The sequence below is a fragment of the Gymnoscopelus braueri genome (genome assembly GCF_963280865.1).
Source record: "Gymnoscopelus braueri genome assembly, chromosome: 5".
NCBI classification, from domain to species: Eukaryota; Metazoa; Chordata; class Actinopteri; order Myctophiformes; family Myctophidae; genus Gymnoscopelus; species Gymnoscopelus braueri.
In genome coordinates, this window is record NC_137606.1 from 46014800 (window position 1) to 46086888 (window position 72089).

General features: G+C 40.7%; 3 protein-coding genes across 8 annotated transcripts; 2 read left to right on the forward strand and 1 right to left on the reverse strand.

The window, feature by feature from the left end:
• Positions 1 to 11258: 11258 nt before the first annotated feature.
• Positions 11259 to 12068, reverse strand: LOC308085022 (eukaryotic translation initiation factor 3 subunit F-like; the record flags this gene model as incomplete). The annotated part of the gene is made up of 1 exon (XM_080428038.1): positions 11259 to 12068. The coding sequence occupies one exon, from the start codon at positions 12066 to 12068 to the stop codon at positions 11259 to 11261; it is 810 nt and encodes a 269-aa protein (XP_080284164.1).
• Positions 12069 to 14317: 2249 nt separating this feature from the next.
• wdr62 (WD repeat domain 62) lies at positions 14318 to 39256 on the forward strand. Of its 2 annotated transcripts, none has more exons than XM_080427784.1 (30): positions 14318 to 14451; positions 17751 to 17842; positions 18921 to 18983; positions 19247 to 19304; positions 19928 to 20098; positions 20338 to 20472; positions 20613 to 20798; positions 21648 to 21808; positions 22621 to 22807; positions 23048 to 23185; positions 24035 to 24204; positions 25090 to 25181; positions 25425 to 25550; positions 26280 to 26350; positions 26658 to 26776; positions 27118 to 27193; positions 27843 to 27954; positions 28403 to 28466; positions 29109 to 29204; positions 29872 to 29987; positions 30326 to 30381; positions 31849 to 32112; positions 33500 to 33600; positions 34529 to 34641; positions 35541 to 35651; positions 35741 to 35855; positions 36305 to 36478; positions 36728 to 37062; positions 37643 to 37728; positions 38519 to 39256. In XM_080427784.1, the coding sequence occupies exons 1-30, from the start codon at positions 14383 to 14385 to the stop codon at positions 38705 to 38707; spliced, it is 3846 nt and encodes a 1281-aa protein (XP_080283910.1). In that variant the 5' UTR covers positions 14318 to 14382; the 3' UTR covers positions 38708 to 39256. The 2 variants fall into 2 exon arrangements, with proteins under 2 accessions (XP_080283910.1, XP_080283911.1); XM_080427785.1 differs by having other exon boundaries at positions 31849 to 32103.
• A 2233-nt stretch (positions 39257 to 41489) lies between these two features.
• Positions 41490 to 66767, forward strand: atg16l2 (ATG16 autophagy related 16-like 2). 5 transcript variants are annotated; one of them, XM_080429419.1, is made up of 18 exons: positions 41490 to 41736; positions 45814 to 45868; positions 46094 to 46181; positions 47930 to 48003; positions 48346 to 48606; positions 49058 to 49123; positions 49343 to 49408; positions 49528 to 49581; positions 50211 to 50313; positions 50424 to 50529; positions 51059 to 51129; positions 51230 to 51301; positions 52045 to 52165; positions 53483 to 53588; positions 54609 to 54755; positions 55938 to 55985; positions 60538 to 60639; positions 66015 to 66767. In XM_080429419.1, exons 1-18 carry the CDS (start codon positions 41586 to 41588, stop codon positions 66106 to 66108), a joined length of 1785 nt encoding a protein of 594 aa, XP_080285545.1. In that variant the 5' UTR covers positions 41490 to 41585; the 3' UTR covers positions 66109 to 66767. The 5 variants fall into 5 exon arrangements, with proteins under 5 accessions (XP_080285545.1, XP_080285546.1, XP_080285547.1 ...); XM_080429420.1 differs by having other exon boundaries at positions 50214 to 50313; XM_080429421.1 differs by having other exon boundaries at positions 48346 to 48585.
• The last annotated feature ends 5322 nt before the right edge of the window (positions 66768 to 72089 follow it).

Below are 72089 nucleotides of genomic sequence, written 5' to 3' on the forward strand. Positions count from 1 at the left end.
GAGGCCCCGGGAGAACACCAGGATGTCGTCTAGGTACAGGACCACGAATACCTCTAGCATGTCCCTGAGCACGTCGTTCATGAGAGCCTGAAAGACAGAGGGGGCGTTGGTGAGGCCGAAGGGCATGACCAGGTATTCGTAGTGTCCACGGGGGGTCTTGAAAGCGGTCTTCCATTCATCCCCCTTACGGATACGCACAAGGTGGTACGCGTTCCGGAGGTCCAACTTGGTGAAGATGGTAGCACCGACGAGGGGTTCAAAGTTAGAGCTCATGAGGGGGAGAGGGTATTTGTTCTTGACTGTGATGTTGTTGAGCTGTCTGTAGTCTATGCACGGCCTCAGATCCCCACCCTTCTTCTTGACGAAGAAGAACCCCGCAGCCACCGCGGACGTGGATGGGCGGATAAGACCCTCAGCCAGACAACCATTAATGTAACTGTCCATAGCCCCCTTCTCAGGCAGAGAGAGATTGTAGAGGCGACTGGCTGGAAGCTGAGCATCAGGATGGAGCTCAATGGCGCAGTCATAGGGTCGGTGGGGGGGCAGGGTACAAGCACGCTCCTTACTGAATGCCTCACCCAAGTCGTGGTACTCGGAGGGAACCTTGGTGAGGTCGGGGGGAGCAGGACTGGGTCGTTCCACACTGGAGGGCATCTGGGCGGACCGGAGGCAGCGGGCGTGGCATGGAATGCTCCAGCTGAGAATACGTCCCGAGCTCCAACAGACGTGAGGGGTGTGAAGCTCCAGCCAAGGTCTGCCCAAGATGAACGGCGTGTCAGGTGAGGTGATAACGTAGGGGCGGATGCTCTCCACATGGTTTCCAGAGACCGTGAGGGTGAGAGCCTCGCACCGGTGGGTGATGGGACCCATGGGATGGCCATCCAAAGCGAAAGCTGAGAGAGACTTCTCCAGAGGCGTAATGGGAAGGCCCACCTCCCGGGCGTATCCTTGGTCCACAAAGCTCTCATCAGCCCCGGAGTCGATAAGTGCAGGTATGGTGAGAGTCTGTCCCGACCAGTTAAGAGTGACAATAAACCTGGCCTTGTTAGAGTGGGACTGGGGGTTAGATAGGCGGCTCACTCTGAACCCCCAAAAGGGTGAGCCCTGTCTTTTGGCAGTCGGGCTGAGGAGGGTTTGGAGGGCAGGAGGGGACACGGTGAGTCGACTGAGTGTGCTGAGCTGGCACAATACATGCAGAGCCCCTGTAGCCGTCGGTGCATACGTTCAGCAGAGGTTAGGCGGGCTCGGCCCAACTGCATAGGCTCCTCACCAGCAGAAGTTGAGAAAGCAGGGAAAGCTTGGACAGGCCGGTTAAGGCTGACTGGAGGAGGTGGAGATGGCCTAGCGGCAGCATGACACTGGTGAGCCCTCTCACGCTTACGCTCCCGGTGACGTTCATCAAGAGAAATAGAGAGGGAGATGAGCAGATTCAGGTTGGGAGGCCTCTCCCTACCAGACAAGGCATCCTTCACGGGCTCTGCCAAACCCCGCCGGAAAGCACTGAACAATGCGGCCTCGTTCCACTGGCAACGGGCTGCGAGAATACGAAACTCTGTGGCATACTCCGCCACAGAGCCAGAACCCTGCTGGAGGGTGGAAAGAGCTGAGTCTGCATCCTGTCCGTGGACATCATGATCGAAAACAGTCCTGAACTCATCAGTAAATGCTATGTAGTCTTGCATGTAAGGTGCAGAGCCCTCACGACTAGCCATAACCCACCGGCGAGCCTGCCCTGTGGTCAGATTAGCTATGTAGGCTATGCGGGCGGTGGCAGTGGAGTACATACTAGGTTGCAGATCGAAAATGTACTCACACTGCATAAGGAACTCCCGACAGAGAGTGAAGGACCCGTCAAAGAGAGCCGGGGCCACAAGATGGGGCTCCCGAGTGGGAGGTATGTCTGGTACAGGGACTGCGTTCGGCACAGGAGCTGGTTGGACAGGAGCGGGGGCCGGATGGCCCGGAGGTGGAGTGAGTCGAGCGCAGAGCGCGGCGACCTGGTTAGAGAGATCCTGGACCAAAGTAGTGAGTTGATTTATCTGGGCTTGCTGCTGGGTGGCCTGGGACTGCTGCAGAGTTGAAATCCCCTGGAGCTCCTGTTGCACATTAGACACGACAGCAGATGCTTCCTGTAGTAGGCGGGAGTGCTGTGCTAAGACCTGTCCCTGGGCCTGAAGCGGACTGAATGCCGGTGGTTTTCCTTCCATGCTGGCTGGGTCCAGATGGCCAGATCTTACTGTTAAGGCTGGTGTGTGTGAGTGACCCAAGCGCACAGCAAAGAGGAGACGTAGTTTAGGTGAAGCCCGTGGGCGTATTTATTCACAGTTTGGGTGGAAAGGTAGTGGAGTGAGTGGAGGTGGTGTGGGTTGGTAGCTCCGTGGTTAGCACAGCTCAGCTGGGGATCCGGAAGACTGGAGAGGAGAGGAGAGGCAGGGTTAGTGACAATTCAACAGAGAGAGGACAATGCACAGCAACTGAGTGAAGTTTAATTGGCTAGTTCTATATCACTGGAAATATCTAGTTTGGCTAGCTCTAGTTTACCAACCGTAGACTGGTTAAGATCTGGCACGGAGTGAAGTGCAGACTGGGCTCTTGTAGTGGCAGCAGTTGATTGTGGGATGGAAGACAGGTGCGGCGATTGCTGAGGGAGAGCAGGTGTGCTGAGTTGAGCCATGGAGTAGTCAGTGAGGGGGAGGGGCCTTGAATGTGAAGGTGAGGAGGAGTGAGCCGTAACAACCTTCTGCTTCTGAGGCTGGCTCTCTACCCATTCAGCTATGGGCATCCTGTTGGCCTTTGCTTCCATGTTAGTCATCTCAGCATGATGGCTAGGTCGTCCACATAATCATATTTCTTTGATGTTGTATCTGGTAGGTCATAGATGTAGATGTTAAACAGCATTGAGGAGAGAACAGACCCTTACGGAATACCATTCCTCAGTCTTCTGAGCCAGCTATGCTGCCCATTACTGGTCTATAGAGTGCATCTCCATGATGAAGTTAACCATATTTTGATCAGGGATTGTCCTCCAAAACTTCAGGTGGAGTTCACAGTGCCAGACAGTGCCAGACTATTTTCAGGTTTAGTAATACAAAAAAAACAATTTTCTGATATCAAAAACTTTTTTAATTCACTTCATAATAATAACAATAATAATAATTGTATTTCACTTTCATACAGAAAATGCAGCTTAAAGTGCTTCACATAAAAATGTATATGTAATGAACATTAGTTCATAACAATGCATAAAATGCATAACATACAGCAATAGCACTCGAAGGGTCAAGATTTCTTTTCTTTTTTTTCTTTTTCTTTTTACAAGCACTGTACTGCATCCAACAGTTAATGGTTGATAGTGGGCTGTATTGAACCTTTTTTGTGGAAATTAGACAAGAAAACATGCTCAAATCCTTTTTTAACATGGGCGTCAATGGGAAATTGTCACCTATTTAAGCATTTTTCAATATGTTCCACCACTGGGATTTGTTCGGACTTCTGATATGTTATTACTAACATATTTATGAAACAAAAAAAGTTGAAAGAGGTTCTGTTGCAATTTGTCCTAGGTCATTTTGTATACTGAAATGTGATGAGGGGTTTGTGCCAATTCAGACAACCCTACCCCCTGCTCCAAAAAAGCTTCTGCGGGTCATCAAGTGCAACTGCCAGGCTAGACTGCAGCACCCTGAGATACACATGCAAAAAGAACTATATCGAGTACACTCCGGCATGTGGACACTGCAGAGGGTCCAGCTCCACTAACTCAATACAGATGCACTGTGACGAGGAAGAAGATGACATTTTGTAGTGTGATATTGTGTGCGCATAATTTAATTGAGTTGTTTGATCAGTGCTTGATCAGTTGTGTGATTATGTTATCATAATAAATTATTTTCACTGATATTCTGTATCCTTGTTTTGCTACAAGGAACAAATACAGCATGGTCAAATCTAGCAGAAAGGGCCAAAAATCGTTTTTGGTAGGGTCATACTTATAGGTCATTTTCAAAACTTTCCCTTCATACGATTCCTTGCGACTTTTTTTCTGTGATTCAGGACATATTGAGGATACAAAATCAGCTGAGTTTGGTTTTGTTGCAATTAGTGGGAGGTTGACCCCCATTTTTGCATAAAATGCCTGGACTACAGGACTGCGCTTCCACTTCTGTGGGAGGACTGTTTTTGTTCATCTGCTGACCACCACCATTAAGACATGTTGGGTGCCAGTCCTATCCAAGCCAGTTGTGTGTTGGATGCTGTTGGTGTGCTCTTTTCCATTATGGACTGTTGGCTTTCATCCTCTACTATGGCCAAGCTAGTGTTGAGATCTCTGCAGTAGCCGAGTGCCTCTTCCCAGCTCGTTTTGTGCTCAATAAAATGGTAGTCATGGTAGGAATAAGAAGGCATGATGCCAAACCCTGAGGAGAGAACAAGGAGCAGGGTTGTTAGAGTTAACTAACACTAAACAAAATAACAAAAACTAGAAGAAAAAATAACTGAAATAAAATGTGGCTTTACAAAAAGTTAAAAAAGAACTAAAACTGTTAACTAATTGAAACTGTATAGTGTGTTTTGATTTGATTTGATTTGATTTGATCTTTATTTATCTTGAACAATTTAAAAGTACATAAAACTCCATACATCATCATCACAATTACAAAACATTTGTTCAAGAAGGGACAGAAAGAAGCAAATGCTTATCTAGTCCGGCCCCCTTCTTACCATGACAAATAACCTATTTAAACAATATGATTTAATACAAATTGATATACCATAAAATTAGTACACAATTTACATACAATACACATAAATCGATCCTACTAAAAGTAATAAAAGATCATATAAAGTAAAAAAAAAAAAAAAAAAAAAAAACATCATATAAAGCAAATAATCATAGTAAATGATAAAATCAGTAAATCAGTATAAAACCAACTGACCATAATGTTGTATAAATGACTGCTTATAGCATCGCTTGAACTGTTTAACATTTCTGCTGTTTTTGATACTTATATCAAGATTATTCCAAAGATTAATACTTGATATTGAAATGCACATTTGTTTCAGTGTTGAATGAATAATTATCATCCGTTTAAAATTAAGTTTGTTTCTTAAATCATATCTTCCATCACTCTCCTTAAAAAGCTTTTGGATGTTTCCAGGTAAACTCTTATTCCAGGCTTTAAACATGATTTGTGCCGTTTAAATTTCACTAGATCTGGAAACTTTAGAATATAAGATTGTAAAAACAGATTATTACTACACTACTACATTTATTTCTATATTTATTTGACGATTTCCAAATATCATAATAAGCTATGTGACTAATTTGAACAAATAGTTGTCTATCATTTATGTAACTATGCAGCCAGTCAAGTGCTACCCCTCTAATACCGTACCTGTCAATTGTCAATACAACCTGTAATCTCTTCAACTACCTCCAACAAGTTGATCTTGATGATCTAAAGCCATACTGACTGTCATTTAGCAAGTTATTGCTGTCTATGAATTTGTCCAGTCTTTTAACAAATATTTTTTCCAGTATCTTGGAGAACTGCGACAGCAGGGAAACAGGCCTTTAATTGGTATAAAGATGCTTATCACCCGTCTTATATAAAGGAATAACCTTAGCCAGTTTCATTTTATCTGGAAATATTCCAGATCTAAATGACAGATTACATAAGTGAGACAGGGGATCAACGATTCCTTCAATGATGCTTTTTATCAGTACCATGTCAATATCATTTCCATCGGTAGATGTTTTGTTAGCGCAATTTTTTACAATCTCTATAATTTCCCCTTTGTCAACAGCTGCCAGAGAAAATGAGTCTGAGTTTCTCTCCCCCCAGTCCTCCACCTCAACTTTCTTCCCTGCTACCTTTATTTCTTTGGCTAGATTTGGACCAACATCAACAAAAAAGTTATTAAACCCAACAACAATATCCTTCATATTTGTGATCTTCCTATCCCTGTCCTCAAAACGGTCAGGGTATGTGAGATCAGTTTTTTGTTTCTAATGATACTATTTAATATGCTCCATATTCCTTTAATGTTGTTTTTATTCTTGTCTAATAATTTTGAATAGTAATCTTTCTTACAAGACCTCATAATAAGTATTAGTTTATTTATATATTTTTTATATTTTAACTCTGCTTCTACTGATTTGTACTTGATAAATAATCTATACAAGGAATTCTTTTTTTTACACGCATTTTGCAATCCTTTGGTCATCCCATGGGTTCTTGTTAATGTATTGTTTAATAGGGCAATTCTTACTATATAATTCGATAAATATATCTAAAAAATAATGTGTATGCTATATCAACCTCTGTTTCCTCACATACCTCTTTCCAGTTATAGTTCAACAGTTCATTTCTGAATGCAGATAAAGTTTCAGCAGATCTGTATCGCCTATATTTGATTTCATTTGACACCCTCTTCTTCTTATAATTACATTCATAAATTGCGAAGACAGGCAGGTGATCACTGATGTCATTCATCAATATACCACTTTTGTTGCTATCAATATTATTAGTAAATATGTTATCAATTAGGGATGCACTGTGGGTTGTTATCCTGGTAGGTTTAGATATAGTTGGAAACATACTCATACTGTACATGACATCAATAAAATCATCTGTACTTTTATGTTTTTGGGGATTCAATAAATCAATGTTGAAATCCCCACAGACATAAATAACTTTCTGCTTTGATGTGCTAAACAACATTTCCATATTGGTGATAAAGGTTTCAATATTTGAACCTGGTTTTCTGTACACACAGCTAACAATTACCTTTTTCGTTCTCAATAGTGATACACTCCATCACATTGTCAACAGCTAATGACATATTATCAATAACTTTGTGAGATAACCCTTCATCAACAAACAGAGCAACACCACCATACTGTCCAGATTCTATGCTGATGTAATGAAAATCATAACCATTTAAAACCAAATCTGCACCTTTCTCATTTCCAATCCAGGTTTCTGAGACAGCAACAATATTGAAAGCATGTTTAAATACTTTCAAATATTTTTTTTATGTCTTTAAAGTTTGCATTGAGACTTGAGAATGAATAATTGATATGCCCTTTTCATATGAAATATTTGCATTAAACTGAGTTTCTGTATAATATAGACAGTTATCACTGATAGTTTCAAGCAGATTAAGGTCTGGATCTAAGTCCTGTTCAATCTCCATCATGAGTAGATGTTAAGTACACAAATATTAACAAGCAAAACAGCAGCAGCATTTCATCCCTGCACAGGAGTAATGATGGATACACATTATTGGTCTCTATCAAACCTCTCTAGTTGGTCAATGCTTGTGATGCAAACCCCACCAGAGTTCTCTGCTGCACCAATATATTTAATAAAGACTTTACAGCTGATAGTCCAAGTGGACTGGATTTTACCTTGCTTTTTGAGAGCCCTTGCTTTTCTGGCAATGTCTGCATTTTTGTTCGTTTATGTAAACATTTGAGCCCCTTAGCTTCCTACCCTGTTTCAACAGATTTACTTTATGATTCCTGTTTGCAAATCGAATGATTATTGATGGTATTGTTGGCCTGTCGTTCAGCCTCCTGGATGGCAGCGTGTGACATGCCTCCATATTGTCAATGTCAATGTCAATATCTTTATCAAAGAGGAATGATTTTACCTGTTCCTCAGTTGACTCTTCGTGTTCAGGACTGCTCGCTGAATGATGCAGGGCCTCTCACCGCCTGGACAAAGCTCTGTGGTTTGGAGATGATGACATCGTTCATCCTTGAATATTGCTCTAAACTGTCCAATCTATTTTTCAAGAAAACAAATTTCTTCTCTTGTTCAGTGCTTTGTTTTTTGAGCTGCTTCACATCACCAATCAGCTCTGTTATGATGGCCTGTTGGTTCATCATTGTCTCCACGTTAGAAGACATCATTTCCACTGCTAATTTCAGCTCCTCCATGTCCTTTTGCAGCTATTTCAAACCCATCCTGAATCTGCTGATCTAGACTAAAAACGAGTCACACAGCAGATGAACCGATTTACTGGTGATTTCACAGCAAACCAACTTTGAGTAACACTCCACACTTGTAAGGCCTTCTGGAGCCTGGTGCTGGCCTGGTGGATGCTGCTGCAGGCCTGTATGGGCCTGGTGGTAGCTGTCCTCCTGGAGCCTGGTACTGGCCTGGTGGATGCTGCTGCAGGCCTGTATGGGGCCTGGTGGTAGCTGGCCTGGTGGATGCTGCTGCAGGCCTGCTCCAGCTGGTGGTGGCTGCTCCTGGCCTGGCCTGGTGGCTGCTGTAACTGCTGCCTGGTGGTAGTGGCTGCTCCTGGCCTGGCCTGGTGGCTAGCTGCTGCCTGATGGTGGTTGTCTGCTGCCTCACTGCTGCCTCACTTGCTGCCTCACTTGCCTAACTTATAAGTAACTAAAATCATAGAGAAAATGTTCTTAGTTTTAGTCGTCTTCAGTATTCAATATTTTTCTTAAACAATAGTTAAAATAGCAGAACTACAAGCTCACAAAATGTTGCATCTGAGCTTGTAGATCTTCTATTTTTGAAAATTGTTGTCCTCAAATTCGGTTATTTTGTACATTTTCTCCACCTTATTATTATAGACAAACATACATTTTCAAACACCCCCCGCCCCTCCACAATAGCGTAAATAGTGGTCGCAATGCAGCACGTTGAGAGCTTGCAGATCCGCTATTTTTCAATTAGGGTTTAAGAGTTTTCTTTGCCACCCCCTACTTTGTTTTCTGAAATTCTTTCTTCAGTGTTCCAAAAGTACATGATGCATGTACAGTACATGATGCATGTACAGTACATGTACTGAAATGTACTACTGTACATGTACTGTAGTACATGAATGATGTAGGATGGGATGGATCTCTAAAAGTACACGATGATGCATGTGCTGTAGGACAATGGATCACAGGAGCTAAATCACCTTGTACCTCCATGATCTAGTATAGACTCATTTAAAATCCATGTAGCTACAGAACCGTATGCAATTGAAATAATCTACCATTATCCATTAGGCAAGTGGTTCTCAGAGCTTTTCATGTCAAGGTTCATGAGGTCAACCCTCATATAAATGTGCAATTTAATTGTGCAAACGTATTTGGCTACGGACCCCCATCTGAAGATATTCTGTGCCAGGGAGTCGGGATTTACAAGCTCACAATTTGTTGCATGTGTGTTGTGAGCTTGTAGATCGGTTATTTTCAAATAGCTGATGTATACAGTATAGGAATAAAGTGGGGGGTGAGAAAGTGTTGGATTTTGATGCTACATTTACTTAATTTGGCTGGGGACCCCCTGGAACCACCCCCTCAAGGACTCCTTGGGGTTAATCAGTCCACTCTACTCTACCCCACCTGTAACAAAGTCCAGTCAGACACCCTCTACACAGAACCTGTTGCCAGGTGTCAAATCTGTCTGGATGAAGAGCATATGACCCATACCCCCACAATTTTGTTCAATCTAAATTCTAAACAAAAATCGGATTGCTGCAAAATACACAGACCATCTTCTCTTACATGTTTCACCTTTCTGTTGTTGGTTTCTGAGTGCTGTGTTTGGGTCCAGTGTGAGTCCACACACATTAAGATAAGAACATCCTCTCTTCCTTGAACTTCTGCTGTGCAGAGCGAAACGTTCCTGCCAAAGCCTCCTTTCCTCTAATCAGTTGGAGTTTCTCCTCCTTCCATTTGTCTATTCTAAGCTTCCTTTCTGAATCAGTTGGAGTCGCATCTTGTTTTTCCTCTTCTCCCCTTTCTCAGTTCTTCCTGGGGGATGTGATCACCTGATTTGACCACTCGTTCTCCAGGTCTAACGGTCATCATCTCCTCTTCATTTTCAGGAACTTGTTACAAATAATCTCCACAATGAAACGTGTAAGCTATACCAAGATCTGGTACAGAGGGAATTTCAGGGAAAGAGGAGCGGACCAAATATAGAGCCCTGGGGGACCCCAGTCAGCTAAGTACTGTATATAGGGTTTAAGTTGTTCCCAAACATAGTCACAACCCCGCCCTTAACAGTTGATTCCTCTGCATGTCACAGCTAAAGAAACCAGTCCACTCCACTCTACCCCCCAGCAACAAAGTCCAGTTAGAACTCTACTCAGAACCCTTTGCCAGGAGTCAAATCTGTCTGATGAATGATGGGCATATGACTGATTCTCTCTCACGCTTCCCCTTTCTGTTGTTCTCAAAGCGATGTTTGTGGGTGCTGTGTTTGGGTCCAGTGTGTTCACACATTTTGATAAGAACTTCCTCTCTTCCTCGATTATCTGCTGTGCAGAGCAAAACATTCCTGCCAAAGCCTCCTTTTCTCTATTCATTTAGAGTCTGTCCTCCTTCCATTTGTCTAACATTTGTCCTTTCTTGAATCAGCAGGAATCGTGTTTTGTTTTTCCCTTCCTCAATTCCCCCTGGGGGGGTTTGTAATCACCTCATTTGAGCGTTCAGGTGGCAGAGAGGTCAACGTTCCTGCTGCCCACCATCACGGAGACTACTAGACTTTCAAATGCCCTTTGCGTGCCTCCGCTTAGCCGGGCATCCATACAAGCACAATTAGTTGGCCGTGTTGGCAGGAGGGAAGCCAGGCGGGGTGGACAATTTGTGGCTGCACCAGCGACTTGGTCAAGAGGTTGGTCAAGGCTCAGCAAGAGTGTTGAATAGGGTGTTCACCCGCACACCCTACTGGCATATGAAGTGGCAGGTAATTCCATGTGTATCGGAGGCATGTGGTTTCAATACCATCCCTAGGACCAACCAGACCAAAGACCAAACACCAGCAGGGGTCAGCAGTGACAAGACTACCCAGTAGGCTACCCAAGTATTTGGGGAATTTGCACAACAGATTTTCAGGCCGACTATGCAGCTTTCAAATCTAGTTTAAGGTGGACTCCATATATAGGCATGTTATGTTCATCGTCCAGAGAGCATATCTCCACCAACGCCAGTGATGTGCACTTAATAGACTGGCCACATGTCCTTGGTGGAGACACTGGTACAGTAGGTAGTACCTTATACCTTATACCAAAGAAACTTTACTCCCTCCAACATCCTGCCTTCCCCTCGCTGGATTCAGGAAAAGCGTCCGTGATGTTCTCTGCTTGGAAGGAATCTTTGTCAGTCATTGTCACCGATAGTGTTGAGTTTCTTTTTCCTTTGATCGTTTAACACCTTTATTTGTCTGAGACAACAATAGTGTACAATAATGAATAAATATGAACCACTCCAAAGAAAATAATGTGTCTTCCGATGCTCAGAGCAGCACCAGCTTCTCATTCAGGGCGATTTGAGCTTGCGTGAGGTTGCTCAGATAGATCACCATGGACAGGTCGTTGATGTTGGAGTCCTCCTCTGAGACGAGGGGTACCTTGTTGACTAAGTCCATCAGGAAGCGGCCCACACTGGTGTCTGCCGTGACCTTCCCAGACAGCACGTCCTCGATGTACGACAGCACGGTGGCCAACATGTCCTGTATTTTCGCTGCAGAGCAGGCCACCTGGGACAGGTCGGAGGCCAGACCCGTGGTTCGAGTGGGAGTAGAACGTGTTCTCTGCAGGAGGTCCATGCCTATCCTCTCAGTGTCATAGTAAATATACTCGACGCTCAGAGGCGTGAACATCATGCCAACCGTCTTCCCTGGCACGCCCATTTGTGCACTGACATAGGCACGGGTGTTCATCTTGCCACTCTGCAGGGCTGTGTCCACAATCAGGTGAATGGGATTGGTGGCCTCGCGGCAGTAGTACTGGTGGATCAGCAAAGAGTGGTCTGTGATGTTAAAGCAGCAGCCCGTGGCATACCATCCGACGACGACCTCACTGGGTGACACCTTCTTGTGGAGGTCGTACATGTTCTTGGCGAACTCCATGTCCACGGCGACCTCCTCCTCTGACTCGGTGTGAGGGACAGAGAAGCAGTTGGTCACCTCAACGGCGTGCTTGTCAATGGTTCCCAGCAAGGTCCCGATCACACGACTCGCTCCCTCGTTTCTCCGTTCGTAAGAGTCGCAGATAGAGACGAGAACCACAGGGTGGATTTTCACCACTGGTCCAAACACCGACATCATGAAAGAGGACTGTCTTGTCTCTGTGTGGTTCCTTGTCAGAGTGTTGGTGATAGTTGAAATGTTACTTGCAGTTACGCTTCACGTGTTACTGCAACAAGAACCTCTATAACTCCACTAATGTGTGCAGTGCAGTGTTGACATGTTTGACGTTCATTTATATATTGAACTCCATGCGTCACAGCCTGCACACTGATTGGACTATTTTGACGACATCACAATCGGTTGCTAATGGTAGCAAAAGACCATACACCATAAGTAGCCTTGAGGAGCCTATGTCCTGTTTCTGTAGTGTGAGGCTTGATGTACAAGTACAACCACTGGACATGGGGCTATAGTATGTTACAGGGGCTTACCCCCCAATCCCAACCCTTGATGCTGAATGCCAAGCAGGGAGGCATTGGGGTACCTCTGTACCATGTTTATAGTCTTTGGTATGACCTGGCTGGGGATTAAACCCCAACCTCCCAGTCTCAGACAGTCTAACCACAAGGCCCACTGGTAGCAAAAGATCATAGAAAGACCAAAAATACTGACATCATAGAAAGACAACTGCCATCATAGCCTGGCCCCCAAAGTAAGTACATTGTGTACATTTCACCTAATTTTGTAACTAAAGAGTGCTCTTTATTGACTACACAATACAGGATTATATTGGTATGCCAAGGAGGAGAGCAGAATAAGACAATTGGAAACACTTTATGCTGATCAATTAACTCAGGCACTGCTCTTGTGAGTCACTCCCACCATTTCCACCCACAGCAGTCTTAGCCACTTTAAAACTATAAACTTAGTTGACTGGAGTCCCTGACTGCACTGATATAGCCCCCCTCCCATTTTCTACAAAAGTAGCTACACGCCCGCATTAATGCAACACGTTGTGAGCTTTCTGCTATCTGAATGTTCACCCCAGAACAGGGACACTGTGGCTTATTTATTGTAGTTAATTCAGTGAGACTTAACACAAATGCTAATAAACAGATTAAGTCATATACTTTGGTCTTTGGCTATTCAAAAAAAGCTTCAATGTGACGCGTTATGAGCTTGTTGCCAATACTTTTGTACATTTCAAGTGATTCGAGTGAGACATGTTATTTATTTTGGAGTGTATTTTCTTTATTACATTTACGTTATGTTTATTCTAAGCGTTTGTTTATTTGTGTTACCTTCAACATTGGGTTGTTTTGCCTGCAACAGTGCTGAATAAATCCACCAGTATAATGAACTGACTCACTTTTGTCTGAAGGGAGTGATATTGACATTAAATGTTTGAGAACAATTTACTGTGTCTGTTATCTAGTTCTGTTGGTGTTTTCCCCATAGAGTCTAGAAAGACTGTATGGGTTTTCCCTCCAGCAGCGCTACCACGGCGCCATCTAGCGGCGATATAGTAGTGTATAGTTGTATGTCTTCTTAAATGTCATCATGATTTGAGTGCACGGGGATCTCATTTAAATAAGCCAAGTGCTTTTATGAGCGATCCAGTTTAGAGGACCTTGTATTGTGATTTATACTTCCATGTACTGTTACCATGTCTTTCTAAATAAAGTATTCAATCAATCAATCGATTGAGGAGGCTCAATTTGTGTGCATGGGGAGCTCATCTTAAACAAGCTCAGTGCTTAATGAGTCTTCCAGTTTAGTAGACCTTGTATTGTGAATTTGTACTTCCATGTACTGCTATTCTCATGTCTTACTAAATAAAGTACATCAATCAATCAATCAAACTCGCGGTGGCACCACTGGCCGTGTTGCCATGTCTGCTTTTTATAAGCGACTTTGGGCATATATTTTTTTAAAGTTGCTTGTAAAATATTGGTGGTTGCGGTTTTTGGGGGGGTTGTTTCTAATGTGTATAGTTGCTTATTTGGGCTTTTTTCCTAATGTTGTTTAAACCAGTGGTTCCAAATTAATATGTATGACTATGTCCACAGAGGACCCCCCCCCATCTGAAAATATTTTGTGGCAGGGATTTGTGTTGTTAAAATGTTTCAAAAATGTAAAAACATTACCTATTTTTTCCCTTCAAGATATATATTTTTTCTTTTTTTGAAAATGGTAGCCCAGTTGCTTCAATCTTTTGGGCTGGGTTTTCGTAGACCGTGTTGCTTATTTCTCTTGCAGAATCTGGCAACGCACAGGACATGAGGTCAACGCGTCGAACCAGAGCCGTATAAAATAGACACGCCCCGCCGCCTTTTTTGAACCCGGAAGCAACGAGCGCTCTGTGAGCCAGAGAGAGAAAAGTTTGAGGCTCTGTCTGCATCATCATCATCATCATCATCTCTTTCTTCTTAACAACAACAACGACATCATGGCCTCAAACGTCAAGCGAAAAACCCGACGGACTACGAACCAACGGCGGCCTGCGGGCAACAGCAAAGTAATAAACGTAGTTTCTTATTTAGTTTTATTCTTTTAAATCGTCGTTACGTTAGTGTGTTTGATTGTTAGCTCCTGAACCGTTACTCGCTAAGTCACTGAACCATGGAGGCGATAACGTTACTTTCCATATTTAGAACCGCTCGAGCTCAGTCAAGTTCAGGGTTGTTAGTGGTGGAAGAAGTACTCACATACTTTACTTAAGTAAAAGTAGCAATACCATTTATAAAAAATACTATTTGACAAGTAAAAGGCCCGTGTTTAAATTGTTACTAAGTACAATTTGGCATCAAAATATACTTAAAGTACTCATCATGCAGAATGTCCCACTTCACAAGTTTTCAAATGTATACAAATCTTTTGAAAATAGCAGAATCTACATGCTCACACTGCATGGCATAGCAACTCATTGTGAGCTTGTAGGAGATGTAGTGAGTATGTAAAATTACAGAAATTTTCAAATACTCCAGTAAAGTAGAAATACCTAAACATTTTACTTAAATACAGTACTTGAGTAAATGTACTTAGTTACGTTACACCACTGTGGTTTGTTTTGTAAAAAGCACATTACACAGGGCTCTCAGTTTGCTGCTTCACGTTAACCACTTGTAACCCTGGCATCATCCTAACATTTTTCATAATGTATTTTTTTTCTCCAGCCTTTTCCCAAAATGTTTTAACGATTCAACATGTTAATAAATAACTGCTGTGCCAAGGGGTAACAGGATAGGTGGGCACCAAGGAAGAGTGGGCACCAAGGTGTTAAATTGGCTATTGTTTCCTAAATGTTTAAAAAATATTTGGAAAATGTTTAAAGTATACATGATTAGAATAGAACATGCTTAAACATTTGACAATTGAGGTCTAATATTTCAACTATTGCTACAAAACCTGCATATTCAGTCATTTTGGGACATAAACAAGAAGTTGAAGGAAAAAATTATGTCTGATAATGATGTACCGTGCATGTTCACATCATGTATATACTTTACATAAGGGTTAGGGTAAGGTTTTTATTTATTTTTAACATTTTGGACAAAATAGGCAATATTTCATCGAGGTGCCCAGATGTCCCTAGTACCCACCTATGCCTGTATACGTGTGAGCTTGTAGATTGTAAATTGGTTATTTTATTTTTTTACAAACTCAAGTACTCTACATACACCCCCTCCCATTCCCTCATAAAATAAAGCATGTATACTGTAATTAAACCACACACTGACTTTCTAAATGGAGCATGACATTATGTCAAACAATGTATCATGCCTGGCTATGAAAGGTCTCCTCCCTGTAAAACGGCAGCCATTCACACTCCGTAACATGTTCAGTCATGGTCATGATGCAAACAATTAAATTAACTGTTTGGAACCCAGAGAGCTTGGGTCTGGTGATGGTTAAGACTAAAATCTGGCTTTGCAAGATTCTCTCTTAAATATTGAAAGAGAAACGGAGCGGTCTGCAGGAGCTGTTTTCTTTTCTTTTGCTTATGTTATAATGCTGATTGCTGACCCGCATGTCACAATGACAAATGTGACTCTTGTACTGGCAGTGGTGGAAAGTACATTTACTCAAGTACACTTTTGAGGTAGTTTTACTTCACTGGAGTATTTCCAAATGTCTATACTTTTACTACTACTCTACTACATCTCCGAGACAATGAGTTACTTAGTAGAGTTTTATTATTATTACAAAACATACATTACCCACTTCAGAAAAAAAAAAGAGAAAAATAGCCGATCCACAAGCTCGCAATGTGAGCTTGTAGATCGAAATAGAAATGTATAAAGATTTTTATACATTTGAAATGGGACATTCTGCATAATGAGTACTTTTACTTTTGGTAATTTCGATGCCAATACTTTGTACCTTTTACTCAAGTAAATTTTTATTGCAGGACTTTTAATTGTAACAGTGTTTCTACATTGCAGTATTTGATACTTTTAGTTAAGTAAAACCTGCGAGTACTTTTTACACCACTGTATAATAGCACCTGCTATGGTGCTGATTGCTGACCCGCATGTTGCAATGACAAATGTGACTCTTGTACCCTCTGTATCTATCATTCCTGCTGTGTTCTCATTATGTTCTTTTTGCCTTTTGTATGACTGTTGTAAGTCAGTGGTTCTCAACCTTTTCAGGCTGTGACCCCCCCCCCCCCACCAAATAAGAACTGGGGACCCCCACCCTGAGAAGCACTTGGAATTGTAGTAGTTGAGGCATTACATTTGGTTTGACTCAGTTCCACAGATGACTATTGTGAAAATGGCAGATCTGCAAGCTCACAATGCCTTGTGTTGTGACTTGTGAGCCTGTAGACTGGCTATTTTCAAAATGTTCTGCCTTTCTTACATTATTGACAAATTGGCCAATGTTTGACCAGTTTTTATAGTATGGTTGTTGATTACTTTTGATGCAGTAAATCCTTTATTTTTTTGATATTAAAGTTCTTAAATTGTCACTTCACTTACAACTATTTTTTGTTGTGATCTCAAGTTTTTATTTTTATGGTCACATAGCTGGAGGTTTGGACAAGCATGTCAGCTGCACAGTACTACAACCCATTTGACAATTCCAACAATACACATTTCAATGGCTCAACAAGGGGTTCTTATTTGTCCCTCCAGTTTATTTAGCCTGTCCCCTACTCCCTACCCCCACCCTAAATGGTCCCCAGGTAAATAAAATAAATACATATATAATAATACTACGAAGAACCAAAACAAATAGTGTGTTAATTATGGCAGTCTATCAAAAATATTTATTCTGCAGGAATTTCAACTACTGAACTAAAGCCTTATCTGCTGCGGGTCCCCTCTACAAATTATCATTAAATAAATTGTGAGATTTTAAAATAAATAAATAAATCAAATGCTTTATTGGTTTTGAAATGACCGAAGGCTAAAATTAGTTAATTAAAACACAAATACTGTCTCCTTCAAATCGGTGGAGGAAATTAAGCAGCTCGGTTCTGAAAGAAAAGTAAAAAATATTTAAAATCCCACTGGAGCCAGTTGGTGGAACGATAATATCGTCTGTCGGGTGGGAACCTCATAAGTCCAAAACTGTTACTTTTCAGGATTCAAATAAAGAAATTGCAAAAGTAGCCAGATTGACAAACTCAAAACGTGTCACTTCGAGCTTGTGGATCTGCTACTTTTGTGTAGCAGATCTACTCCTCTTGTGATCAAGTAGGGCATTAATTTACGAAAAAACAGTTTGAATATGGAAATAAGAGGTTTCTGCCAGACAGTAACGGTAAGAAAGCCATCTCTTCTAACCTAACTTGTTCTCCATCTACAGGTGGTTCTTGAGAAAGTCTTGGGGCTCTCCACGGCTACGAGCAGCGGACTCACCAGTGACCCTAATTCCTCCCTCATAGCCTATCCTGCAGGGTGAGATTACAAAACAATGTTATTTCAACTAAAGAGAGGCACAACACCCTAGGCCAGTAGTTCTCAAATTGATATACATTTGGCCGCAAACCTCCCTATCTGAAAATGTTTTGTGCCAGGGACCCCCAGAAGAGAAGATTGACTTTTATAAAGCACTTTTCAAACACTTCAAGCTTTTTAAAAAATAGCAGATGTACAAGCCCGCAGTGCGCCACAAACCACCGTATAAATGGGTAAAGTGTTTAAAATGTTTGTGATGCTGTATTAACACATTTCGTTGGGGACCCCCTGGCCCCCCCCCCCCCCCACCTTGAGAACCAATGCCCTAGGGCTAGGCTGATTTTGTAGTTGGTTTTCCAGTTCAGGTGAAAAACTAGCAGATACAAATATGGCAGACTAGTAAGCAACACAGCTGCACAACAAATGAATGAGTGTTAGATTTTCATAGGTTTGTGTGCGTTGTGCAAGCATGATGGACCATATTGACACCTAAAATCTAACACCCATTATTCATTTGATTAGCTGCAGCTGTGTTGCTTACATCACTGTGTACTATTGGTACACAGTGATGTAAGCCTGCGATGTTTTTACACTGCTGTACCTTTTCACCTGAACTGGAAACCAAACTATAAAATCAGCCTAGGGTGCTCTGTCCCTAAAGGAGTAGTTCACCCCCCAAAAAAATCGTATTTTCTATCAATTACACACCCCATGAAGCCTTCTTGAATTCATGGAGATTTGTTTTTGTCACGTTCCTGAGTCAATAATTCTGTGGCTGCTCAGTAGGAGACCCTAAAAAAATCTCCATGAATTTAAGGCTTCATGGGGTCTGTAATTGATAGAAAATTAAGATTTGTTTTGGGGTGAACTACTACAATTGCTCATTATGAATCTAGAAGCTCACAGCGCATCGCGATGGGCTGTGAGCATACATGGCTATTTTCTGCTGAATGTTTGCTCCAGAATAGGCTGGGATACCGGGGTTCAAAGGGGTTAAGCACTTTGTAAACTTGGTTTAAAAAAGTAAATATAAATTATTTGTACACACAGTTGCCTCAGTTGCAGTTTTCTGTTTCAGTTATGTCATCGTCCTGCTCCACACACAGACACTTCAACAGAAGCACATCATCAGTTCTTCAAAGTATGTATCCCTTATTATTATTATTATTATTTGACAGTCATGTTGTTTAACTGTGTGTGTGTGTGTGTGTGTGTGTGTGTGTGTGTGTGCGCGCCAGGACAAGAGCTGGCTTACGGTTGTTTATTAAAATCAACTGCCGCTCCAGTCAGTGTTGTACGTAAAGTGTGTGTCCTAATGCTGCTGGGGTCTTTGTTGTGTGTTAATGCGAGCCTGTATGTGATTTGAACCTTTAACACAGGGCCTACTTTGTGTGTGTTTCCTAGGAAAACGTTCACAGCGTTGGCATTCTGTCATGGTGGACGGTATTTGGTGACTGGCGAGGTAAGAGTCATATCTGTTACAGATGGTACATTGTCTGTGTCCAAACAGGCGATACTTTTCAGGAATTGTAAAAAAGTGTTCCAATGGATCAAATGTAGTTATTATTTAGTCAGAAGCTCTACTTTTCATTAGTCAAATATTTAGAAAACTCTGACAGACTTAACCTCATTATATATATTTTTTTCTTTCATAGTAAAAAGAAAAAAGGTGATCTACAAGCTTGCAACGCGCCACAATGCTACACATTGTGAGAGACTTGTAGATCGGCTATTTTTGCTGCTTTTGCTCGACACAGCCATGAATTTAATTTGGGGGTTGAGGATGATTTACTGTAACTTTCAGTTATACAAATAAATTGCATAATAAAAATAAACTGTATGTGGTTATTAGCCCCAGCCCTACCCTAAATGTTATTTTTTATTAATAAATTGGTCCTACAATTTTATTCTGAGATGCATTATAAAGTCTTAAATCTATCTAGCCTAAACCTGCGGAAACCCTGTGATATATATTCTTTTATAATGGCCTTACAATGTTAATAGCATAACTTGTATTGAATGTAGAACATGTTGATGTGACTTGGGCTCTTGTCGTGTGTGTGTGTGTGTGTGTGTGTGTGTCAGAGTGGACACATGCCATGTGTGCGTGTGTGGTGTGTGAAGGATAGACGGCAGATAGCAGAGGTCCAGTGTCATAAGTACGGAGTTTCCTGCGTGCGTTTCTCGCCTGACGACGCCTATATCGTCTCCGTGGGGTACCAGCATGACTCGACTGTGTCTGTGTGGGACTGGAGAGTGAGTACACACACCCACAGTATCAATGACCCTGTAGTACACTGACGTTAGTGGCATTGTGAGATTGTAGGTAGACCTTCAAATGGGGGTCTGTGGCTGGCCAAATACTTGTGGGGGTCCTTGACATGAAAATGTTTTGAGAACCACTGATTTAACAAACCTTTGACTAATAGTGGGGGTGGCAGTTGCTCAGGAACTACTGTAACATAATGTATGATGTGTGTGCGTGTGTTTTACAGAAGGGGACAATTTCAGCATCCAACAAAGTATCCAGCAGAGTTTTGTCCCTCTCGTTTTCTGAGGAAAACCGATACTTTGTTACCGCTGGCAATCGACACGTCAAGTTCTGGTATCTCGACGTCTCCAAGCGAAGGGTACATAACCTATACTAGTACTTCTATACCTTACAGGACATTGCTGTACTACTGTATAATCTCAGTACAACTCTTCAGTACTACTATTTTTGTAGTACTACAGACCAATAGTACTAACATAAACCCATTTTAAATTGCAGGTCGGCAACAGCACGGTACCTCTGATCGGCCGTTCAGCGTTGCTTGGCGAGCACAAGGCCAATGTGTTTTGTGGTGTCGCGTGTGGTCATGGCCCAACCAGAGACAGCATCTACTGCATCACCAGGACAGGACTGCTGTGTCTGTTCAACAAACAGAGAAAGCTGACAAACTGGATAGACCTCAAGGTACTTGTCTGTCTGCTCAAGCACTACACAGGGCTGTCATGATGATCACGACATTTTAGTTGACTACTTAATTGCCAAAGAAATAATTGTAATTAATTGTGTTTGGCATTGTATATTGGAACAATGCCAGTCCTTTGGTCTTTGAAAATAACATTTAAATGAATTTCACCCACTTCTTTACACCTGTAAACCTGTGATGTGGCCTGTTACAATAAAGTTGATAAAAGATAAAAGGCTACTGTATCGATGCGGCAGGAAATGCTGTGTGTGCCGCATTTTATACAAAATATAATCACCTATGGTGCCGTGCATAAAGCTAATAGATGGCAGCAATGGCCAATCCACATGATACAAACATGTCAGGTCAATCAGATTACATCAAACACCTGAGCAGCATAGAGGAGGAAGAACTCTACCCCCTACCAGCAAAATTAAAAAAACATATGGGATATACTTAGAAAAGAGCTGATCTATCTGGTGGACATACAGCAATTGGCTGCGCATTAAAGTGAAAGAGACTGTTTTTGTTGCAACAAATGTCTAAATTGCCTTAGTTTAAAAAAATGTTTTATTTGTATTTATTATGAGATAAGGAACAATTACATTTTACCTTAAAGGTCTCTGTGGGCTTTATTTTTGTGCTATACTTAAGGTTTGCCTTTGCTGTTATACAGAATAATCAAGAGCTCTTGCAGTAAATTCTGTACGACAATCATCATTATTGCAAAATCCACATCGTGATACGTATTGTTTCGTGGCCTCTGTATCGTGATTTGTATCATATTGCGAGGTTGTAGGTAGGCAATACCCAGCCCTACTGTATTGATTTGTTGTGTTTTTTTTGTGTAGGTGTCTTGGGCCAGCGCTGTGTGTGTGAGTGTGGGTCGTCTGTTCTGCGGTTGTTCTGATGGGACCATCAGGGTGTTTCAAGCCGATAACCTGCAGTACATAACCACCCTGCCTCGACCACACCACCTAGGAGTTGACCTAACCCAGCCTCTGCAAACCAGGTCACACACAACCTCCACAATTACTGCTTTTCTTTTTTTTTATACTTTTACTCCCTGTAGAAACCAGCGGTACTAGAAGTCCTGCTAGGATAGAAAACCAGCAGTACTAAAAGTCCTTCTAGGATAGAAAACCAGCAGTACTAGAAGTCCTGCTAGGATGGAAAACCAGCAGTACTGGAGGTCCTGGTAGGGCTTACAACCAGTAGTACTAGAGGTCCTGGTAGGGCATACAAGCAGCAGTACTAGAGGATACTAACTAGTATATCTCTGCTGTCCGGCAGGAACCAACTCCAAAATGTTCATTTTTCAGGAAATGGAAAAAAAAAGTGGAATTAGGAGGTTTTGTTCATCATTGATAAGAACAGCTGAATGGACCTCCAAGTTCACAATGAGGTTGGAGGTCAAAAGAGGGTGGAGCCTGGAGTCAGCAAAACCAGCTAACTCCGGTAGAGTTAGCCGGTTTAGCAGAAAGTTTGAGGATCCAATGGAGTTAGCTGGTTTTGTCAGTAGCGCTTTTTAATGCTTTTCATTGGTTCAATATTTTTTACCAACACACAGACGTAAAGGGTGTTCAATGGACCTGATTTATGGAAAAAAAAATGATATTCCAGAAGATAATTCCTGTTCCTTGATGAGAGTTGAAAAGTGAGAATTTTGATAGTCCAATTAAACATTTTCTTCATAATTATATATGGTAATTGTTGTCTCTTATTCAATATCCATGTGTTGGTCTCTTATTCATTATCCATGTGTTGATCCCTTTACACTTTTTTGCCTTTTCTCTTTTCATTTCATTTCTTGTGTCTCAGCAGTCAGCTGCCAGAGGGAGGTGTCGTTGGTTATCCAGATGTCCTGGCATTATCGTTTGACCCAGTGTCCAGTCAGCTGTCCTGCGTGTATAATGACCACAGTGTTTATGTGTGGAATGTCGCAGAGCTCAACAAAGTTCTGAAAGTCTGCTCTGCTCTGTATCACAGCGCAGGTGTCTGGAACATTCAGGTTAGTCTTCATCGTCATAAAGACCAAAATCTACACGGGATGTATTGTAAAATGAATCCTTTATTGAATATACACTATATCCGTCCTAGTAGGGTATACTAATGATCACTATACATTTGGACCACCACTACAAAATGGCGTAATCACTATATAGTGCACTATATACATGGCGAGTAGGAAGTGATTCTGGACACAGCCATTAAATATATAAGTTGGTGAACTAAATTTCTTTCCCCACAGACATATCCTGACCAATCAGAAGAGTATGAGGCTCATCTTCCGGCAGGTTCCTTCCTGACCTCTTCCTCTGACAACACCGTCAGGGTGTGGCACCCAGACCTGCCACCCGACTCCATCCTCTCTAACCCCTACAGCAGGGTATGACTACACCTTTATTTATTTATCATAAAACACTGTAGTGTTATTACTAATGTACTAATCTCTCAAGAACAGATTCTGCTCTGCGTTAGAATCTGTCGTGAAGGTTCGTCAAAACGTGTGCGCACTGTGTGGGCGTGGGCGTGCCTTCAGATCAGGAAGCAGGCCGCGCTTTACCCAATCAAATGTAGTGGGCGGGATTTACGTGTCCGCTGATCCTTCCCTACTCGAAACAAGCCGAAACTAATTTAACAATAGCGTCCGCGGAGCAGACAAAACCACGGAAAGATATTCACATTTTAACTTGCTCTTTCATCATAGAAACAAGTGGGCTTATAACCAAAACGATCCATGTTCTCTGGGAGAAGTGGTGTTAGTGTTCCGTGTAGAAATATTGTTAGTGGGAATGAAAACATAGTCGCACCACCCGGAAGTGCAGCGTGAAGGTAGACTCAAACCCCGGTTTCCTTTGCGCATGTGTGCTGCGCTTTCATTGTCCCAGAGCCAACATTAGATAGCACAAACAGCAGAGGGCGCTGTTTTTCATTCTCATTTGGCTTTGGGTTCCCAGATTGCTAATGTACAAGAAGAAATCATCATGCATGCACCGTCTCAAAAACCTTGTGCCGCTGGGGGTGTATGGGGGTATATATGGAGATATATTCTGATGAAGGTCCCCTATGTGACCAAAACATTGATTAATTAATAAAGAATAGAAAAATGTGTGTGGCAGTATACAGTGTAATGTATGTATATATATTAATGTAGCCATTAATGTGGGAGGGTCTTTTATACAGAACATTACATTTAGAACAGGTGACATTAAATAAGTATTTATTTTTTTCGTAGGATCTGCTGAGGGTGGTGTATGTTGGAGAAGACATCCAGCACCTCCAGACAGAGACAGAGGATGGAGCAATGGCAGCAGCAGGGACTGAAGGGAAGGTGGGAGTGAGGGTGATGGCGGTGAGTCCTGATGGGAAATATCTGGCTGCTGGAGACCGCAGTGGAAACATCAGGTTAGTTTAACAGTTTTACTGCATGTGTTACTGCCATTTGTCATTGATTGAAAATATATTATGGCAGCATTGTGCCACAATATATGGCACAATGTGTCCTCTACTGTTGCCACTGGGAGCTGTCAACCACGTGAAACGGCAACCACAGTCTTCTACGTTTGGTCTATGGGAGCCGACCAGTAGGGATGCCCCCAAATTCAGTTGTTAAAATGGTCTGCATTTTTATCCAAAGCGCTGTGGGTTACATACACCTATTCATGTGCGTTACATTAGCACACCCAACACACTAACCAACCTGCTCATCAGGAGCAGTTAGGGTTTCAGCGTCTTGCTTAACTCTTTCATTGCCACACTTATTTCAGACTGTCGTCCCAGTGCCATGAAAAAAGGTGCATTTTTCCTCCGTTTGCTTTTTAACATTGAAGTGAATGGAGCAGCAATTGTTTGGATAGCGTTATCTCCTAGTTCCTTTGAGATAAAAAAAAGACAAAAAAATATATATATATATATAAAAAATAAAATAATAATTTTTTTCAATTTTTTTTGTTTTAATATTTTCGTCATTTCCGTCCGTGGCCATGATAGCCATAGAGCCATCGGACGGGAATTCCCGTTTTTGTCAGTTAAAGAGTTAAGGACACTTCTACATGGAGCCAGGAGGAGTTGGGGATCAAACCGGAAACATTATGGTTCCCGAACGGCCACTACCTCCTGAGCCAGTGCCGCCCCAGTGGGGTCAAAATGATGTCCTCCCACATGTATTGCAAAACCAGAACAGTGCATGTGACGTTGACTTCACCTCCCATGGAATGCTTTTTCTCCACTCATACTCCACCGGAACCAACTATTGTGTAACGGTATTCTGTGTGTTTGTGTTGCATCTAGAATCTTGGACCTCCAATTTCTAGAGGAGTTGATCAAGATAGAAGCTCATGACTCTGAGGTTCTGTGTCTGGAGTTCTCTCCTCTGTCCACAGGTAATACTACACCTGATTGATTGAATAATTAATTGACGATTTCTAAAGGTAGTAGACAGTACAACTAGTGAAAAACACGCCAAATGGTACAGGCAGTTCAACTTGTTGAAAACACGCCTAATGGTACAGGCAGTAGAACTTGTTAAAAACACGCCAAATGGTACAGGCAGTACAACTAGTTAAAAACACGCCAACTGGAGGGCAGTCTGTCTGTATTGTGCATTATTGTTGTGTGTGTTGCAGGTGTGAAGCTGCTAGCCTCTGCTAGCAGAGACAGACTGATTCACATCTTTGACATGGAGAACAACTACATTTTACTGCAGACGGTTTATGAGCACTCAGGATCCATCACCGCTGTCTGCTTCACTGGTAAATATACATAGTTATACTTTTATACTTGTTGACATGGGTGCAGTTCTACCAAAGCTGGTTAATTTATGAAGATCCTCCATCCCAATTGTAGCCACTAGAGGTGAAATCGTACACAAATCCTACAATAGTCTCCTAACTCCTAAGTGGGCGTCTGACGGCAAATCTCACGGACATCCTATGTTTACTTGTGCTAGATCCCGCAAGAGTGTTGCTGGGACAGAGAGGTCGATTTTCTCCTGATTTGTCTCTCTGCAAAAAGCCATTTTAGCATGAAAATCTTGGGAAGATTTTGTGGCTTGTGGCAATTGGGTCCAATATTTAGTTCAGTGATTATGGGGATAAAGAATGGTTCAGAAGCTGTGTTCACGTTCACTCTTCCATTGGAATTAATAATAAAAAAAAAGGCAGTGTTGATTTTCTTTAAAAGGAGGATAGTGTTAACACACCCTTACTACTTCCCCAGTACACTCAGTAATTGATCCACGGCAACTCTGTCCAACACACTTGCAACTACCTGCGAGTTTGCACCATGAAACATCATCACACCACTGTACCACTGTAAAATACTTGCCATCTGGCACTCTCTGCCAGGAGTCACTTGTGACTTTGTATTTTCTTCTGACATAGATATTTGTATTTATGTCGTATGTACAGTAACGTAATGCATTTTCTGTTATTTAGGGCAACTTTGTCGTAGTGAGATAATAAGTTGACCCTTGACCCTAGGTATATGTCCAGATATTCATATGGTGAGCTGTGGAGCCGATAAGAGTATCTACTTTCGTACAGCTGAACAGGTCAGACACTAATAATTGTATATTATTGATATGTATTTTCCCAGTTGACCAGGGTCCCCAAGGCCTCTATATAATTTCGATGAATCCCAAATCTCTTCACTGAAAATGGCAGATCTACGAGCTTGCGGAGCGTTGAGCTTGTAGATCTGCTATTTCTTGCTGAATTTTTGCCCCAGAATGGGGACATGAGTGTTAAAGTGGTTATCTCTATTCAATATTTTTTGTAATTACGGTTTACTACTTTGTCATGACTAGGATGCTAAAGGTAATGTGTTGCCAATGTATTTATATTTTGTTATTCATTCAGACAGAGGGATTTAGTTTCTCTCGGCGCCACCATGTGGTAGAGAAGACCACACTGTATGACATGGACTTGGATGCCTCCAGCACACACATAGCCATCGCATGTCAGGACAGGAACATACGGTAGGTAACTAGGCATGTGAGTGCTCTTATAGTTTTCTGCGATGTGTCGCCATACATTGACAATATTCAAAACTAGATTTCAAGTTTCAGTTTTATTTGTCAAATGCTCAACAATACAGCCAAATGTTGTATTCCAAGCTTTCCTCAACAACTTGTGAAGAACATGTAAAATAAGTAAAGACATGCAGGTAAAAGAGAAGCAAATTTTAAGTAATAATATAATCAAGTAATGTATCTCCCATAGGGTACAATTATCTTAATGGCTCTGATATATATGATACAGATTTTATATAGAGTAGCATCATCTGTGTGTGTTTATATGTATGATGATATATTTACAGGGTTTATGATGTGCAGTGTGGGAAGATGACGAGATGTTTTAAAGGCTCATCAGCTGATGAGGGAACTCTGCTGAAGGTACGAACGACTTCCTCTTTAATACTGCTAACAATACACAATTTCTAAGTTGTTACTAGTACTGTCATTAACACTGATCCTAGTTCTACTATTGTTCTCGAGGTATAATTATTTGTGCGTTTTAGTGCATATTAGTAGTAGTGAACTGTCTACTTTTCCTTTTTTCTCCACAATTTTGCAACCCAATTAGTTTTCACACAGTGCCAATTGCCTAAGTAATCCGTGGCGCTACACTCCCTCTGCCAGCCTAGGGAGAGCCCAAAGCCGAGCTCATGCCTCCTTCAATGCATGAGAGCTAACAAGCCTTCTGAACTGTCTTTATACTCCGTTATTTTGTAGTCTGTGCCATTTGTAGTTTGTTTCCAGGCACATTGGTAAGTCAGAAGGTTCTCAGTTGGAATTTCTTACCTCCACCTTCTGTGTATTCCAGTCAGTCTATGTATGCTTTAAGTGATGTCACTCAGATGTTATTTCTTCAGCCAACCATATCCCGCTGAACAGACATTTTAGCTTAGCTATTACATGTAGCGCTGCTATGTTATCCTCCATATTTAGTTGCAGGCCTTATGCTTCATGTTGTGTTCTAGTCCTTATCCTCCATATTGTGGCGTAGTCCTTGTTCTCCATAATGTTTTGCTGTATGTTTCAGGTCCAGATGGATCCGTCTGGGACATACTTGGCTACCAGTGATTCAGATAAGAATATCTGTATATTAGACTATCAAACGGGAGACTGTGTGGCCACGTTATATGGACACTCAGGTAAACTTCTGCATATTTGCCCTGCTACTTAAATGTACACTTGTGGAACCCCCATGTGAAAATGTTTTTTTGGGGGCAAGTGTTAACTCTCTCAGTGCCAATTAAATAAATAAATTATTGCGAACTTTGCCAGAATTATTTTTTTGTTTTTTCAAAAAAAATAAAAAGTGCTTAGGAAGCGAGATACAGCCTTTTTCAGTTTTAGGTTAAACAAAGAGTGGATGGAGCTGCAAATCTTCAGATGATGATATCTTGGGTTCTGAACACTTTTAAAAAAAAAAAAAAAAAAAAAACTCGGGATTTCTCGTTCTGGCACTGAGGGTATAATCCGAAAACTCGGGATAACTCGGGGTCTGGCACTGAGAGAGTTAATGTGGTTAATAGAATGGTTTTAATGTAGATGAAGGACTATTTATTGACTCACTTCTTGCCATTGTGGTTTTCATAGAGATCATCACGTCCATGAAGTTCACCGAGGACTGTAGACATCTTATCAGTGTGTCTGCAGACAGGTTAGTCTGTCACAACGTGCGTTCTACTTTACAACACTCATGTTGTGTTCACACTAACTGCTGCAAAGTGACAAGGCTACAAGCCATTGTAAATGGAAACCAGTGACATGAAGCTAAAAACTGGTGCTAATACTTGTAGCTTATGACACCCACTACAAAGCAAAAACAAATAAAGTTGAACAGCTGGCTTCCACTTCACACTAGCAGCTACAAAACAACCAAGTGTTGTTTAATCATTTCTACTCACCTTCTCAATGCACACACTTCCTGCTTTGTAATGGGGGGGGGACTAATTATTTCCTCGGCCAGTTCCCTGTTCTTTTAACGTAAGCCTTTATATTTTCCTTTTTATATTTTTCTCACACGTCGCCCCACACAGAAGTGTTTGATGGCCTTAACCACCACCAGCGACTCTGCGACAACGTAGCTTTGTACACTTGGTCGGCTTTGCATGCTTGGTCATTTTGTAGCTTCCAGTGTGAACGCACCATCATACACGCATTCGTTTTGTAGCTTCCAGTGTGAACGCACCATCATACATGCATTAATTCAAACCTGTTACAATAAAACATCTCTTTTATTTGAATGTATTCAGTGTTTTATGATCATCGTCTTCATTTGGTTTTATTGTGTGTTGTTCAGTTGCGTGTTCATTTGGCGTCTGGACCATCAGATGATCAGCATGATGACAGACAAACTGTCTGCAGGAATCAAACCCTCACCCTGCAGAAAGGAGAGGTACACTAGTACTGTACATTATCAATGATGCATTACAGTAACCTGGTCAATTAACTGTAAATCTATAGAATAGAAACCAATATTTAGAGCCCATAACAGATTTATAACTGAATAATGAAGAAGCAAGGTTTTCGTTATATATTTTTTCTTATGTCTCCAAATCGTCACAAACAAATTCCTTATTTTCTTTTAGAAATTTCGACTAAATTAATAATCTGAATAACCACTTAAAGCAGCACTATGCAACTTTTTAACAACTAAATAGCATATGTACTGTACCACAAAATTATGAGGTTACATGTTAAATATTGATCAGTTACATCGGCCAGCCCTAACTACAGTATCCTGCCATGGAAACCAGATGAATATGCCATCATAACTGGCCAGGCTAATCACTACCACAGGCCAGAGCCATAAAGAGTTCTGACACTAGCGTCGACTCCCATAGTAAGAATGGAATGCGGAAGTGCTCTGTATCTGATAGTTCCAATGTTTGGAACTATAGCCCATAGGAGCCCGCTTTGCGGCGAGATCAAAGCGTGTCGTTACTCTCTTTTCTACACTCTGCCACAGGCTAGCCATGCCAGGTATCGGTATCCAGCACACTACATTGTGTAGTACAGTACATTAATAATGAAAATGTGAATATAACTCTTTGTGTTCGTAGGAGAGAGACCTTCATTGTCAGCCAGCTGTCTCAGACAGAGGAGGAGGAAGACATGTCTGTGACTCTAGATGAAGAGTTCAGGAGTGTGACTCCTACTCAACTGGATCTGACCTCAGGTCAGCCTCTGCGTTAATTTTAGCGTTAATTGTAGCCTGTGTACATTAGAATGACACGGGCACCGGCAACGTATTTTGTATTTTTAAGTTGATTCGTGCCATTTTGAAATGCGTTGCTGTTGCTTTTCAAAATATCCTTGGTTCAGATCAATTGCTGAACCCACTAAGGAGAATAACATGTTCAGACAGTGTTTTGTAAAATTAAGTAGGATAAGTCGCCAAAAAAAAATGTGTCCCCTGTATTCTTGGGGTTATGCTGACTGCAATGCACACATAAACACTATATAAATTCCCCAAATCGTCTAGTTATTAACAAAAGGTTTTTGGTTATGTTGTAGATTTACCACCACCTCTAGAGACCAACAAGAAGATGCCCATGTGGTTTCGTAAATTGGTGAGTCCAAGCTGGTCTTCCTACTAACAATGTACTCATGCATACATGGTCAGCAAGGTAAACTTGGTTTAGATCAGGTGATGGTGTGTTTATTGGTTTGTGTGTGTGTGTATATAATAGTGGTCTGTTTAATAGCCGTCGGTGTGTTAAGACTAGATCATTTTATAAGAATCTGGTGATCTACTAATCACGGTACAGGGCTTACCATTAAATACATTGTGACAGTATGATATGCTCCAAACTCAGAATGTTGTGAGACACGTAGTGTGTTGTCATTCAACAGAACAGTTGAATGACACATAAATGTGTGTTAAGACTTGCATCAGTGCCACTGATGTAGACGACGATGGAGAACAAGGACTACGCCACTGATCATTTGTCGTCCTCAAAGGCACCTTTTCCACCGGGGTTGCACCGGTTGCGTTCTATTTTCTTGCCTAATTCAGAGTTTTTCCACTGAAAATGAATTGGTTCAGAACCCTAAAAGTTTGTTTGGAACTGGAACCAAAAAAAGACTAGTTTTTTTTTCTTGCCCTGAACTGGGAACTGAGGATGTGAACGAGCAGTATTTAGCGCGTCGACGTGTCGCAGGCATTTATCGACAGGTCGATTGTTTTTTTTTGTTTTTTTTTTGGCTGCGCAGCTGTTGAGAGGAGAGCGCAACCTGAGCTTTCCTCTAAGTACTGCATCTTGTACATCTTACGGAGCGTTCCGGTTACCTCCAGCGAATGCAAGAATGCTTGCCCCAAAATATGGTCGCCCCGGATCAAATCCCGCGACCTGGGAATAACGGTCACCACCAGGTACTCCTAAACATAACCTCAGTAACAAATAGGGGCGAGTGTGTTTTGGAGCGATCTGAACCTCTCTCGTTGCGCTGTCATTGTTTGGCGACGGGGCACAGTGTATTCTGGAAATGCCATCAGCTCACGGAAGCCTTTCCCCTCGACAACGCTAATGGGCATCTTCGGCTATCATCTTGCTGTCAAACCAGTGATCTTTTCTGCCCGCCGGTCATCCCAATGGCGGGGTTTTACGGTGAAGTATGCTTTGCTTGGGTGAAGGCTTTGGATGTCTTGCTTCAATGTGATTTGACATCACTGATGTATGTTGATGCGCATACTTTGTACTTTATACATCGCACTACTATGTGAAGCTGCCATTTTTCAAGCATGCACAAGCAGAAGGTAAACAAAACTAGTCAGCGTACACACGACCAGACCGGACATGCACTTGACTAGAGCAGCACAGACGCACACACTGTTTCCTCTCCCATTTTGGAAGACATTTTATCATTTTTTACATTTTGAACAGTCTTAAAAACTGTAAAAAAAATTATAAGCTATTAAAAAAGAAATGAATACGCCCTGAGTTATGGGGGTTCTTGAAATTAATACGTTTGAGAACCACTGGCATCTCTCATACAGTGTGTGTGTGTGTGTGTGTGTGTGTGTGTGTGCGACACAGGAGGCCTCGGGGGAGAATACTGCCTCTGTTGTCCCTGTGGTCAGATCAACCCCTGAGCAGCCCCACTCCCCACGGGGCAGGTGGGAGAGACGGAGCTCTCCGTTGCCTATCTGGTCGCATGGCGCCTCCCCCTCACCCCATACCATGGCCACGCCGGTGGAGGAGGAGGAGGAGGAGGACGACGTGAACTTTCACCCTCACAGTCTGGACGCCCTGCTGAGAGAGCAGGACTGTGGTGAACATGATGAAGACAAGGTATTCATGGTATTGGTGTAGTAGTTTTAATAACATTGACTTAGAATATAATTTTTTAAACGATGATTATCGATATAATGTTTAAAACGGTGATAATCTCAAAAAACTGTAGTGATGATCAGGGCCACATTCCAATTTGTAATATAAGGATGAAAATATGCTATCACTGTTTTAAACACTATATGGAGTGGATGGAGCACACTGATCATGTTGTTTGACTGGTTTATTTGATATCAGAGTGAGATTATCCATTAATGTACAAAAGCATTATTCAACCTGTTCTGTTGTATTGTTCCGCATGTTTTTTCACTTTATTGTCCATGCCTAACAGAAACAAACTTTTCAGTATTACCCGTATTGCTTCCAAGATTATCGGATTTCCCACACCCACACTTTCTGATATGAACAATAAGGCCATTACACACTTTCAATAACAAATAATACTGATCATTCCCTGTATCGTTACTTCGACATCATGCCATCTGGGCGAAGACCAGAACCTTGAAGTGGGAAAAGGTTTGTTTTAGCAGGAGTTTTATCCCCTCAGCCATTACATTAGTCATTTAGCTGACGCTTTTATCCAAAGCGACTTAAATAAGTGCATTCAACATAGGTAGGCAAGGAAACTACTAATCACCTGAAGTTTTAAGTGCAACAAGCAACTAGGAGTATGCCTAGCGCTAAGGCATTGCGGCATTAAACAAACTTCCCCGTCGATAGTCGATGTCTGTGTACAGTGGGGGACCTCATGTATTGTCTTGGTCATATGTTGTTTTGTGCTTTCTGGTGTGTTATGTGTTTGTTTTTGAACAGACTGTGAAGGACAATAAAGATTATTATCATTATTGATCCGGTCTGATCTGTTGCCCTGTTATCAGTGGTGGAAAGTGACTAAGTACATTTACTTAAGTACTGTACTTAAGTACAATTTTGAGGTATTTATACTTTACTTGAGTATTTCCAATTTCCAATACTTTTACTTCTACTCCACTACATCTCAGAGGCAAATATTGTACTTTTACTCCACTACAATTACTTGAAAACTTTAGTTACTAGTTACTTTTCAGATATAAACTATGATATTATAAAACATACATTAACCACTTTAGCCCTATTTTATACCTAGGCTATTTGAAAATAGCCGATCTACAAGCTCACAACGCGTCGCATCGCGACGCGTTGTGAGCTTGTAGATCTGCTATTTTCAAATATTTAGTACTTTTACTTTTGGTACTTAAAGTACATTTTGATGCCAATACTTTTGTACTTTTACTCAAGTAAATTTTGAATTCTGGACTTTTACTTGTAACGGAGTATTTTTATATTGCAGTATTGGTACTTTTACTTAAGTAAAGAATTTGAGTACTTTTTCCACCACTGCCTGTTATTCATATAGGCATCATCATTGCCAACCAATGAGGAAGGACTTCCTGCTTGTCATAGGAGAGACTACATCCTGTTTCCTTCCCGTTGCTCTCCCCACTCAGCTGCTGAAGGGTGAGGCTGTTATGATGATCTACCAGGTAGATTCTACCTCACTAATGACACATTCACACCAGCAGCAGTATCCTGCTTCCAAGTTCTGAGAAAGTGGCGTGGTTCAGTGCATTGTCTGTGGCTGTGGTTCCCAATTTTTTTTTTATGTCAAGCACCCCTAAATTGATATGTATTTGGCTGTGGACCCCATCTGAAAAGGTTTTTTGCCAGGGACTCCCAGAAGCAAAGATTTGAGTAAAAAAATATATAAATGATATACTGTATATTTCAAGAACTTGCAAAATTGTATTAAAAAAATTTGATCTACAAGCTCATAGTGTGGCACAACACGCTATGAGCTTGTAGATCTGCTATTCTTAATTTAAAACATGGTTAAAATGATTGTGACTCTGTTTAAATGTTTTGATGCGGAACCACTGGTACTGCCCTCCCCCCCAAGCACCCCTGGGGGTCCCTGGATCCCACTTTGAGAACCAATGGTCTATGGCAGTGGTTCTCCAAACATTTTATGTCAAGGACCCCTAAATTAATATGTATTTGGCCGCGGAACCCTACCTGAAAGGTTTTGTAGGGACCCCATAAGAAGAGATTTGTGTGTTAAACATCTTCCAAATTGTTCGCAAATTGCTGTACGGCGAGACGGAAGTGGCAGCCAACCAGAAGCCCGCTGTGGTCTGAATCAGGTGTTGGCTCACTCGGTGTACACGCAAATGTCCACATCACCTTGGTGGGTGTTTCAGACGCATTGTACACACTCATTTAGCAGAGGAACGCAGCTGTAGAAATGCCACTGCTGGAGTGAATTTGGTGTAATGACAACCTGAAGACAGTGTTTCATTTTCCGTAAAACCCACTGGGGCACAATAATGACACTGTGTGTGTGTGTGTGTGTGTGTGTGTGTGTGTGTGTGTGTGTGTGTATATAAAGGGGATTTGGTGTCCAGGGTGCTCCTCAGATGCCCCAGAGGGAGGTACCTCAGCCCTTAGGGGAGGAGTTAAGCCCAGACTCCGCCTGCTGTGTTAGCTCCACCGCCAACGACGGTAAGTCTGCATCTCCCATAATGCACCTAAACAAAAATAGCCAATGCTAAAATCTTGAAAGTGTGAGAACTACTGATTTCGAAGGCATTTGTAGAATCAGTAGACAGAAATAAGTCTTAAGGCCTTTGCAGACGGGGTGCGATTTTTCGCATGGAAAAAACGGACAATATAATTTTTAAAAGAACACATGGTTCTCTATGACCTCATGCACACCGGCTCCGAATTTGCCGTGCGGCAAGGGGCTGCGGCGATGGTTTTTTTTTCCCCAATCGAACCCAGTTCGATTCGTGCGTCTTTTCGCATGCGGTAAAAACTGATTGAACAATCGCCCAGCAAAGGCCTTTAACACATTGAATGCCAATCGCGTAGATCTACGCGAACCTATTTAAAGCCGCAGCGTGCCAGTCGCGTAGATCTACGCGAACCGCCGATTCCCATTGAAAGTGCCCCAGTTGCACTTTCCGAATTTTTTTGATCCATTTCCGTTTCCGGTTTCCGGTCGGAAACGGAATTATTCGGGTTCCGGTTTTTTCGATCGTATCCGCTTCCTGTCTGGGATCCTGTTTAAAACTCGATTTTCTCGGTTGTTGTTTTTCTCCTCGCTGATCACTGTTTACCGTTGATCGGCTGTATCTTCAAGATGGCGGCTCGCATTTGGAAACTGTTTTCGCTGGCCGTTTCTCACGGATCCGTTGTGTGTTTAGAACCAAATGAACGCGCACTTTTAACTTATTTAGCGAGGTCTGTGGCGACATGAAAAAAACAAAAAAACAACAATAAAACGCTGGCACTGGTGAGTACATTATGAGATTAAACTCTGGCATGGAATGTGTTAATGGGCTAATATTTATAGGATTCCAGGCATGTTACAGTTTTTTAAATGTATCTTCGCTCAGCAGACTGTCTGAGTCAAGGGAGCTCCACAGAGAGCTCAGGATGTCTGGAGGACGACAGAGATGTTGTGCTGAGGAAACATTTTGAGGATCTGTGTGATGAGAGCGGTACTGGAGGTACGATCTATTACTTATGATTGCCCCACATTGGTAGACTTTGTGCAGTGGTCTTTTGTTAACCTCGCCTGTCTTTGACCTTTTCCTAGACACGTTTGACACAGACCTGAGGAGTTTGGAGTATGATGACGGGGACAGGAACTTCCTGAATCCTCGTCTGAGTATCTCGGCACGCTTCCTGTCCCGCTTCCACAACCGGCTGAGGTCAACACACACCTTGTTTTTGTTTTAAATTGCTGTCTGTTTAGTTATTTGCTGTCTGTGTTTCTGAACAGAGATCAACATTTTAGTACACCGGTTGTCTTTACAGGCTTAAAAACATTTCTAATAAAAAGTCGATTTTTAACCGACCAAGAAAAAGTGATCTAGTCATTTTGCTTCTCCTGTTTACATTACTGCAACTCCTTTACACTGGTCTCGCTTAGAGAAACCTTTCCTGACTGGAATCCTTTACAGACTTGTCTTACTTAGTGAAACGAGTCCACACGACAGCTAGGTTTTAAAACGGAACCCTGACTGATCTTACTTCCTGATTATAACTAGTCGCAGCCAGGCTTTAAACCACAACTAGAAGATGATTATAATTATTATTATGCCTGATGTTTAACCCCTAAAGAAGTTCAAAGTCTTCACTTCCTCCTTCCTATTTATAGGGTAGGGACAAGCCAAGCTCCGTCTTCTCTGCGCCTCCCCTCAGTTATCTTAGAGGAGACCAGCGAGACAGAGGTTCAGCCAGGGAATGTCCCTCGTCTCTCATCGTCCCCTCAGCTTCCTCTCCCGTGCAACCACAGCTCTCCGTCTGCCCTCCATCTGGATCGGTCTTCAAGGTAACCAAACGGAGTTGGAGCATTTTCAGTCTAAATTTTAATGAATGATTCATTCGTTCAATGAAAATATTCATTAAACCTATTGATGGCAATAAATCCAATAGGAATTTTTACAATAGACTAAATTGATTACCGGTAGTCTGATTAACCACTTAAGCAAAATAGCCTAAAATCTACCACCTCACAATGTGTCAGATCTGCCCATTGATTGATTGGAGTTCATTGATTTTTGATTTGTCTAATTTCTAGTGGTCCATTGCCAGAAGTCCAGAAGTCTGAGCTGTGTCAAACTATGCGGTCACCATGCCAACCAATTCTGCCAACGTCTCCCGACATGAAAGAGTCGGCAGAGGCAGACTACAAGGGGAGGCGGAGCACCAGCAGCCTACTCGGCCCCACCCACGTGGCTTCTAGCCCTGCCCATGTGGCTTCTAGCCCTGCCCACATCTCCAATCGCACCTTTAGCGCCTCCTCCACAATGTCTCAGGCTTCTAGCCCTGCCCACATCTCCAATCGCACCTTTAGCACCTCCTCCGCAATGTCTCAGGAAGACCAGACGCTCGTCTTCGATGAGAACGCCACAGGTAATAAACATAGAAAGAAATATTGGCGGGTAGATCAGGCTGATATTATGTTGATATATTAAATTTGTTTCTATACTAACTTAAAGTGATTCTGAACTTTGTTAGAACCCTGGGTTGTACAGCGAACTGGACAGTGATATAAGTCCAAATATTTGCTATCATTATCTGTTGCTTCTGTAATCAAGGAATCGGATTCATTCTCATTTTGTGGCAACGCGGGTCTCACAATTTTAGAACATATTCAAATGCAAAGAAAGTGGATCCTGCCAATATAAAATCAGTATTGGTGTAACAATGATTAGAGTAGACAAAATCGGCGGAAAACGATAACCTATCAGGACCTATCATAAATTGGCAGAATCTGTTTAACTTTTTGTTTGTTCCATAAATTTTTTACCTTAATCACAAAGCGAATGTCTATTGCTGTGTATATGTCTTGTGTATTTCTGTGTTGCTCCGATGTGGTTTTGTGTGTTGCTCTGTTTGATGTCGTTGCGTTGTGCATTTGTTTTCTAATGTGCAAATCATATGCATGTTTTGTTGTGTATGGTCTGATTTGTATAATGTTTGTGTCCTGTAGAGGAACCAGTCGGTGTCCAGCGATGTCAGCTCGCCATTAACGAGTTGACACGTGCTGTGAAACAAGTGCTCGAACTGTACGAGCAGGTAAGCCTCTCACAACACAGCCTCAACACACAGCCTCAATATACAACCTCAACATGCACAGCCTCGACATACATTCTCAACATACAACCTCAACATACAACCTCAACAGCTCAAAATACCTATTAAACAATTGCCCTCAATAATAAAACATTGTAATCAAACATTATATTCAACCCACCCACTGTATCGGAGGAATTACTGTGTATATTTTTAAGCACATTGAGTTTACATTGTATGAATGTACATTACAGCATGTACAGTATGTATTTGCTATATAAATGAACATGGGAGAGGGACATCTACAGTTTTCGGTTGAGCACATGCAGAAGCTGCAAAGCAAATCACCTTGATGTTTTTGTAGATGATCAAAGACACAAGGGCTGAACACAATTCATTGGGAGTATTATATGTTTAAGTTAAATATTGCTTTAACCCATTAAAACCGGGAAAGCATCTGTCATTTTAGATTCTAGCTTTGTGTGTCACAATTTTTCAAAAATAGCAGATATACAAGCTCATAACCCGTTGCTTCGTGCCACTCTAAGAGCTTGTAGATCTGCTTATTTTTATTTTTTTGAGAAAAGTGAACATTTTTAACTCAAATCATTGCTTCTGGGGGTCCCTGGAACAAAAATATTTTCAGATGGGGGTCGGCGGCCAAATACAAATAATTTTGGGTGGTCCTCGACATGAAAAGAGTACCACTGATGTAGAAACATGTTTTTCAGAAAACTGTTAGGTTTCATATATTTTTTTCGGGTCTTAATGCATTAATGTGTGTGTCGTGTAGGTGAGGAACTCGGAGCAGCACAGCCAGATTGCCTCCGACCTGAAGGGGGCGATCTCTGGCGTCCAGTCACAGCTGTCCTCCGTGTCTCCGGCGGAGTTGCCAAAACGTGAGGAGACGACTCAGCTGGAGACCATGTTGAAATACTCCACAATGTTGGTCCAGCACTTCCAGAGCAAACTGGACGGTTAAAGGTTAGCAGGTGAACTCTGAGAATTCACCTACTGGTACGCGTCAGTGTTGCCCAGTGTTGGGCAACAGGTCGCCCGCTAGTGGTGACATCTGGCCCGGCAAATGATTTTGTTACAAAATCGACAGTCCCACGTAATAGGCTAGTGATTCTCAAAGTGGTGTCGTGGGACCCCAGGGGCTTCCAGGGGGTCCCAAGATAAATTGTAGTTTGGAACTAAATGGATCCTTAAGAGGTCTGTAACTGCAAGAGTGTACAAATGGCTTTTGTATACTCTAGGAGTTATGGGGGTCTGTGACCTATATTTGCATACCAAATGGGATGTGTGAGTGTTTGCTATTTTTAAATTATAAGACTGCTATTCTTTGTTACTCCATATTGATGTGTACTGTAGACGGATTATTACAAAGACTACATAAAATCTACATTTGCATCCACTCGCTGACCGCTGTTGTACATTATTGTAACGTTATATTGTTCTTTATTGTTTCTGTTGTTATTACACTTTCTTTTCCCTGTTCATTTTCGTCTGTCAATAAAGTTTTTTTTAAATGTAATTAAATGTTTCTGTGCCTTTATCCAGCATTTTTCCTAGCTGCCCTACTGAATGATTCACTCATAGTTACACACACCAGTACAATATTTATTTTTTTACTGATTTGACTGTCATACTTGGCAAACAAACAGGATTTGACTGTCATACAAACACACATCGACACTGTCGGGCGAATCTCTCAAGCCAGATGACACTTCCACAATCTCTGAATGCTACAAATTGAGTCTGCAACTGTGCCTTGCTAAAATTGTGACAGGAGGCCATACCTGGTAGAGTGCATAAATGAGCACTGCATACGTATGTCATTTCTGTATTATAAAATAAGTCATCTATTTTTTTTTTATAATGGATTTTTGATTCTCATGAACTGTATGTCGTAATATCAAGATTAAAGCAAAAAAGGCTTGGAATATTCCATTATGGAGAAAAGGAACTTTTCCACAATATTAATACCATATTTTATACTACATCATATGACCGTGTCATGCAACTATAGCCAATCTATAAGCTCACAATTCAATGCATCATGACACGTAGATTGACTATTTTCACTAAAGTGAAAAGAAGTGGTCTGCCTAGTGCCTACGGTGGACCTCAGTCCCCTCTGTTCTCTGACTTAGTGCCACATCCAGTGTCTCATGTGGATAAAATCACACTGGACCATGTAGACACTTATAGACAAGCAGAGACTTTTCAAAGCCTTAAAATGATCAAAGCTTAAAAAGTGATGCTTTTCCAAAATGCTAAAATGATGGTATGAGACTGGACAGAATGAAATGGTGCCATCTTATGAGCATTATTGACGACAAACGTTTAGATTGAAAGCGGGTGAAGTGGTCCTTCAATGTGTTGCAGAGAGCTGTACCAGAAGGTGGCAGCATAATCAATGACAGAACTTATCCAAAGATCCTGATATACACATGTATCACTTAGATATACATTTATTAGTGTAGTATTCTATTATTTCCCACCATTGTTCTTGTTTATCATATTTTCTTACATTGTTTTTTGCATCTATTGTTAACTATGTCCCCAACATTATGACTGCCGCTGATGTGCTCTAAAGATGAACAAATCACTTTCATTTCGGCTGGCCTTTAAAACAGTAACAAAGTACATTTACTCAAGTACTGTACTTAATTTTTTACTTTACTGGAGTATTTCCAATCTTCAATACGTTTACTCCTACTCCACTACATGTCAGAGGCAAATATTATTTTAAAAATATATATTTTTGTAATACTTATTTTTTTTCATATGGACACGACACCACATGTGTGAGTGGCCATGTGACTACAAAGACAACACAAAATACAACATTGGGACAAATCAGGAAAAAGCAAAACAAAAACTAGAACAAATAAGGCACCAAATTAACAAAAATTAAAAATATTCTAACCACTTCAGCCCTATTTTAAACCTGGGCTATTTGAAAATATCACAATGTGTAGATCTGCTATTTTGAAAGATAGTACTTTTACTTTTGGTACTTTAAGTATATTTTGATGCCAATACTTTTGTACTTTTACCCAAGTAACATTTTGAACGCAGGCCTTTTACCTGTAACAGAGTATTTTCATATTGTGGTATTGCTACTTTTACTTAAGTAAAACATCTGAGTACTTCTTGCACCACTATTATATTCATTTCAGGTTCAGCTGGCTTCTTTTCCTCTGTAAAGGGGGTGTGTCTCCCACCCACGTGTTTTGTGTGACGTAAACACACCCCGGAAAAGGAACAGTGGGAAGCAGAGAGTGTTGCCATGTCGGCTTGTTATAAGCGACATTGGGCTTCTTTTTCTGTAAAGCTGCTTGTCCAAATTGGTTGGGTTGCGTTTTTTTGGGCTTGTTGTTGTTTCTAAAGTGTAGTTGATTATTTGGGCTTGCTTCTAAAGTGTAGTTGATTATTTGGGCTTGTTTCTAAAGTTTGGTTGCTTATTTAGACTAGTTCTCAAATATTTTCATGAAAATGTTTTGTGCCAGGCTAGGGAGCATTTGTGTTGTTAGAATGTTGCATCTACAAGCTCCCAGTGCGACGCGTTGTGAGCTTGTAGATCGGCTATTTTCAAATAGCCGATGCATATTGGTTTAAAGTGCTCATGTAGTCGCTTCTTTTGGGCTTGTTTTCCTAGACCTGGGGTGGTTGCTTATTTCTCTCACAAAATATGGCAACGCTTGGAAGCAGGACAATGATTGGTTTACTTTCCATCTCCAGAGACATCTGTTGCTGACAGACATTTATGCGACGATTTATGACGATCAAAGATCGTATTAAGACATAAACAAAGTGATCAGTTTGTGTTTTAAAAGCTTTCAGTCGCTGCTATGATGAGTGGCAGCGTTTCGATGAGAGATCCAGGAAGAATGGAGATGAAGAGTCCACTGGAGGAGATCTTCTGGAAGAATCACATCATCTCACAGCTGAGACACAGAGATAAACATCAACACAACAAGTTCCAAGACCTCATCCGCTTCTGTACGTTTATTATTGTATTATTCATAAGGTTAATTATTCATGATGTGTGATTAATTATTCATGATGTGTGAGCTGTTTGCATTGGTGCACAAAGAGCCCAAACCCCAGCACTGGAGTCAAAGTAGATACAAAGTATCTAGATAAGTAAAAGTTGCTTGATTATTGCTCAATTATTATTAATTAATTATGTGTGAGCTGTTTGCAATGGTGCACAAAGAAAGAGCACAACAACCCACCCAGCAGCACTTGAGTCAAAGTATAGACAAAAAAGTACTAACATGTTTTACTTAATAAAAGTATCAATACTGCACTGCAACAATGTAGAAATTCTATTGTTACAAGGTAAAGTCCGGAATTAAACATTTTACTTGAGTAAAAGTACAAAAGTATTGGTATCAAAATGTACTTAAAGTACCAAAAGTAGAAAGTACTCATTATGCAGAATGTCCCATTTAACAACTTTTTAAATGTAGAAAAATCTTTTGAAAACAGCCAAAGTTTAAATACGGCTGAAGTGGTTAATGTATGTTTTGTAATAATAATCCAAATCTTCAAAGTAACTAGTAACTAAAGTTCAATTAAAAAGTACAATATTTGATTCTGAGATGTAGCCGAGTAGAAGTAAAAGTATTAAAAAATGGAAATAGTATTTAAGTAAATGTACTTAGTTACTTTCGACCACTGATATTAATTAGCAATCATGTGTGAGCTGTTTGCTTTGGTGCACAAAGAACCCCACCCAAGCACTTGAGTATAAGTATAGATACAAAGTAGGGATACAAAGTATGGATGCAAAGTATAGATGCAAAGTATGCCAAGTATAGATACAAAGTATAGATACAAAGTATACAGATGCTTGCTCTGTCAAATTATCATTGGTGGAAAAAGTGGTTTTCAAATGTTTTACTAATAAGTAAAAGTATCAATCAGTAGCCAATCAAAAAAGTGTCCATTTTGGTCACTCACTGCAAAAGTGCTCACAGCGAAAAACAGCAGAAAGAACCCCACTCTAGGAATGTCAAAAAGAGGTCAGAGTCTTTGAAACATCTATTTATTCCAGGTTAAGCTACGGTTGTCCTGGCCAAGTGACCATTACATGTACATAGTTACTTTACACCACTGCAAATTAGTACTTGAGTTTAAAGGTAGGGTAAGTGATTTTCTTTGGTTAAAATAAGTGTTAAATAGCTCTATATTCTGATAGTACTCATTGCTATAGAGTGTTTGTTCAGTAAAAGGAGTCTCCTTGTCTCTGCAGCTCTTTATAAAATAGAAAATGCATTTTCGTTTCAGTTTCAGTTTCATTTCCAATTTTATCCAATCAGGATAGAGAACTCAATCAGGATATAGATTAAAGAAGTGAAATTGGAAGTGATGACACTAAGAAATGAGCTGGCAAAATTGGAACTGGAACACTATAAAAATGAAGCTGAAGATCGGCTATTTTCAAATAGCTGAAGTATATAGGGCTGAAGTGGTTACTGTATGTTTTGTAATAATAATCACAATTATAACTAGTAACTGAAGTTTTCAATTAATTGTAGTCGAGTAAAAGTACAATATTTTCCTCTGAGATGTAGTGAAGAATAAATATGGAAATATTCCAGTAAAGTAGAAATACCTCAAATTCAGTACAGTACTTGAGTAAATGTAGTGAGTTACTTTGTGTGTGTGACAGTGTGAGGTGTTTGTATAGCGTTGATTAAGATTTACCTCAAGTACTGGTGGTAGCAGACAGTAGTGTTTAATTTCAAGGACCCCCAGTTTGATTTGCATTAATGTCATCATCATTTATTTAACTCAAGAACATTTAACTCAAGACCATGTTCACATGGTATGGAGCACAGATTCATAAATAGACAGTATACAATACATAACAATATTTGTACAAACGTAGCAAAAGGCATGGCATGCCATGCATTATTTGAACGGAGGAAGAAGGTTTTTCAGAAAAGGACCCAATTTACAAATAACTTTTGGCTTATCAGTTTGCAGTAATACAATTAATTTCAATATAAATGGGTGAGTTATATAGTACTTTGGCAGGTATTTCTGTCTTAAATTCATAATTCTAATATTCTTGCATGACCCTGTAATGTTGGTACAGACCTTGTACCATTTGATATGATTTTAAGCTCTACACTGTAAAACTGTCAGTGTTAATTTAACTCAAAGTTTACAAATGGAACCAAAAGGACCTGTAAGGGTCCATTTGGTTAAAGCCCCCCCCCCCCCCGGTGGAACCCCCACAAGGACCCCTGGAGGTCTCTTGACCCTACTTTGAGACCCACTGGTGTAAGTTTAAGTTACATATACCGTCCGTTGTTGACGGGATCTCGCAACACCACATGACGAGATTTGTAAAATACTGCTACGTTTATGTGGCTAAATGTATTCTGATACTGAAAGGTACAACTGGCTAATGTTAATATTTTTCACAGCATCCAGAAATAATTCACACATAAAGTATAGTGTCTTTTTCTGAAGAATGACTGTATTGTTCTTCTAACACGTGAACATTTCACACATTTCTGAACTGTTGCGGTCAGCTGTCTTTTAATTTCCTGTCCTACTTTTTCTTCACAGGTTCATAATAATGTAACACTTGAGTGTTTAGGGGGCAAACAGTTTCTGAGTCAGGAACAAGTATGAAAATAGAACTTTAGCTTACTTGTTACTTGTAGAAATATATATATATATATATATATATATATATATATATATATATATATATATATATATATATATATATATATATATATATATATATATATATATATATATTTAAACAAAACATTAACCACATGAATAGTATAGGTCCCTATTCTGTGGGCAAACATACGTCGAAATATTTTGTATTTTGTATTTTCTGCAAAGACATTTGCTGTAGAGAGAAAAAAGAATGAGGCCTAGTATAGACCCCCGTGGTACCCTGGCCGATAAAGTATATACTGGAGGGTTTAACCCATTAAGACCTGAGGACGATTAAAAAACAGTTTTCTGAAAAACCTATGTTGCTATATAGGCTATCGTTGCTGGCAGAAACCTTCTATTTCCATATTTTGACTTTTTGTGTTTTTTGTAAATTAATGCCCTACTTGATCATACACTACAGAATCACACAGAAGCATTGAAAATAGCAGATCCACAAGCTTCGCGTTTCGAGCTTGTAGATCTGCTACTTTTGAATTTTAATCCTGAAAAGTAACCCGACAGAGACGATCTAGAGCTAAAATCTAAAATGACACAGATGCTTTCCCGGTTTTAATGGGTTTAAGTGGTTACTGACGACCAACCACTACTGACACATGACTCTGAGGAAGATGTAGTAACATCGACATGTCAGTCACTTCTTATCCTATACACAGCACCTTTCATTAATGTAAAGAGGCTTAAAGTTGTCCTATACTCGTGTTTTTTCATTAATGTAAAGAGGCTTAAAGTTGTCCTATTCACAGCACCTTTCATTAATGTAAAGAAGCTTAGTTGTCCTATACTCGGCACCTTTCATTAATGTAAAGAGGCTTAAAGTTGTCCTATACTCGGCACCTTTCATTAATGTAAAGAGGCTTAAAGTTGTCCTATACTCGTCTTTTTTCATGAATGTAAAGAGGCTTAAAGTTGTCCTATACTCGGCTTATTTCATTAATGTAAAGAGGCTTAAAGTTGTCCTATACTCTGCTTATTTCATTAATGTAAAGAGGCTTAAAGTTGTCCTATACTCTGCTTTTTTCATTAATGTAAAGAGGCTTAAAGTTGTCCTATACTCGGCTTATTTCATTAATGTAAAGAGGCTTAAAGTTGTCAGAGCTGCTCCAGTGTCTTCTTCCCACAGATTGGACATGAAACATAACAAAAGTGAATTAATTAAATTGCTGGCTTTCAGTTACTTGTTAGTACTACTGAGCCTCGGCTCTGCATCTCAAGTAGTAACATTAACTGAGTTAATAGTAATACTGTCGTTTTGCACTGAGATAGTACTGTAGTGTTGCACTGGTCTTGTTAATAGTTAGTTCTGTATCGTGGTACTATTGTTTCTAACGGTGCATCTACTGTTTTTGTCTGTGTTCTCTCCAGACACCAGACTATTGGAGAAAACAAACTTCACCAAAGGATTTCTATGCACAACAAAGTAAGTGTGTGTCTGTCTGTCTGTCTGTCTGTCTGTCTGTCTGTCTGTCTGTCTGTCTGTCTGTCTGTCTGTCTGTCTGTCTGTCTGTCTGTCTGTGTCCATGGCTAATCTTGCAAAATACTACACCAATCAGCACCACGTTTCTTGTGTATACCACAAAGTTGGCCAATCGGCAGAAATAGTACATTTACAAACTCACACAACGTGTGTGTGTGTGTGTTTCAGGTTGGCTGCCAGTGACTCCTTGTCATCCCTGGCTTCCTTGTCATCCCTGGTTTCCCAGAATGCCAAGCTGAACAAAACCACAGGAGAAGTACTATTACAATTGACAATTTAGGCATTTAGCAGATGCCTGCCTCTCACCCAGAGTCACTAATTACTACAGGGTTGGGATCCGGAACTGGAGGAATCGGAGGAACCGGATCCAACATTGAAGAACCGGAACCGGTTCCATCCCATTTGGAACCGTTTCCAGAACCGGTTTTATCACACTGTCAGAGCTGGTATGTGGACTTCACGTCTGCTATGCAATTACAATACCAGGGGTTCTCAAACGTATTAATTTCAAGGACCATCGTAACTCAGTGAGTGTACAAATGGAACCAAATGGACCCGTGAGGGTCCATTTGGTTCCATTTGTACACTTTTTAAGTGTACACTTTTAAGTGTACACTTTTTAAGGGTCCATTTGGAACCCCCTCAAGTAACCCAGAGGGTCCCTGTACCTCACTTTCAGAACCAGTGAGGATTATATGGGAATGGTTAAAGAGAACCGTTAAGGAATCGGACCGCTAAGAGGGAATGGTTAAGGAACCGGAATCGTTAAAATCCTAAAGGATCCCAACCCTATAATTACTACTAATACCACAACCACTATTACTACTAGTTATTACCTCCACCAAGCCAGAACGGAAATGGCAGATGTATGTTTTCGCAACTTGGTGCATGTGTGTGTGTGTGACTGTGAGTTTGTGGCCAAGTCGCAAACTAGTACACTGATCAGCGTTGCCTTTCTTGCGCACGCTAGAAAGCCAAGGAAGTCAATCCCGAAATATTTTTCACATCGCCGTCTGACAATTATGCATTTCTGTGTGAATCTCACAGCCAAGCGTAGCTCCAGTCATACCCAGTCATTTCAACCACACAATACTATATATGCCAGTGGTTCTCAACCCGTGGGTCGGGGTCCCCACATGATTTTGGGGGGTCCCCAGATGATTTGCTTTATTGTGCAACATTGTTTTCTCACTATCTGCACTTTTCTAAAGTGACCCTTTTAATACCTCTATCATTTTTTTGCAATAAGACCATTACTGCGTCAAAAGTAATTGTCAAACATTGGCCAAAGTGTCAAATATTACCTAAGAAAGAGGCAAAAAAAATCTCTACAGTAGGTACTAGTATGTAGATCGGCTATTTTAACAATATGTATCTGTGGAACCGAGTCAAACTAAATGTAATGCCTCAAGTCCTACAATTCCAAGTGCTTGTCAGGGTGGAGGGTCCCCAGTTCAATTATGATTATTTTGGGGGGTCGTGGCCTGAAAAGGTTGAGAACCATTGCTATATGCAAGTGCATGTGCCCAACAACATACATGCCATTGGGTTGACAATGCGTCAACCACCCATCATCCCTGCCAATCTCATGTCACATTCTGCCTCTGACACAGCCTGGGTAGGTCACCTGGCCTGGTGGAGATATGCACTCTGCTAAGTGCCCCTTTCTCATATTTCACACTTTAAAATGGGCATTGCATTCACCCATACATTCACCACCAACGGCAGAGCCATGCAAAGCACCAATCTGCTTATTGGGAGCTGTTAGGGGTTCAGTGTCTCGCTAAAGGACACTTCGACACTAACTCGGGGAGAGCAGGGGATCGAACCGGGAACATTCTGATTCCCAAGTGGCTTGAGCCAAATGTAATCTACTACCATTCCTGCTAGCATTACTACTACTACTACTACCATCATACTAATATTACCACTACTACCATTCCTACTAGTAAATATCCATAGTTATAGTGATATAAAGGTAATAATAAGATGTCATATTTTCAGCTGGTCATGCAGGTTGTGGAGTTTCAGCAGCAGAGAAAAGTCAGAGACAAAATTCTGGAGGAACAAGAAGTCAGGTAACGTGTGTGCGTGTGTGCGTGTGTGTGCGTGCGTGTGTGCGTGTGTGTGCGTGTGTTGTGTGTGTGTGTGTGTGTGTGTGTGTGTGTGTGTGTGTGCGTGTCTCAGACCTGTCTAACTGGAATGTGTGAATACCTGAAGTCTTGAACTCTTGAACTTAAACTTAGAAATACAGATAACTTAGAGAGTGTGGCAGAGTTCCTAACCAGACATTAACCACAGCGTCCCTATTCTGGGGCGAACTTTCAGTGAAAATAGCCGATCTACAAGCTTGTTTTGTTGGGAGCTTTACCACATTCTGTCTGTCTTTAAGTGGTGTCTGTCTGTGTGTCTGTCTGCAGTCTGTCTGTCTACCAGAGGTGTGTGTCCTCCTTGGAGAGTGAGCGTGGCTCGCTACAGGTCCAGGTGTGTGAGGTCCGGGAGGACAACCAGGCTCTGAAGATGACCTACGACCTCCTGCTGGAGAGACACCGTGAGCTGGACCAGGCCTACCGGCGGCAGCAGGACGTCGGCCACCACGTCCTGGAGGAGCTGATCGCCAGCAAACAGCTGGCAGCTGCACGCCTCAACCGATACAACCAGTACAAACAGCACTATAACCAGTACAATACGACCAGTACAAACAGCACTATAACCAGTACACTCAGCACTATGACCAGTACAATACGACCAGTACAAACAGCACTATAACCAGTACAAACAGCACTATTACCAGTACAATACCACCAGTACAACCAGTACAAACGGCACTATAACCAGTACAATACCACCAGTACAACTACCAGTACAACTAACACAATACAACCACAACAAACACAAATGTAACCTGTACAATAAAGTACAGTAAGTAGGTCGTAGAGGCTTGTTGTCGGTATCAGCCAGAGCGTGGGAGTCTATCCCCATTTCACAATGCGCTAGACCTGTACAGAACTACAGATTTTACATTTGGAGATAATAATAATACATTATTATGACATTGCTATTATTATTGTTATTATTATTGTGGTAACAGTAACACAATACTAATACAAGTTAATATGTCTTGTCTGTCAGAATGCGAGAGGTGAGACTGCAGAGAGACCTGGAGAAAGCTGCCAGCAGCCACATCAACCTGGAACTGTAAGAATGTACAACACATCGTCCACTACACATGGATTGTTATTTTGTGTTGCACCTGTTGCGAAATAGCGATGTTGTAGAAAAGCGACAGTATTTCCCCTGTAACTTCCTTGTGATCTGCTCTCTGAGGAGCGCACTTTTCTTGGCACTCTTATTTACTTCATCTCTTTACCCTGTGCATGTGTAATCTAGTTCTCCCTTCTTCCTCTGCTGTTGTAGTTCTGGAAGCTGTAGTTCTGTGAGCGCTCCCAGTTCTCCATCCTCAGAGAAACCTCGTCTACTCAGGTACAACCCGATACCTGCCCGTGTGTTTGATGATGTGACCATGGTAGTTATTTTTGTTTAAATTAATAACAATAATCACTACCTGCTAGTCGATCATTTCAAATGTTTTTCCTTCCCAGGTCGTCGTCAGCGCCGTCATCACGTCTCCTGACCTCTCTCAAGGAGCTGTTTGAGTGAGTTCTGACTCATTGATCTGACCCTTATCTAGGCCAGTGGTTCTCAACCTTTTCAGGCCGCGACCCTCCAAAATAATCATATTTGAACTGGGGACCCCCCACCCTGACAAGCACTGTGACCTGTAGGAGTTGAGGCATTACATTTAGTTTGACAATGTTTGCCTCTTTCTTATATTATTTGACTATTTGGCCAATGTTTGACCAGTTTTTATAGTATAGTTTGTTGATTACTTTTGATGCAGTAATGTCTTGCAGTAGACTTTATTTATTTTTTAGATATTAACAAGGTCTTAAAAGTCCTTAAATTGTCACTTTACTGTCATCTGGGGCCCCCCCAAAATCATGTGGGGTCCCGACCCACAGGTTGAGAACCACTGATCTAGGCCTGTCACAATTATTACATAGTCGCCTGATGCCAATGTACCAAAAACACCATTAAATCATTCATCGCAATTATTTGTATGACAATTAATCGTCAAGTAAAATGTTATGATCATGATGGCCCTAGTCTTCATCCATTCTAGAAGTGAGTTATTCATTTTCATTTATCTGCACTTATCCGCACTATAATGACTTGTGACTGACACTGTCTGTGTGTGTGTGTGTGTGTGTGTGTATGTGTGTAGAAGGAAGAGGAAGGTGTATTCTGTGTCTTCCGAGGAAGATGTTTGCTGTCCAATAGGATTCTGTCTAGCAGCCAGGGTTCCTACTAGAGCTCTACACATACTGGTACACGCACGCACGCACGCACGCACGCACGCACGCACCGCACCGCACGCACCGCACCGCACGCACGCACGCACACCCCCTCATACTTCTCTGTCTGTCTATCTGTCCAGGATGCTCATGAGCAAGGCATTAATGCTGTGAGGTTCAGCTCCGTTTCCAACCTGTTGGCGACGGGAGGAACAGATTGCCTCATTAAACTCTGGGACGTCCTTGCAGGTACGCATAGAAAACGTTACAGTGTCATAAAACTGTATGGATATTATAGGTTTCCGTGTACACAAAAAAATAAAATGGCGTGCATTCAAAGATAATCAGTACGGGTCCCGGACCCCCTGTTGAAGTCCCCTGGTTTAAAGCATGTGCATGCATATCTGTACGCAACTCTCCTCTTATAAATCACAATCAGCTTAAAGATGTGAGCCTTGGGTGTCCTGTTAACCTCTGCTAATGACAAGACATGACAAGGTATCTAATAGAAGGCTGCGCAATCTGATATGGAGACAGAAATTATATTACAACATTATTTCGTGTGTGTGTGTGTGTGTGTGTGTGTGTGTGTGTGTGTGTGTGTGTGTGTGTGTGTGTGTGTGTGTGTGTGTGTGTGTGTGTGTGTGTGTGTGTGTGTGTGTGTGTGTGTGTGTGTGTGTGTGTGTGTGTGTGTGTGTGTGTGTGTGTGTGTGTGTGTGTGTGTGTGTGTGTGTGTGTGTGTGTGTGTGTGTGTGTGTGTGTGTGTGTTTGTTTTCAGGCTCACTGAAGCACAGAGCAACACTAGATGGCAGCACTGAGGGAATCACCAGTATAGAATTTAACCATATGGTAGTATACACAGATTACACACACACACGCTATAATAAGTACTTTAACTGCCAGATACAAACTTTGATAACTCACATTTGTGTGTGTGTGTGTTATCCAGGGCACTAAGGTTATCGCTGGGTCCTATGATAAGTCGGCTCTTCTGTGGTGCCTCGATGACTCTGTTCCCAAGGTAATTACTGTCAGTTCCTCCCAGTGCATGCTGGGATATCTGACACATAAACACATAATCAGTCACGTTATCTCCATATTTTAACTTTTTGGTAAATGAATGCCCTACTTGATACTACAGAGTCACAAAAAAGGATCAACAGTTGCAGATTTACAAGCTCGACATGTGTTTTGAGCTTGTGAATCTGCTACCTTTACTATTTTTGAATTTGAGTCCTGAAAAGTAACAGTTTTGGACACGACAGAGACGATATGATGTTCTCTGCCAGAAGAGCAGATTCTAATATTTCATGTCATTCACCATGTCAGTATTATTGTATTCTCCTGGAAGTCAAGTGATACAACACAGCAACGGGCACCAAACTGTGTTTTAAAGCAGTGGTTCCCAAACATAAGGGAATTTAAGGGAAAATCAAGTTTACTCTAATGAAAGCTAGAACCAAAAACATAGAAGGTTAGAGACCAAAACATTGCATTAAAAAAACTATGCACTTTATTTAGAAAGTTGGAGACAAAATGTTAGAGACAAAAGCATTGCATTAAAAAAAGCACTTTATTTAGGAAGTTGGAGACAAAAACATTACATAAAAAAAGCACTTTATTTAGGGAGAAGGAAGAATAAATTACATTACCAACCAAACGGTTTCACTCACATTACCCAAAGTAATGTGTTCGCCTGTCTGAATAGTAAACATATTGTGTGTGTGTGTGTGTGTGTGTGTGTGCGTCTGCGTGTGTGTGTAGTTGTGTCTGACAGGTCACAGTCGGAAGGTGACATCTGTCAGGTTCAGGCCAGGTGTTCATCAGGTTGTAACGGCCAGCGCAGACGGAACACTCAAGACCTGGGATCTGCACAGAGCAGCCTGTAAGAACTGACTGACTGGTTTACTGATTGACTGACTGACTGACTGGTTTACTAACTGACTGACTGACTGACTGGTTTACTGACTGATTGGTTGATTGATTGACTGACTGACTGGTTTACTTACTTACTTACTTACTGACTGTTTTACTGACTGACTGGTTTACTGACTGGTTTACTGACTGACTGACTGGTTTACTGACTGACTGACTGGTTTACTGACTGACTGACTGACTGACTGGTTTACTGACTGACTGACTGACTGGTTTACTGACTGACTGGTTTACTTACTGACTGATTGGTTGACTGACTGACTGACTGATTGACTGACTGACTGACTGACTGGTTTACTTACTGCCTGCCTGACTGACTGACTGGTTTACTTACTGACTGATTGGTTGACTGACTGATGCTGCATTCACACTGCCAGATACAAAGCTACAGTCTACCATTCATTTTCAATGAAAACCAACAGCATGCAGATACAAAGCTACAGTCTACCATTCATTTTCAATGGAAACCAGCAACATGCAGATACAAAGCTACAGTCTACCATTCATTTTCAATGAAAACCAGCAACATGCAGATACAAAGCTACAGTCTACCATTCATTTTCAATGGAAACTAGAAAAAGTGCTCCTCGGAGCACAGGTCTCCGCCAGGTCAGGTGTGGGCCAGCAATGTTTGATGTCAGGATGGAATATGAAAAATAGGACGGATCTGTCTTGATCACTTGACCATAGAGATAATGTGTACCTATTTGCATGATATTTGGAAATAAATTGTAGGAGTAATGTAAAGAAATTATGTTTTGCAAAAATCGGCCTCCTGGGGGTGCTATAATAGGGCAATGTTAAAAGGGTGGCATTTGTTAGTAGGGTTCACCACAATCGGACGCTGCATTCATGATTTGCGGCATTTTGTTCAAAACGGGCCACTCCTGCAAACTTTAGATAAAGCGACGCCCGATGTTTGTTGCTACAAAATCTACAGAGCTACAATCCAAGTTGAGCTGGCTTCAACTGCAGCCACAAAGCTACAAAGTTACAAAAGCTACAGAATTGTTGCATAACCATTTACACTCACATTCGCTCTCTACAAAATTCCCGCTTGTAATGGGGGGTAAAACTGATTATTTCCATCCGCTAGTTCTATTTAAACCCAGGCTTTATTTTTCTTTACATTGTCCTTGCTCGTCGGACGCACGCTTGAAGGCGTCGACTAGCTTGTTGATCAACACTTCCACAGCGACTCGGTGACAGATACACTTTGTAGTGTTGTCATACTGTAGTGACGTTGTGTGTTCATGTTGTTGTTCAGGTGTACACACAGTGGAGGTGTTGTCGTACTGTAGTGACGTTGTGTGCTCAGTCAACAGTCTGATCAGTGGACACTATGACAGCAAGATCAGGATGTGGGACAGCAGGTACACACACACACACACACACACACACACACACACACACACATACACACATACACACACACACACACACACAAATATACACATATAGAGTACACTCAAATGTACATTCAACCTTTTATTTAAAAATCTCTGAGAGATCATTTAGGGAGACCCTCATTTACAATGATGGCGTGATTACACATAGAAATAACATAAGAACAACAAAGAAAGACAATATGTTCACAACAATCAGTTAAAACAGTTGCATGTTGACAACAATCACTTAAAACGGTTGCATGTTGACAGCAATCAGTTAAAACTGTTGCATGTTGACAACAATCAGTTAAAACGGTTGCATGTGGACAGCAATCAGTTAAAACAGTTGCATGTTGACAGCAATCAGTTAAAACTGTTGCATGTTGACAACAATCAGTTAAAACGCTTGCATGTTGACAACAATCAGTTAAAACGGTTGCATGTTGACAGCAATCAGTTAAAACAGTTGCATGTTGACAGCAATCAGTTAAAACAAAACAGTTGCATGTTGACCACAATCATTTAAAACGGTTGCATGTTGACAGCAATCAGTTAAAACAGTTGCATGTTGACAGTAATCAGTTAAAACAGTTGCATGTTGACAGCAATCAGTTAAAACAGCTGCATGTTGACACACTTGACAGCAATCAGTTAAAACAGTTGCATACAGGTAATGGATAGATGCTAGGGTATCTGCAAATATACACACGTGTGCATATTCACCCCCCACACACACACCCTTCAGCCTTCATCATGACAACTCCCCATCTTCTCCTGTTACCTAGCAACAAGTCATACACCCTGTGGAGAGAAAGACTGATGGGGAGAGAGACAGTAGACAGTAGAAAAACAGACAGATGACCGTTGCTAGTTTCATTCCAAAAGAGAAAGATTAAGGAATGCAACAATAGAGACTGTCTACCGTAAAACAACTGTGTGTGTGTGTGTGTGTGGTGTGTGTGTGTGTGTGTGTGTGTGTGTGTGTGTGTGTGTGTGTGTGTGTAGGGTGTGTAGTTGTACTCAGGAGGTGTGTGTTCAGGGGAAGGTGACATCACTGGACATCTGTCCCTATCAGAGGCAGCTGCTTTCCTGTTGCCGTGACGACAGTCTCCAGCTGCTGGACCTCAGGACCAATGGGAGGCTGAGTTTCAGGTACATGTCTGTCTGTCCTAGACAGACAGACAGACATGTTTGTCTTACAGACAAACACTGTCTGTCTGTCTGTCTGTCTGTCTGTCTGTCTGTCTGTCTTGCCTGTCTAATAGAGACAATTGTAGTTTCCTCCTAAAACTAAAAACATGTACATGGAATTCCTGAATGGAAAGTAATAAGATTTGTTCTTATGCTCTTTCTAAACTTTAAATTCATCTCACACTTTTCTTAGGCTGAAACAATTTCATAAAAGTAAACTTTTAGATATGTAATTGAGCGTACAAGTAGAGGATCATCTCTAACAATTAGAAGTTTCTTTTTTGTTATATAATTAAAAAGTGAACATTTTGTATATTCTAGCTTCATTGCACATAAAGTGAAATCTTGATGATTACAGTACATGTATAGTAGGCGTATATGACGTTTTTCACAATATTCTAATTGTTGGAGATGATCCTGTGTATGATGTACGGATCTAAAGCTGTCAGAATCATATCACAATATGCTAACACGCACACGCACACGCACACACACACACACACACACACACACACACACACACACACACACACACACAGATTTTAACATATTATTGCATTTCATTATTGTCGGCCTGAAACCTCTTTATCTCCATATTCTCTCCATATTCTAACTTTTTGTGTTTTTTCGTAAATTAATGCCCAATTTGATCATAGTACAGCATCACACAAAAGCATCAAAAGTAGCAGATCTACAAGCTCGAAATGTGCCGCGAAGCGACAAGTTTTGAGCTTCTAGATCTGCTACTTTTGATATTTTTTAATTGTGTCCTGAAAAGTTTTCAGGTGTCAGTAACAGGTTTCCATCCGAGAGAGACGATAAGCATTTTATAACTTATGAACGTGGCCTTGAAAATCATTTTAACGTACAGACTATTATATACACAAACATGTAATACACAGTAACTACATGTAATAACCAATTATTATACTATAGTAATTATAAATAAAAGAACACTCAAAATATAGTTTTTCAAATGAGCATTACTGGTAGAAACTATTTTTTTTACTGGATGTTACTCTGTATTAACAGATGTTTACACTGCTTTCATTTAATCAGTAATTTACAGTGATCTAATGGGTATTTTACTAACTTCTGTCCCAACTTTTTCTTTGTCTCTCTTTCTGTCTTTCTGTCTATCAGAGCTGATGGATTTAAATGTGGAAGTGACAGCACTAAAGCTATTTTCAGGTCAGTTTGTGTTTTAAGTTAAATTGAAGACATTATTACTATTGTTTATTAATTAATCAATTAACATGTTTGTTGATAAGCTGTTTGAGTCGTTCACTTCAGTTTTCCACTAACCCATTAAAACCGGGAAAGCATCTGTGTCATTTTAGATTTTAGCACTGGCCATTCAAAAATAGCAGATGTACAAGCTCACAGCGCGTCACTTTGTGCCGCGCTGTGAGCTTGTACATCTGCTATTTTTGAACAGTTTGAGAACTACTGATTTAGAAGGCATTTTTTTAATCGGCTTCAGCTCTTACTGGGCTAATGGAGACCGTGTAGGAGAGACAGACAGTAGGACATATGAGGGAGAGAGAGAGAGACGGTGTAAGAAAACTGGTCTTGCGTAGACAGATTTTCAGAGATCTCTGCCTACTGATAAGTGTGGTGACGTTCTAATTCTGTGTGGGTTAGAGGTGTGGGTGGTAACAATCGAAGATTCACACTGAAGAAGGCTTCACGCCCGGAACGATGTGTTGCCTTGTGTTGCCATGTCTGCTTATTATAAGGGACTTTGGGCTTGTTTTCCTGTAAAGTCGTTATATTGGTAGTTAAGGGTTGCGTTTTTTTGGGCTTGTTTCTAAAGTGTAGGTGCTTATTTGGGATTGTGTCCTAAATGTTGTTTAAACCAGTGGTTCTCAAACAATTTCATGTCAAGGACCCCCCAAATTAATATGTATTTGTCCACCGACGCCCCCTTCTTTTGTGCCAGGGACCCCCATACCAGATTTCTGTCGTTAAAATGTTTTTAGCAGATCTACAAGCTCGCAACGCGTCGATGCGACAAATTGTGAGCTTGTAGATCGGCTATTATTAAATAGCCAATGTATATGTTTAAAGCGCTCATGTGGCCTAGTCGCTGCTTTTAGGCTTGTTTTCATAGACCTTGTTACTTATTTATGAACCAACTAATAAACTTTTTATGACATTGAATACCTTAACATTTGAAGATCTAGTTCACCTAAAAACTGTGCTAATAGCATACAAAGCACACAACAAGCAACTCCCATTCTGCATTCAGCTAAAGAGAGCAGGTATTGGTTGAGGGGAACAAATATGCCGAAAGTAACTAAGGAACAAATATTTAAAAAAAACAATGTGTATCTACAAAAGTGATACAAATATGGAGTAGTTGTGAAAATGATTTTAAAATAGCTGCAAATGTAAGAAAATGTATAGAATTAATATGGTAATGAAATATAATAATACAATATAGTATAATCATTATATACGTTACTATAACAAATATAGTAATATGTAATTATTAATTATATAATTATTGCAATTGTAGAAATATTGTCTTTGTTTCAATGATTGATTATTCTGCAATTGTTTTTCTATTTTATATAGCTTATTTAAAACAAGAAGGGTAGGCACTATAAGAAAGCTTCAGCCTACACCTTTTCGGTCTAGCAGTCTTGTGCTGCTTTGTTTTGAATTGTTTTTGATTTTAATGTACGAAATGCCATATGTGTTAATGTGTATATGGCTTATGACCGAGATAAACTTTAACTTCAACTTATTTCAAACCGCGTAGGAGAGACACAGTAGGAAAGACAGTGCAGGACAGTTGGTAGTTTGATTCCAGGATAGAGGGACACAGGAGGAGAGAGATAATTACCAGCTGTGTGACTTATATTTGTGCTGTTTCCATGACAACTGAAGCACCAGCATGCCTTGTGTCTGAGCGACAGAGAACAGAATGAGTGTGCTGTGTTCCATATTGAGTCAATTAGTGATTCATTAACCATAAGTAAGTAATTCATAAATAGTCTTTGATAATAAATAATGTTTTAATTGTAGGCTGAATAGTTAACTAGTTCAATAATGGTGACTAGTGAACTGGCCTCTAATGAGTCCACCATAGAAGCCAGTTCACCAGTGAACACCGTTGAACTAGTTAAAGGGATATTTCACTTAAAAAAAAACTTTGGGTCATTTTATCGTCTACTCAGGCTTTTGTGAACCCCCCAGACCGTTTTTAAGTTGCTTGATTCAGTATTTAGATATTTGATATTCCTTTTATCAGACACGCCCCCTTCCTAGTGAAAGATCCCTTTAACTGGTTTGTACTAGGACCCTGCCAGTAGTGATTCTGGCGCTAGCACAGGCCAAGTGTGTTGCTTACAAGCAGAGATACCGCTTTCCCTTTCCACTGCGATGACTTCCAATGTCTCCCCTTCGTTGTCTGTGTTTTATGGATCTCCATGTCCATGTTAATTAAAGTATTCCACAAGTGTATTTCTGCAGTGCTATAATCCCAAACAATCCAATAACATAATTTACTTTGCTTCTGAATCACCCAAATACTAAATGGTCCACAGGAGAAATCTCACAGAGCCAGGTGATTTCCCTTGTGGACTATTTAGTAATATATACAATGCTGCCTCTGTAACAGAGGCAGCATTGTACTTGGTTTTATATTGTAGTGTCAATAGAACCTGTGCTGCTGGCTCTGTAAAGTGAAATGGAAATAATAAGCACTCAACTCAACACACACACAAAAACATACAACTCTTGTTATTATACTTTAATTCAGTAAACACATGTAAATTATTCCAGTATGAATTGAAGTGTTGAGTTAAAAATCAGTTGATCCCTTTGATTGTATTTATTTGGTCAGTGAACAAACCTCACACCATCCAAGATTTTGGAGAATATTTTTACTGTTCTCTTAGCCTGCCTGTTGACAGCCGGTTGACATTGCACTTGAACGACTCGTTGTCCACTCTGACTGAATATCAACTACAGAGAGACACTCGCACTGTGTGGTTCAAATGGAAGTACGTTGATATTCTTGGCACACTGTTCAGTGCACTTAACAGTAGACACTAAACGGTGTGCAAATGCAGTGCATTGAACAGTAGACTGTATACGAGCATTCACCCACTTAGGGAAAGACTTTAGACAGGAAGAGTTCCACTGAAACATGGGGCATGTAGTTCCACTGAAACATGGGACATGTAGTTCCACTGAAACATGGGACATGTAGTTCCACTGAAACATGGGGCATGTAGTTCCACTGAAACATGGGACATGTTTGTACCTAAGACAAACAATAGAAAAGCAAGACACGCCATCTCCGCTTTACTTCCCGTATATGTGTGCATAGGTGGTCGCCTCTCTGGGACAGTGGTTCTCAATCTTTTTCATGTCAAGGACCCCCAAAATTATATGTATTTGGACATGGACTCCCATATCAAAATATTTTGTTCGAGGCACCCCCAGAAGCAAAGATTTTAGATACAAATGTTGGATATCCAAAGATTCGCTAAAAAGTTCACAATTAACTCTTTAACTGCCAGAGTTATACACAATCTACCCCCTTCCCTGCCAGAGACAATACATTGCAAAAATAGGTAAAATGTGAATTTTGTCTCCGTTTATTTTTTAACATTGAAGTGAATGGAGCAGAAAATCTATGCATCGCGTTATCTCCTGCTTCCTTTGTGATAAACAAAAAATTAAAATGACCCTTTTTTTTTTTTTTTTTTTTTTCAAAAATCTCGTTTTTCTCGTCGACGGCGGGATGAGCCATGCAGAGAAAAATGAGAAATCTCGTCAATGGCAGGTAAAGAGTTAAAAAAGAAAAAAGCAGATCTGCAATCTCATAGCGCAGCACTCTGTGCTGCGCTATGAGCTTGTATATCTGCTATTTTTGAAAAATGTGGTTAAAATGATTGTGACGCTATATTAACTCATTTAGCTGGGGACCCCCTGGTACCCCGCAAAGGGCCCCTGGGGGTCCCCGGACCCCACTTTGAGAACCAATGCTCTAGGAGACCAGAAGTAGGTCACAAGTCTATTGATTGCAATGGGAGAAGTGAACGTGCACACAGCTTCTGACCGATTCTTTAGCCCCATGGTCACTGAACTAAATATTGGACCCATTCTTCACAAGCCAGTGAAGCCACACAATATTCAGAGCATGCTGATTCTAAAATGCCATTTTCAGAGAGACAAACCAGGAGAAAATCAACTTTGTTATCGACCTTTCTCTTTCCCAGCAAATTACTCTTGCGATATCTAGCAACAGTAGAGCGTTCGCGAGATCTGAGTCAGATGGCGCCCACTTAGGAGACCTTTTTGTGTACCATTTTGCCACCTAGTGTCGAAGTGTGGGATGGCATATCTTCCTAAATTAAGCATCTTTGATGTAAATTAGTTCCACTGAATCATGGAAACCTATAGATCATGCGGTTTGGTGAAAATGAAATGTAATGTATTAGCCACTTAAACCCCATATGGTTGAGCGGAGTCCCTCAGGGCTCTATGCTAGTGTCTTTTCTGTTTTCCGTTATTGTGGGGAAAGCTTTTGCTGAAAATATAGCCGATCGACAAGTTTACAACACGCTTACAAGCTGCGACGTGTTGTAAGCTTGTCGATCGGCTATTTTCAGCAAAAGCTTTCCCCACAATACGGATGCTTGGGTTTAAGTGGTGAGCAATATTAGAATATTAAAATGATGTATGATATAATAATAATAATAATAATAATATTACTATTATCCAGTCCTGATGGGAGCTATGTTGCGGCTGGTTCTGCTGATGGAGCTGTTTATATTTGGAACATCACCAGCGGCAGCCTGGAGGCCCGCCTTCCAGACAAACACAGGTAATGATTCATCTGTCAATCATCCAGTCAGCCAATCAATGCACTGTTTGATAAATGAGACAAGCCCACATATTTAACACATAGATTTATGATCTCTGTGAACAATCTCAGAAACACAGTAACAAAGCTTAGAAAACTACATTAATTTGTGTAATTAGTAATAAATAATATATACATATTGTGTTATACAACACAGTATATAAATACAATGGGCCTGATTCACTAAGCTGTTTGTAAATAGTGCCTAAATAAAATGACTAAAGGTGTGTACATTTCCGATAAGCACAATCTCGCGTGCGATTCACGCGAGATTGTCTGTCTGTCTGTCTGTCTGGGTCTCTCTCTCTCTCTAAGAGTTCTCCACGGGCCTGAAAATTAAGGCCTGGCCCTAACTGGGCCCTACTGGGCCGGTCCGAACAATTACCATACTTTTAGGCCCAAAAACCCCACAACCCCGTAAATAAATTTCTGATCAAGAACAATCCAGCTTTCTCCGCTCATAAGCTTGCCATGGCTTCAAGCTCTGCAATTTGTCTCTGCATATAGTTTCCACCGCAAAAGGCTTTTGAAGCTATGTAATTTTCTTTTAGTACTTTGAATAGTTTACCTGGCAGGTGTCTCGCCTCCACTGCTCGCAAAGTGCTTCCACAAATTGTATGGCCTTAATTGAGCAATTTGACCTGCTGTGGTACACGTCACAGGCAAAAGACTGACAAAAGACACTGACAAAGTAGAATAAGCCATTCAATAATGACATATATAATGGGCAGGAAATCATAAGGTCTTGACAAAAAACACAATAATTATCTCTCTCGTTAGCCCCAATGGTGAGTAAATCAAGCAGGCGTGTCATGTCAGCTTTCAATCACTCAACTCAATGAAAGCCAATGGAAGCTGATTTGGGCTAAAAGAAATCAGCCCGTTTTGACATATTTAATGTTTTTCTTGTAACTATTTGATGCTGTTGCTGCTCTAGGTTCCACCAGCTTGTACAATAATCTATTCGAAAACATTTAATAACATTTAATAACATTTTAATAATTAAAAAAAATAAAAAAATATATATTTTTAAAAGAATTATAAAGAATATATATATATAATAATAATTTCTAATTTGTATTCAATAACATAGGGGGGGCTTAGCCCCACTAGCCCATTGATACCAGCCACTGCGCGTACGCACTGGCCTACAAGTGGGCGTGCCTTCAGATCAGGAAGCAGGCCGCGCTTTACCCAATCAAATGTAGTGGGCGGGATTTACGTGTCTGCCGATCCTTCCCCACTAGAAACAAACCGAAACTCATTTAACAATAGCGTCCTCGGAGCAGACAAAACCACGGAAAGATATTCACATTTTAACTTGCTCTTTCATAGAAACAAGTGGGCTTATAACCAAAACGATCCATGTTCTCTGGGAGAAGTGGTGTTAGTGTTCCGTGTAGAAATATTGTTAGTGGGAATGAAAACATAGTCGCACCACCGGAAGTGAAAGGCTGAAGGCAGACCAAAACCCCGGTTTCCTTGCGTACGTGTGCTACATCGACTTCCTCCCAGAGCCAAGTGAGATAGTAAAAAACAGTAGAGGGCGCTGTTTTTCCTTTTCATTTGGCGATGGGTTCCCAGATTGAGATCATCCAAGCCCCATTTAACACCATAAAAGGCAACCGGGAACTCTTAACGTGAGACCATAAACACCATCACGCTTCAAAATGGACAGATCTGTGTGTTCTCTCCTCCGCGTCATCAGTGCCCATACCCTAGGTGGGGTTGGTGAAAGGGCCTCTCTGTGTGGAGTTTGCACGTTCTCCCCGTGTCGCCTAGGGTAGGTACCCTCACAAAAACATGCAGTAATCCTGGTCTCTACACTGCCTCCCTCTGGTCACCCGGGGCGCCTGATGGAGGGGAAAGGAACTGGTTGGAATGGACCCTTAGCTAAGCCCCACCAACTCCACTCTGTGACTCATGGTGCGAAGTTAGTCACACCCAGGCCTGGCAAGCTCTGCTTCTCACCCATTGACTTGCATGTTAAATGACGGCTTTTCCCCTTATAAATAATCGATCATTTCAGGAGCAAGAGCTTCAAAGTTTGCACTTTCTCCATTTACGGCCCGTACATCTACATAAATCCGATCGGTGGCTATTTTCTCCGCATTTTAACTGCGCAACCCTATCGGTTGGGCGGTGTATTGCACTCTGATACATTATAACTCTATGAGAAAATGGCCACCGATCGGATTAAAATGCTTTTTATTGAACAATACAGAATATACGGGTACTTTTGAGAGTCCCGTGCATAATTGTAACATCCGTGGCCATGGGGTAAACACTTTATATTTGAAATCTGAACGTTTATATAGATGTACGGCTTGTAAATGGAGAAAGTGCAAACAACTGATTGAAGTTGATCCATGACTGTAACAGGAGTTTTCATGTACCACACGATAAGACTACAGTAGCAGTTAATAAATAGACAAACAAATTAATTAATATACTTTAACGTGCAGAATCCGAAACAGGCAGCGCTGTGATTCTGAATTTTGTTACGATTACGGTGATTAGTATTATTGACACCACCTGGGCGAGTGAGTGGTGTAACTTTCCCGACGTTAAGCTGTGTATAATGTTCAACAACACAGCCCTGCAGCTTTGCGGTTTAAGTGCAGATTTCAGCTTGGGAAAATCACCCTCCAACGGGTTTGCTGGTTCATAGTCAACATTGCGTTATCGTGGTATTCCTATTCTTGCTATTATGTTGCAAATGATTGTGTGTGTGCGGGCGAGATAACATTGACAGCTATGACGGGTGACGAAAGCTTGCCAGACCTATGCCAGCTTAACAACGGTTGCTAAACTAGCATTGGACAATCGCTTTTTGGGTGGGGTTTTGCGAAGGGTCCATTATGTGTTCCTTCCACGCGCTACGTCTAACCAGGGAACCTCCCCCCTGTCAGGTGATAAGAAGCGGCTTGCTAGCTCTCATGCATTGAAGGAGGCTTGAGCTTGGCTCTAGGCTCTGCCTAGGCTGGCAGAGGGAGTGTAGCGCCCAGGATTACTTAAACAATTGGCACTGGGTGAAAAATGGGTTACAAAATCGTGGGATAAAAAACTAATCTACAAGCTTACAACGCAGCGGGACTCACCGCATGACAACTTGTAGATCAGCGCAAGCGAACGTTAGTAAAGGAATAGCCAACTCTCACGTGTAATGAGAATAAGAAGTTGGTTTACAAGGTTTAAAATCATGACCAAAGGCTAATACAAGCCCTTTCTACTGAACAATTTCTCACTCACCTTTGCAGAGGTAAAAATATTATGCTGGAATCCGCCAATATACGATAATTGTTTATCAGAGCTTTATTGATTACTGAGGGGAATCTGTCCTTTGGACGAACCCTCCACTGTCCGACTATCGGAATTGGAAATGGAGTAATAGACACAGCTAGATTTCACCCATACTGTCATCAAGATAAGACTGCGTTCATGTGATGGTCAATATTATACATAAAAATAGATAAATAAATATGTATGTATAATAAATTAATAACGCGACATTGGAGTTGGCATGAAAGTCCAATAGGCGAAACTGTGACCACACTTGCAAAAACAGCAAACATGCCTAATAATTCAGCTCTAAATGCGGTTGAATTTGCATCATGTCTATAATATGCATACAAAGAATGTTTGACATATTTTTTCTTTCTTTTTTATATGTGTTGACAAATGTTGGGCACATACATATTTTGTTTGGCACTATTGTAATTGATTTTGCATGAAGAATAAGGCATTCTAATGACATACAGTACGCAAGCTTTGGTCTGCCTCCGAGCAGACGTGAGAACGAGCGGACCAACGTCAAAATTCATGGACAAAAAAAGATTGATGAATCACACTCGTAACGTGGGAAGCTGCGTAAATTCCTTTTACATTCGAAATATGTGTGTAAGCAGCTAGGTGAATCGGGCCCAATGTGTGATATTGTACTGTAATGTATCCGTATTGGTATTATAAAGCTATGGGAGTGTGTTTTACCAGTGACCTATGAAGTGGTTCATACCAGACACTTGCTGGCAATAAATCAATGAATAAATTAGTAGTCTAATTTAAAAGTTGATACTACATTGAAGTGGATTGTTTTATGTCATTAATGATTAAATTTTAACCTTATTTCATTTATAGTACAGCTGTAAAAAAGCAATTTTGTAACAGAAAATGATTGTGTAGTTAAGCGAGGACCCAGGCCTCCTGGCTTGGAAAATAGTTTATTATAAAGCAATCTGTCTATCAAATGTATGCAGTTTTAACATAATTCAGCTGTGTTTGGCGTTTCCGTATGTTTTTGTCCAATGTGTGGTGTATATGTATTTGTATATATGTATATATGTATGTGTCTATATACGTATATTCAATGAAATTAAAAACACTGCTACATTCCCGGGCAGCTGGCGTAGTGGTCCGGGCACCTAGGCTCAATGTAGCCTGACAGCGTGTCACGGGTTCGAGTCCCAATCCCGACAGCCTTTGCTGCATGTCACTCCCCATCTTTCTCCCTCCATTTCCTGTCAAACTACTGTCCTATCAATAAAGGCATAAACCCCCCCCCCCCCCCCCCCCCAAAAAAAAGGAAGAATTATGCCAAAACCACTGCCACATTATACAGCATTGGCACTAGTATTGGCAGCAATGTTGTTCCCTGACCTTGCACCACATGTTGTATTGTCACTGGCTGTCACATGTTTGACTGGAAAATGTTTCATTACAAGCCACAATGTTGCCTGGAGCGATAAAGTAACACATAGTGACAACAAAGCCACAAGCCGCCGCTTTCATTCTTGTCACCTGAAAAGCTTCTTTAGTGTTCAGTGGGAACGCAGAAGCTTAGAGCGGGGATGGATTTAGAAGAAGAAAAAAAACATGGACAGCTGGTGCACAATCTGCACATACTGTATTAGTTCATGGTGTTGTCTCAATAAAAGCTTCATACAGCAAATGAATATTTCCAGGCCTGGTGACTACCAACAATATCACATCATGCATGCTATTACAAATAGATATTTGGTAAGACACAGAGTTTTACTGGTGTTTCACTTGAATGAAATTAAATGAATGGCCAGTTAGTTAAATAGTTAGCATAGACACATCACAGCAATGATTTGATTAAATGAATATGTGATGCAGTGTTAAGTAATGATATCGCATAGAGGAACAAATGAATTATTGCACTTTTTTTCTTTCTGAATTGAATGACAATTTTGCCAAAGCATCAAGTTAAAAGCCCAATAAATAATAAGTTCTCTCTCTGTCACCCTGCCTCTCTCTCTCTCTCTCTCTCTCTCTCTCTCTCTCTCTCTCTCTCTCTCTCTCTCTCTCTCTCTCAGCTCGTCGATTAGTTCTCTCTCTTGGTCGCCGTCAGGAGAATTTGTCGTCAGCGTAGACAAGAGCAGGCGGGCAGTTCTCTGGAGTGACATCTGACCTGGCCAATCTCAACGGAGCACCGCCTGTCACTTTGAAAACCCTGTTGTACACTACATACTGCCTTATTTATACACAGACAACGACAGATAGCAACACTTAACAACATCATTCAATCACGTTAATAGATTAACATGACTCAATAAGAAACTGCCTCGGCACAAACAAAATGATGCAGGCTATGGTCCTGCCGGGATTCCCTGACAGTGAGGGTAGGAAGATAGTAGGTCAATTGATTTTCGCTACTTTTGCGACACTCTTGTACGACGAAGTAGGGCATTCATTTACAAAAACAAAGAAAATATGGAGACACGAGGGTTCTGCCCCAAAACAATGATATGCACCTTCTGAGCCATGAATCTTGAATCTGACTCCTATCATGTCTCGCATACATCCCCTCTCTGCTGTCTCACTGCACTCTCCTTTATAAATACATCCTTTGTTTGTAAAATACATATATTTATAATTATTGCCCACCCTGAATTGCTTTCTGGTGTAAATGAAGCTCCTAACAAGCAGTTCCACCTTGCCTCTAAACGTATTAGTAATGCTATGAAGTGCACTTTTAAAGGTGGATGTTTGAAGATGATTTTAAGCATCAGATGATAACTGAGCTAACAGAAGTGCTTAACACACAATAAATGTTCATTGCATTTTAATTGTCTGTTTTTTTTTGCCGTGTGTGTATGCACGCATGCGTATATGTGTACCGTATATACTGTGTGTGTGTGTGTGTGTGTGTGTGTGTGTGTGTGTGTGTTGCCTGACAGCTGTGTTTTGGGTCTCATGTGTTTGTCCATGGAGCCTTTGGGTGTTTCCCCCATAAACCTTCACTGGAGGACAAACTGTCAATAAATCAATCAATCATTTATTTATGTCACTAAAGGTGCAGGTATACATTACAGAAAATAAGTTGATACAGCACTTAATACGGTACAATAAATATCAATAGTAAAAAAAAAAAAATGAGGAAAAAAAATCTAAACTCTGGCTTTGCCATCCTTAGAGCCGTGGTTCTAAAAAACATTTTAATTTCAAGGACCCCCAGTTTGGTATGCATATTGGGCCACAGACCCCATAGCTCTGAGATTTCAAAATGCCTTTTGGCCAAAGGGTTCCGCTAGAGCAGTGTTTATCAACCTTTTTGGTGCCAAGGCACACCTGGCATAGCCAAAAAATCCCAGGGCACACCTAGATATACGGTGTGTGTGTGTGTGTATATATATATATATATATATATATATATATAGCTGGAGCTCTCATCATCTTGTAGTAATAATGAGTGCCAAGCATGTACCCTGTGCCCCCTATACAGTACCAGGTAGGACAACATATTTGCATTCCTATGGGTGATGGTCGCTACACTGAATGGCTGTGTGTGAAACGGATGATGGCCGTATCGATTGACGGACGATCGCCGCTATTGTTCTCGAGGGGCTGGGTTCACACTTTCTTCAAACGACACGGCACACCTCAGCAGTACTCGCGGACCAAAATTGGGCCGTTTGCCAGGGTTGATAAACACTGCGCTAGAGGAAAAGCCAAAAGTTAACCAAAATCGGTAGGGTTCATTCTCCAGGGAGTATGAATGTGCCCAGTAGCTTATGAGATTTCTTGTGTGCAAAGGTGACATTTTGGCCAGTCGGTCACCAAAATCAGACTGGGGCATGAAGGTATGTTATTCTCTCAAGAGTCAGCACTACTGCCTCAAACATGTTACTAGGAATAAACACAGAAGCACCCAGAAGGAAGTTGGACAGAAAAGGGGAGGCCAAACCCCAGTTCCTGTTTAACACCAAAAAGGAGGTCGTGCCCCCAGAGGTCAAAAACTAAGAAAAATAAATAAATATTGTTTTTCTTTCCTTTTTTTTTTAACAGAATGGGTTCCCAGATTGAGATAAGATGAGATAAAATGACCTTTATTAATCCCTGAGGAGAAACTGGCCAGCATGACAGCAGCAGCAATTCCAGGTACAGAGAAAACAAGAACAGCAAGTAATAAAGATCTCAATAAAAGGAGAAAAATAGATCAAATAGCCATCTGTTTGAAGGGGGACAAAATCGTTGCACTTGTTTCCATGGCAATCCAGCCAGTAGTTTTGGAGATACAGTATGTTTTCCAGAGCCCATGGTAATCATAAGAGCTGAAAATTGCCTCTCTGAACTTGGATAGGATTCTATGAAGCACTAACTGATCTGAGAGGTCTGACAGAACCATAAGTATCGATCATATATTTTTAAAGATAAGTTTGGTTATTGTCTGGATAGTGCATTTATTGATTACCGGTACATAAAAGTTACATGCCCAGTTTGATTCCAGCTGGAGAAGCTGCATTGCTTTTGGCCCTGCCTGTCTCTGTATCAATACAACACCCCACCCCAATTGACCACTTCTAACCTTGCGTCCCTATTTTGGCCATTCAATATTTTTGAAAACTGTTCACGATGGGACACATTGTGAGCTTGTAGATCGTCTATTTTCATACAACAGTGTCATATGACGTAGTATAAAATAGAGATTAAAGGGAGATGAAACCCTTTGATTAGTTTGTTTTCCAGTTCAGGTTAAAAACTACGGCAGTGAAATTTTTGACATTTTTCAGTCTTGTACAACATGACAGGCTGTACAAGACTGACCCTGAGCTAATGAAATTAATAATGGGTGTGTTACAGTCAGTGTTGGGCTCGTTACTTAAAAAGAAGTAATATAAAAAAGTAATACATTTCTCTTTTCAAAAGTAATATTACTTTACTTATTACTCCCTGCCAAAAGTAACTTGTTAATTACCAAAGTAACTTTTCCATTACTTTGGTTACCCTCTGAGTTAAAATAATACTATTTTAGAATGGGACCACGTCAATTTGCATGATGATCCGGTCTGGGTCTAGAGCGGATACGGAAATGGAGCATGCGTGTATGTGTGTTAGCAAATATACAGCACAGTACAGCGTAGCCTATGTTTTGAATGTTTTCAAAGTGAGCACCACGGTTTGGGTGTGAAACACAAACTGAACCGTAAATCCTCCCAACACACACAAGTCACGTTACTGTACATGTAAATTATAGGTTAGGTCTCGACGTACGGTTTCACCAAGGTGCGAGAAAATTGTAACTGAATATTTTGGGGGAAAGTAACTGTAATAGTATTACTCAAAATGTTATAGTAATTACATATTACTTGTCAGTGGAAAAAAAGTCATGTTACTTTTTCCATTACTCTACTCTCATTACTTTCCAACACATATGTCAATGTGCATTGACAATACCGTTGACTGTGGCAGTGGTTCTCAACCTTTTCAGGCAGTAATAAGGACTGATAAGCCACCCAATAAGCACTTGGAATGTAGGAGTTGAGGCATTACATTTTGTTTGACTTGGTTCCACAGTGAAAATAGCAGATCTAAAAGCTTGTAGATCGCTATTTTCAAAAATGTTGCCTATTTCTTATATTATTTGACAATTTGGCCAATGTTTGACCAGTTTTTATAGTATAGTTTGTTTATTTATTTTGATGCAGTAATGGTCTTTTTTCTTTTTTTCTTTGAGGTATTAAAAAGGTCTTAAAAGTCCTTACATTGTCAGTTCACTGTCATCTGGGGAACCTCCCACAATCATGTGACCCACAGGTTGAAAAACACTGGACTATGGTTTTCACACCCATGGCTCTGGGCACGCCTAAATTTAACACAACAATTATTAATTTAATTAGCTGCAGCTGTGTAGCTTACTAGCTTGCTAGTTTTAACCTGAACTGGTAAACAAACAATATCATTTTAGGATTTCATGCCCCTTTAAGTATTGAAAATGGCAGCAGCAGTAGACATTGGTAATGTGGTTTTTGAAACTGAGATCATCATCTAATGCAACGGCCTCAAGAGACAATAAACCATATTCATAAAACATATGCACAGGTTTGATCTTAATTTGGCACCCCACCCATTCGGATGCTATCAATGCATTGAATGGGACATTATCACATTCAAAGCCGGTGAATTTGTAGGATTTGTTGGATTCATTTTGATAATGTCCAAAATGTCTGTAGGTACAGTAAGAACAAAATTGGTTCACACGTGGTCACAAGTCACAACCACAAATCCTTTTAAAGTTTCATAGCTAAGCCATGAAATATTAAATAAAATGAAGTGGATGTGAAAATATAAGAGTTACCATTTTCAGAAAAAAATATCATTTAATTATCAGTTTTGTCGAGCCTAATAACAAATAGCACAAGGAAAATCAAACATGCACACAAACACATCCACAAGGTGTGTGTAAATGGCTTATCTGTTACTTGTGGATACGCTGGCTAACCAACCAGGCCTTGAGGAGAGATTATAGATTTATATCTGAGAGTGACAAGCATCTTATAACCATTGCCATGGGAGATTCTCTGTAATTTGTGCACTGTCTCTTATATGTCACAATTATTAAATAATCTCCTGATCGCAATTATTTGATATAATCACAATTAATTTACATAATCGTCATAATCGTTTCCATATCGAAAGATGTTCATTTTTCAAACAGTTTCAGTGATTATAAAATGTTGATTATTTATGAGTATAATTATACAGTATTCTAAGCAGATTATAATGCATTGTAGACATGGGCTTCATAGGAAGTGTTACTGTAGGTCTCTATGGGTGACCAGCAGTTATGAAGTATCATGATAATTGACCTTATAGATAAATAGATTTTTATTATGTGTCCTGTACCACATGATGCCCAGCCTGCACGGCTTACAAGACGCTTGCTCACTCAACATTTACATACACCAAGATACACCACAAACAGAATACATAAACATATTTATTATAAGTTGTCATAAAATAAGCATTATGAGCATTCATGAGTACTTATTAATATAATTAGATACATATACAGTGTGCAGAAGAGAAAGAAAAAACAAAAAGAAAAGTCACTCAATCAAAGGCAGCGGCAAACAGAAAGGTCTTTAGTTGTGTTTTAAAAGAAAGTATAGGGCATTATTGACATGGACTTCAGTTCATAGAAAGTGTTACCAAAAGGATCACAGCAACCTGGCACTCAATACTCCATCATCACAGACTGTGTTCACTCACCAACATGTGACACTGAAGATGAGCAGCCGGGTCCCTCAGCTGCCACTCAAACCACACAAGAGGGAAAGGGACAAGAAAAGGCGACCGCCATTTCATGACATTTTACTGTGCTGGTTCCACACTGAGGAGGACAGCTGCTCTTGAGCCTCTGGTGATGCCGGGATTGGCAAGATTGGCAAGGAGAATAAAGGAGAGAGATTATTTGCACTCAAGGCAAGCAGCATAACGTAGTTGGGAAATGTTCCACAAAGACTGTTGATAGCTAAAAGAAATTAATAAAAAAAACATATGTACTGTACCATATATCTTTATATTTTTTTATATTTGCCCTATTACCTATGCTGAATAAAATATTACAAAAGACACTCTGCTAACTCAACAATACAACATAACACAAATAATAATAATAATAATAATAATAATAATAATAATAATAATAATAATAATAATAATAATGGATGTAGCCTAAGTAAAACATTAAAATATAAAAAACTAACTACAGATAAAAAAATAAAGTTAAAATAGTACAGGTAAGAACGGCAGGTATGATAATCCCTCTTTAAGGCAGCAATGGGGAATGCGCAGAAAGGGGGGAAATGATCACATGTATGTGTCAGATTTTGACCCCCAATTAACCACACAAGACTACTGTATATATACTTTGTCATATGACAAATAGTGAATGTATCTACAAGCCCAGTGTGTCACATTGTGAGCTTGTAGATCGGCTATTTTTGTTATTCTATTCTTTTTGTTATTCTGTCTATTTTTGATACATCTCATCAAGAAAACAGGAAAACTCAGCAAAAGGACCACAGACCACAGTCCAAATCAGCAGAGTAAAACCCTGCTGATTTAGCCTGGATTCTCATCACCCGGTTACCATGATGAGCTGCCAT

Coding starts and splice junctions, on each gene's coding strand:
- atg16l2 (XM_080429419.1), top strand. CDS start 41,586: ATGATGAGTGGCAGCGTTTCGATGAGAGATCCAGGAAGAATGGAGATG. Junction 51,302..52,044: donor TCGATGACTCTGTTCCCAAG/GTAATTACTGTC, acceptor GTGTGTGTGTAG/TTGTGTCTGACAGGTCACAG. Junction 60,640..66,014: donor CGCCTTCCAGACAAACACAG/GTAATGATTCAT, acceptor TCTCTCTCTCAG/CTCGTCGATTAGTTCTCTCT.
- wdr62 (XM_080427784.1), top strand. CDS start 14,383: ATGGCCTCAAACGTCAAGCGAAAAACCCGACGGACTACGAACCAACGG. Junction 26,351..26,657: donor ACTTTCGTACAGCTGAACAG/GTCAGACACTAA, acceptor TTATTCATTCAG/ACAGAGGGATTTAGTTTCTC. Junction 26,777..27,117: donor TGTCAGGACAGGAACATACG/GTAGGTAACTAG, acceptor ATATATTTACAG/GGTTTATGATGTGCAGTGTG.